At 48.1% G+C, this 72089-nt stretch overlaps 1 protein-coding gene across 2 annotated transcripts; it reads right to left on the bottom strand.

Moving 5' to 3' along the window:
• Positions 1 to 15440: 15440 nt before the first annotated feature.
• LOC134965842 (leucine-rich glioma-inactivated protein 1-like) lies at positions 15441 to 64579 on the bottom strand. 2 transcript variants are annotated; one of them, XM_063942220.1, is made up of 9 exons: positions 64301 to 64579; positions 47774 to 48301; positions 43413 to 43484; positions 40479 to 40550; positions 39423 to 39494; positions 39124 to 39195; positions 30100 to 30278; positions 24081 to 24245; positions 15441 to 16763 (listed from the first exon to the last, which is right to left on the bottom strand). In XM_063942220.1, exons 2-9 carry the CDS (start codon positions 47959 to 47961, stop codon positions 15901 to 15903), a joined length of 1683 nt encoding a protein of 560 aa, XP_063798290.1. In that variant the 5' UTR covers positions 47962 to 48301; positions 64301 to 64579; the 3' UTR covers positions 15441 to 15900. The 2 variants fall into 2 exon arrangements, with proteins under 2 accessions (XP_063798290.1, XP_063798291.1); XM_063942221.1 differs by lacking the exon at positions 64301 to 64579 and adding an exon at positions 53543 to 53782.
• Positions 64580 to 72089: the final 7510 nt, after the last annotated feature.

The following is a 72089-nucleotide window of genomic DNA, read 5'->3' as shown; positions in this document are numbered from 1 at the left end:
AAAACGGCAGATTTGTGAGAGGTGCTGAATGTGTGGTTTGAAGGAGAGGGAGGAGTCAAGGATTACTCCAAGACAGCGCACTTGGGGGGTAGAGGAGATAGTGTCTAGTTACACAGTCAAAAGATAGACACCATATGTTAGACAGAATTAGGTCGACAGGGTCAAAAGGTCGACATGAAAATGGTCGACACTATATTTTTTGCATTTTTGTGGTTTATGTGGATAGTTTTGTCACCTGGGACCCCCAATTGTAGAAAGGCATACCCTCGCGGGGCTCGCTGCGCTCACCACACTTTGGGCTCGATGGCTCGCTGCGCTCGCCACAAGGTTTATAGCCAGCTCTATGCCGACATGGATAGAGAAGTTATGAAATAAACATTTAAAATTTTACATGTTTTAAAACTATCTTTTTTTTATGTCGACCATTTTCATGTCGAGATTTTGACCCTGTCGAACTTTTGTACTGTCTACCTTTTTCATGTCGATCTTTTGACCCTGTTGACCTAATGTCTGTCTAACATATGGTGTCTATCTATTGACTGTCTAACTAGACATTGTCTATCTATCTACCTACCGGATACCCCTTGCACATCAGCCCGCTGTTTTTGCACAGCCTGGTGCAGCTCTCCAGGTATCAGCGGTAGGAGCCAGGGGAGGGCCCCCTCTCGCTTTAAGGGCCCGGGACTCCAGTCCCCGCAGTCCCCCCCTGGTGGTGGCCCTGCATACACTCAGGGGTACTTTATATTTGCGCAGAAACCCTGAAAACATTTACCTCCAAAATGGACCCATGAGACACAGAGGAGCCGCTTTTTCCTTTTACAATATCTAGAATATGAACTCAATAAGGTTCTATTATCAGAATGAGTGATGACAGAATGTTTTACTGCAGCAGTAAATTAGTTCCACGAGATTCTCTTGATCTTCTCCACATTCTTCACGCTAAAAATAAGAATTTACTTACCGATAATTCTATTTCTCATAGTCCGTAGTGGATGCTGGGACTCCGTCAGGACCATGGGGAATAGCGGGCTCCGCAGGAGACAGGGCACATCTAAAAAAGCTTTTAGGTCACATGGTGCGTACTGGCTCCTCCCCCTATGACCCTCCTCCAAGCCTCAGTTAGGTACTGTGCCCGGACGAGCGTACACAATAAGGAAGGATCTTGAATCCCGGGTAAGACTCATACCAGCCACACCAATCACACCGTACAACTTGTGATCTGAACCCAGTTAACAGTATGATAACACAAACGAAGTAGCCTCTGAACAGATGGCTCACAACAACAGTAATAACCCGATTTTTGTAACAATAACTATGTACAAGCATTGCAGACAATCCGCACTTGGGATGGGCGCCCAGCATCCACTACGGACTATGAGAAATAGAATTATCGGTAAGTAAATTCTTATTTTCTCTAACGTCCTAGTGGATGCTGGGACTCCGTCAGGACCATGGGGATTATACCAAAGCTCCCAAACGGGCGGGAGAGTGCGGATGACTCTGCAGCACCGAATGAGAGAACTCCAGGTCCTCTTTAGCCAGAGTATCAAATTTGTAAAATTTTACAAACGTGTTCTCCCCTGACCACGTAGCTGCTCGGCAAAGTTGTAATGCCGAGACTCCTCGGGCAGCCGCCCAGGATGAGCCCACTTTCCTTGTGGAATGGGCCTTTACAGATTTAGGCTGTGGCAGGCCTGCCACAGAATGTGCAAGTTGGATTGTACTACATATCCAACGTGCAATCGTCTGTTTAGACGCAGGAGCACCCAACTTGTTGGGTGCATACAATGTAAACAACGAGTCAGATTTTCTGACTCCAGCTGTCCTTGAAATATATATTTTTAATGCTCTGACAACGTCCAGTAACTTGGAGTCCTCCAAGTCGCTAGTAGCCGCAGGCACCACAATAGGCTGGTTCAAGTGAAATGCCGAAACCACCTTAGGGAGAAATTGAGGACGTGTCCTCAATTCTGCCCTGTCCGAATGGAATATCAGATATGGGCTTTTGTATGACAAAGCTGCCAACTCCGAAACTCTCCTGGCTGAAGCCAGGGCCAACAGCATGGTTACCTTCCATGTAAGGTATTTTAAATCTACCGATTTTAAAGGCTCAAACCAATGAGATTTGAGAAAATTTAGAACCACGTTCAAATCCCACGGTGCCACTGGAGGCACTATTGGGGGTTGTATATGTAGTACACCTTTGACAAAAGTTTGTACTTCAGGCACTGACGCCAATTCCTTCTGGAAGAAAATTGATAAGGCCGAAATTTGAACTTTAATGGACCCCAATTTGAGGCCCATAGACAATCCTGCTTGCAGGAAATGTAAGAATCGACCCAATTGAAATTCTTCCGTTGGAGCCTTCTTGGCCTCACACCACGCAACATATTTTCTCCAAATGCGGTGATAATGTTGTGCGGTCACTTCTTTCCTGGCTTTAATTAAAGTAGGAATAACTTCCTCAGGAATGCCCTTCACTTTTAGAATCCGGCGTTCAACCGCCATGCCGTCAAACGCAGCCGCGGTAAGTCTTGGAACATACAAGGTCCCTGCTGAAGCAGATCCCTTCTTAGAGGTAGAGGCCACGGATCCTCCGTGAGCATCTCTTGAAGTTCCGGATACCAAGTTCTTCTTGGCCAGTCCGGAGCTACCAGTATTGTTCTTACTCCTCTTTTCCGTATAATTCTCAGTACCTTTGGTATGAGAGGCAGAGGAGGGAACACATACACTGACTGGTACACCCACGGTGTTACCAGAGCGTCCACAGCTATTGCCTGAGGGTCTCTTGACCTGGCGCAATACCTGTCCAATTTTTTGTTGAGGCGAGACGCCATCATGTCCACCTTTGGTTTTTCCCAACGGTTCACAATCATGTGGAAAACTTCTGGATGAAGTCCCCACTCTCCCGGGTGAAGGTCGTGTCTGCTGAGGAAATCTGCTTCCCAGTTGTCCACTCCCGGGATGAACACTGCTGACAGTGCTACGACATGATTCTCCGCCCAGCGCAGAATCCTTGCAGCTTCTGCCATTGCACTCCTGCTTCTCGTGCCGCCTTGTCGGTTTACGTGGGCGACTGCCGTGATGTTGTCGGACTGGATCAACACCGGCTGACCCTGAAGCAGCGATTTTGCCAGGCTTAGAGCATTGTAGATCGCTCTTAGCTCCAGTATATTTATGTGAAGAGACGTCTCCAGGTTTGACCACACGCCCTGGAAGTTTCTTCCCTTTGTGACTGCTCCCCAACCTCGTAGGCTGGCATCCGTAGTCACCAGGACCCAGTCCTGTATGCCGAATCTGCGGCCCACTAACAGATGGGCAGTCTGCAACCACCACAGGAGAGACAACCTTGTTCTCGGTGACAGTGTTATCCGCTGATGCATGTGCAGATGCGATCCGGACCATTTGTCCAGCAGATCCCACTGAAATGTTCGTGCATGGAATCTGCCGAATGGAATCGCTTCGTACGAAGCCACCATCTTTCCCAGGACTCTTGTGCATTGATGTACTGACACAGTTCCTGGTTTTAGGAGGTTCTTGACAAGTTCCGATAACTCCCTTGCTTTCTCTTCCGGGAGAAATACCTTTTTCTGAACCGTGTCCAGAATCATGCCCAGGAACAGCAGATGTGTTGTCGGGGTCAATTGAGATTTTGGAAGATTTAGAATCCACCCGTGTTGCTGAAGCACTACTTGTGTTAGCGCTACACCGACTTCCAGCTGTTCTCTGGACTTTGCCCTTATCAGGAGATCGTCCAAGTAAGGGATAATTAATACGCCTTTTCTTCGTAGAAGAACCATCATTTCGGTCATTACCTTGGTAAAGACCCGAGGGGCCGTGGACAACCCAAACGGCAGCGTTTGAAACTGATAATGACAGTCTTGTATCACGAACCTGAGATACCCTTGGTGTGAGGGGTAAATCGGGACATGTAGATAAGCATCTTTTATGTCCAAGGACACCATGAAGTCTCCTTCTTCCAGATTCGCTATCACTGCTCTGAGTGACTCCATCTTGAACTTGAATTTCTTTATGTACAGGTTCAAGGATTTCAGATTTAGAATAGGCCTTACCGAACCGTCCGGTTTCGGTACCACAAATAGTGTGGAATAATACCCCTTTCCCTGTTGTAGGAGGGGTACCTTGACTATCACCTGCTGAGAATACAGCTTGTGAATGGCTTCCAAAACCGACGTCCTTTCTGAGGGAGACGTTGGTAAAGCAGACTTTAGGAACCGGCGAGGGGGAGACCTTTCGAACTCCAGCATGTAACCCTGAGATACTATCTGCAGGACCCACGGGTCCACTTGTGAGTGAACCCATTGATTGCTGAAAATCTTGAGTCGACCCCCCACCGTTCCTGAGTCCGCTTGTAAAGCCCCAGCGTCATGCTGATGGCTTTGTAGAAGCCGGGGCGGGCTTCTGTTCCTGGGCAGGGGCTGCTTGCTGCCCTTTCTTACCCTTTCCTCTGCCTCGCGGCAGATAAGACTGTCCTTTTGGTCGCTTTTTATAGGAGCGAAAGGACTGCGGCTGAAAAGACGGTGTCTTTTTCTGTTGGGAGGGGGTCTGAGGTAAAAAAGTGGATTTGCCGGCAGTTGCCGTGGCCACCAGGTCCGAAAGACCGACCCCAAACAATTCCTCTCCTTTATATGGCAATACTTCCATATGCCTCTTGGAATCCGCATCACCTGACCACTGTCGCGTCCATAAACTTCTTCTGGCAGATATGGACATCGCGCTTACTCTTGATGCTAGAGTACAAACATCCCTCTGAGCATCTCGCATATAAAGGAAAGCATCCTTTAATTGCTCTAGAGTCAATAAAATACTGTCCCTATCCAGGGTATCAATATTTTCAGTCAGAGAATCCAACCACACTACCCCAGCACTGCACATCCAGGCTGAGGCTATTGCCGGTCGCAGTATAACACCAGTATGTGTGTATATACTCTTCAGTGTAGTTTCCAGCCTCCTATCTGCTGGATCCTTGAGGGCGGCCGTATCAGGAGACGGCAACGCCACTTGCTTTGATAAACGTGTGAGCGCCTTATCCACCCTAGGGGGTGTTTCCCAGCGCGCCCTAACCTCTGGTGGGAAAGGGTTTAATGCCAATAACTTCTTGGAAATTAGCAGTTTTCTATCGGGGTTAACCCACGCTTCATCACACACGTCATTCAATTCCTCTGATTCTGGAAAAAATACAGGTAGTTTTTTCACCCCCCACATAATACCCCTTTTTGAGGTACCAGCAGTATCAGAGATCTGCAAAGCCTCCTTCATTGCCGTGATCATATAACGTGTGGCCCTATTGGAAAATACGTTTGTTTCTTCACCGTCGACACTAGATTCATCTGTGTCGGTACCCGTGTCGACTGACTGAGGTAAAGGACGTTTTACAGCCCCTGACGGTGTCTGAGACGCCTGAACCGGTACTAACTGGTTTGCCGGGCGTCTTATTTCGTCAACTGACTTTTGTAATGTGCTGACATTATCACGTAATTCCATAACTAAAGCCATCCATTCCGGTGTCGACTCCCTAGGGGGTGACATTACCATCATCGGCAATTGCTCTGCCTCCACACCAACATCGTCCTCATACATGTCGACACACACGTACCGACACACAGCAGCCACACAGGGAATGCTCTAATCGAAGACAGGACCCCCTAGCCCTTTGGGGAGACAGAGGGAGAGTTTGCCAGCACACACCAAAAGCGCTATAAATGTATATAAACAACCCTAGAAGGTGTTGTTTACTATATATGCGCTCTTAATATATAAATATCGCCAATTTATGCCCCCCTTCTCTTTGTTACCCTGTTTCTGTAGTGCAGTGCAGGGGAGAGACCTGGGAGCCTTCCTCACCAGCGGAGCTGAGCAGGAAAATGGCGCTGAGTGCTGAGGAGAATAAGCTCCGCCCCTTTTTCGGCGGGCTTTTCCCCGGTTTTTAAGAAACTGGCCTGGGTTAAAATACATACATATAGCCTTAATGGCTATATGTGATGTATTTATTTTGCCACTAAAGGTAATTATATTGCTGCCCAGGGCGCCCCCAGCAGCGCCCTGCACCCTCCGTGACTGAGTCAGTGAGCCGTGTGACAACAATGGCGCACAGCTGCCGTGCTGTGCGCTACCTTCAAGAAGACTGAGGAGTCTTCTGCCGCCTGCTTTCCGGACCTCCGTTCTGCCGTCTCTTCAGCGTCTGTAAGGGGGATCGGCGGCGCGGCTCCGGGACGAACCCCAGGCTGACCTGTGTTCCGACTCCCTCTGGAGCTAAGTGTCCAGTAGCCTAAGACTCCAATCCATCCTGCACGCAGGTGAGTTGGAAATCTCTCCCCTAAGTCCCTCGATGCAGTGATCCTGTTGCCAGCAGGAATCACTGAGATTGAAACCTAAAAAAAACTTTTCTAAACAGCTCTTTAGGAGAGCCACCTAGATTGCACCCTCTCGGACGGGCACAAAAACCTAACTGAGGCTTGGAGGAGGGTCATAGGGGGAGGAGCCAGTACGCACCATGTGACCTAAAAGCTTTTTTAGATGTGCCCTGTCTCCTGCGGAGCCCGCTATTCCCCATGGTCCTGACGGAGTCCCAGCATCCACTAGGACGTTAGAGAAAATACGTTGTTTTACCCGAAAGGGCCAGGAGCTAGAGACGTAGGGTACACGCATACTATGCATTTCATAGACGTTTATGTGCTACCAAATCACCAAGACATGTTTTCCTATAGACTTTCATAATGTAGAAATGGTATAAGGTATCAGCGTTATTCTGAATATTATATTATATATTATACTAGGTGCTTCATCGCGCCCTACGGGCGCTCTTCACACCGTCGGAAGGGGCTACGTCCCCTTAACCCCTGCACGCCTTTCTGGGGGGAGGTGTCCAGGTGGCGCGGTTGGTAGGGGAGAGGTGGATGCGGGGGTAACGTGGGTGGGGGAGTGACGGGTGCGGTGCTGTTGCGAATGGTGTAGGCGATGCGGATTGGGAAGGGCCTGCTGCGTGGGTGGGGTAGGGGATCCAAAGGTGCAGCGGGCGGGGGAGAGCCAGATGCGGGGTGTGGCGGATGGGGGAGGGGCTGCTGCAGATGGGGGAGGGGTTTGTAAGACACTGCGGGTGGGGTAGGGGGTCCGAAGGCGCAGTGGGTGGGGGTGCCACGGGTGGTGGAGGGGCAGGTGCGGGGGTTTGCGGGGGATGGGGAGGGGTCCAGGGGCGCTGCAGGTGGTGGAGGGGCAGATATCAGTGCACATAGTCTCTGTGGTAGTTAGTGAGGGTTGGTGATGGTGTGAGAGGGGTGAAGGCCAGTACACAGACAGGCAGTTAGAGAGCAGGATGAGGGTGACAGGGCATAGTGACGGGGAGTACTTAGCAGATATAGGGGTGGGCTACAGGTGTGATGTCACAGTGTGTGTACCTTTGCTCTCATGTGTGAGGTATGTGAGGTATATGTGAGGTATATGTGAGGTATGTGTGAGGTAAGGATGTGCGGGTCGTGGTGGCCACTAACCTCCAGGCTGCTGCTGTGAGATGGTGACTGCAGAGGGAGGGAGCTCAGACCCAGCAGCAATGGGTCGTGGTCAGCATTCCTTCCTGGCCCCGTTCCGCCGCACACTGTCCGCCCCGTCTGACGGGCGTCATTCCTCCATCCTGCATGGCAGCGTCAGCTGCTGTGATCGCGGAGCATAGGTAAGCGTCCGGAGCCCTGTGGGCGGGCAGGCATGGTGTTTCCCTGGAGAGGTGCGGCGCGCGTCCTTAGGCTGCAGACGGAGGGAGCTCCGGCCCAGCAGCAATGTTGATTAGTGCGTGTCCCGTCCTGGCGCTGTCCCGCTGCACATGCTCCGCACCGCTTGCCGCTGAGCATGGCAGCCCTTGTCTGTATGCTGCAGATGCTGATCTAGCGGTGCCTGAGCTAGCGCCCTCTCCCTGGGGTGTGGGTGTCAGGCGGCAGGTATGGTGTGTAGGTGGGAGAGGCGCTGCGGGCGGCGACTCGCTGCCTGCAAGTACCCTCCATATCAGCGCTGTTCCCCTCCCTGCAGATAGTGTCAGTGGCCGTGGTGTACTTTTGCTACTGGTGGCCAGGGCCGGTGCTAGGGTGTTCGGCGCCCCCCTGCAAACTATGAATTTTGCGCCCTCCCATATTCCTTTGTTGTGCATTGGGAAAAGTGGTGTGGTCTCACAACTAAGGGGCATGGCCACACAATAGTACCCCCATTTAAAATTACGCCACAATGTAGCACAATCTTATTCATCTTATACGTAATGCCCCACCCGTAGTAGTAGCGTCCTTATACGTAATGCCCCACCCGTAGTAGTAGCGTCCATATACGTAATGCCCCCCCAATAGTAGTAGTGTCCTTATACATAATGCCCCCCCAGTAGTAGTAGCAGTTATATGTAATGCTCCCCAACAGTAATAGTAGCGTCCTTATACATAATGCCCCCCCAGTAGTAGTAGCATCCTTATACATAATGCCCCCCCAGTAGTAGTAGCATCCTTATACATAATGCCCCCCCAGTAGTAGTAGCGTCCTAATACATAATGCCCCCCCAGTAGTAGTAGCGTCCTAATACATAATGCCCCCCCAATAATAGTAGTGTCCTTATACATAATGCCCCCCCAGTAGTAGTAGCAGTTATATGTAATGCCCCACAACAGTAATAGTAGCATCCTTATACGTAATGCCCCACCCGTAGTAGTAGCGTCCTTATACGTAATGCCCCCCAGTAGTAGTAGCAGTTATATGTAATGCCCCCCAACAGTAATAGTAGCGTCCTTATACGTAATGCCACCCCTGTAGTAGTAGCATCCTTATACATAATGTGCCCCCAGTAGTAGTACCGTCCTTATACATAATGCCCCCCCAGTAGTAGTAGCATCCTTACATGTAATGCCCTCCCAGTAGTAGTAGCACCGTCCTTATACATAATGCCCCCCAGAAGTAATAGAGTCCTTATACATAATGCCCCCCCAGTAGTAGCGTCCTTATATGTAATGCCCCCCAGTATTAGTAGCCTCCTTATACGTAATGTCCCCCTATAGTAGTAGCGTCCTTATACGTAATGCCCCCCCATAGTAGTAGCGTCCTTATACGTAATGCCCCCCCATAGTAGTAGCGTCCTTATACGTAATGCCCCCCTATAGTAGTAGCGTCCTTATACGTAATGCCCCCCTATAGTAGTAGCGTCCTTATACGTAATGCCCCCCTATAGTAGTAGCGTCCTTATACGTAATGCCCCCCCCTATAGTAGTAGCGTCCTTATACGTAATGCCCCCCTATAGTAGTAGCGTCCTTATACGTAATGCCCCCCCCTATAGTAGTAGCGTCCTTATACGTAATGCCCCCCCTATATTAGTAGCGTCCTTGCATGTAATGGCCCCCCCAGCAGTGGCGTCCATAAAGTGCGCACACACAGACATACCTCACACACACACAATTCACACATATATACAAACACACACACCCCACCATATACACACACACACACACACACTATATACACACACACTATATACACACACACTATATACACACTATATATACACACACACACTATATATACACACACTATATACACACACGCACACACACACCCACTATACACACACACACACGCACACACATTTCTCTCTCACCCTCCACTTACCAAGTCTGGCTGGCCGTCACTGCAATGCTGATTCCACCACTGTTCAGCTGTTTGGTCCCGTGTAGCTCCGCCCCTCTATTCCGTATAGCTCCGCCCCCTTGTGACGCCGTAGCTCCGCCCCCTTTTCGGGGCCCGCACTGCACAGCACACAGCCCGCTGTCACAGGTGATTGGGGGGGGGGGGGGGGGGGAGGACAGGCACAGCAGCCGGCAGCTAGTGGCCAGCCTCACCTCCTATACTGTAAGGTAGGGTCTTGTACCTGACTGCTGCTGGCGCTGGGTATGGGGTAGCTCCCTGCAGCAGATGCAGTTGACTCCGCCCAGCTCTGTGACTCCGCCCAGCGTTACGAGCACAGAGTCACAGATTAAGGCAAATATATAGGAGATTTCAGTGATTGTCTTTCTAACGTTGTTGACTTTTAGGGCCCAATTCAGAGTGGTATCCGTTTAATAGGTCGACCACTATTGGTCGACATTGACGTGGTCGACACCTGAAAATGGTCGACACATGACAGGTGAAAAGGTTGACGTGGCTTGTTAAAAAAAAAAATAGATTTTAACATTTCCATACTTTACCATCCACGTGGACTACGACTGGGAATAGTAACCGGTGCCGACCTCTGTGGTAGCGGAGTGAGGCACCTTGCCCGCGGCACGAGACAGGCAAGGGGACGCGGTACACTAATTGGTGTTCCTGGTCATGTTAAGGAAAAAATGGCACCAAAAACAGTTAAAAAAATCCATGTTTTCATGTGTCGACCTAATGACTGTCGACCTTAACATGGTCGACCATCAATACCGGAACCATTCAGACTTCATCATAGATGTGCGAAAAAGCGCACATTTACGATCAGTAACTCTGACATGCTGGGGGACGCCGAGCACAGGGCAAGTTACACCCACTTGCCGTATCATAGCCCTCCCTTCCCCCGCAGACATGCGAAAGCATCGCACGGTGGTGATGCTTTCGCATGTGTCAAGTAGCCGTCTGCCTACGCAGCCTAATTCAGTCTGGATTGCAGCAGCAGCGGCAGCGATCGCAGTCTGAAGCCCAATCACGTCTGTACGCAGCGGATGCATTCATGCGCACCAGCCACAGTGCGAGCGTGCGACTCTTTACAATGCGGCCGCATCCTGGAAGCAAGATCTGCGTCCACCTGCTCACATGCTGGGGGCCACCCAGCGCAGGGCAAGGACGCCCGGCATGCGTGTGGCGCCGAATCACAACGCGTCCACCATTTAATTGTGGACGCATCGATATGAAGTTGACCCCTGCCTGCGCACCCTGGCCGCACTGGCAGATGGTCCTGCTCCATTTTTTTTTCTGGAATGGCTGCGTGAGATGTCACACAGCCGCCCCAAAAATACCCTGATGTCCTGCTGCGCATGCGCCGACATCGCAGCTACCACCGCCTACCGGTCGACCCCCCCTCCATCGCGACTACCCCCACGCACCGCGTACCCATCCACAGCAGAATAATATACTCACATGTCCAGGGAGCCGGTCCGCGCTGCTTCTGCTGGGCTGCCCAGCGCCAGATCCTGTGCGCTGCGGTGACCCCCGGTGATGTAAAGTGCGCTGCCGCTTTGCAGCGTCACTTTACTGCACTGTGGTCACATTGAAGCATATGGGGGACCTGGCGACCGGCAGCGCTCACCGGAGCAGCGGACACCAACTCCCTGGACAGGTGAGTGTGGTTGTTGGGGGTAATTCCAAGTTGATCGCAGCAGGATTTTTTTTAGCAGTTGGGCAAAACCATGTGCACTGCAGGGGAGGCAGATATAACATGTGCAGAGAGAGTTAGATTTGGGTGGGTTATTTTGTTTCTGTGCAGGGTAAATACTGGCTGCTTTATTTTTACACTGCAAATTAGATTGCAGATTAAATACACCCCACCCAAATCTAACTCTCCCTGCACATGTTTAATCTGTCTCCCCTGCAGTGCACATGGTTTTGTCCAATTGCTACCAAAATTCCTGCTGCGATCAACTTGGAATTACCCCCCGTTGTTTTTTTTTTTTTACTTTTTTTCTTTTTTCTTTTTACACTGTGATCAGCTTGTGTGTCCATCGGACACACATGGCTGATCACTCTGCCGGGTCACCGCTCAGCTTTCTATGCCAGGGGCAAATGCCACATTATCGCAGTGCTGCCCTGTGATCTCGCCAGCCTGAGATGGCAAAATTATCACAGGGCACACCGTGGTATTTTTTCACATTTTTTTTTTTAGTAAATCTGGTCTCAGATCGCATTTCCCATTATAAGTATGGGGGGAATGCGATGTGGGTTACTAAAAAAAAAGTGAATTAAAGGGTTTGGAGCAGTTTTTCATGAAAACTGCTCCAAATGCACTTTAATACATTCAGGTGATACTAAAATAATGTTAATAAATAGACCTGTCTGAGAAAGCTGAAGTTGCGTTTCTTATTTTTTTCTCTCTCTTTTTCTTCAGGGCGTAGATGGTGTTACACGGTCTTTCTATTGGGTTGTGCTATAATGTGATAGGACTGAACAGCGTGACACTCGTGTACATAAAATGCATTTACACTGCTGGATACATAGTTGTACAATGTGTAAAGTTACTTGCAAGTGTGTTAGCAATCAAGAATAACTCATTCCCACTTTCATGAGCAAACTGATTATGTGATTTGCAGCGGGATGTATAAGACATGTGATACATTCTGCTACTGATCACATGCATGTTGCTGTTTAGTAATGCGATGTGCATGTACAATTGTGGTCAATGGGGGTCATTCTGAGTTGATCGCTCGCTAGCAGTTTTTAGCAGCCGTGCAAACGCCATGCCGCCGCCCACTGGGGAGCGTATTTTAGCTTAGCAGAAGTGCGAACAAAAGGATCGCAGAGCGGCTACAAAATAATTTTGTGCAGTGTCAGAGTAGCTTCAGACCTACTCAGCGCTTGCGATCACTTCAGACTGTCCACTTTGTTTTGACGTCACGAACACGGCCTGCGTTCTCCCAGCCACGCCTGCATTTTTCCTGCCACGCCTGCGTTTTTCCGAACACTCCCTGAAAACGGTCAGTTGACACCCAGAAACGCCCACTTCATGTCAATCACTCTGCGGCCAGCAGTGCGACTGAAAAGCTTCACTAGTCCTTGTGTGAAACTGCATCGGTCATTGTAATAGTACGGCGACTGTGTGTGCATTGCGCCGCATATGCATGCACAGAAGTGCCGATATTTTGCCTGATCGCAACGCAGCGACTAAAATCAGCTAGCGATCAACTCGGAATGACCCCTAATATCACAAAGGATGGCTCTTCTGATAAGAGTTGTCCTTTGCATTGAGAGGACCTTTGGGTTTTCGATCTGGGAGTTTTTCTGCGCGAGCCACAAGGAATCCTTGGAGTGTTTCTATTGGATCCCTCTTGGGGAATTTTGCAGCGAGAAACCCAGAGGCTTCTCTTAGGCAATGCCATCTGTAGCTGCCTATCGGGTACAAGCTCCTGAAAGTTTTGCATCCCGGAGCTTTGTGCATATGGAAAAAAAACCTCAAACCTAAGATTTTACAACTTGTTTTTTTTTTTAAATTCTACTTATTCAAGTAAATAAATGCATAAAGAAGTTGGATATATGAACTGTGATTTATAGGAAATGTGTTTGCAACTATAATCCTCCCATATCAGAGTGACAATAGCCTCCTATCACTGCACTACAGTATACTGTTGTGGATCATCTCATCTCGTGATATACTCTATAAGGGGTACACATGGAGAAATCCGTGATTAAATTTTAAACAATCTGACTATCGCTGACTCTAGATTTGGCATGCATGCCAGATGCCAGATCTAGTAAATCGCTCACTTCACCACTGTGTGAAGTGATCCCCCCCCCCCCCCCCCCTCTCACCCTCACTCTCACTCAGCACACATTGCGCTCTGTGCTGTGCTGGGGGAGGAGATGTATGCTGAGCGATCTGTGCTAGATCGCTCAGAACCCATCTCTCCCGTATGTACTGGGCTTATGTTGCTGGGGACCCTGCTCCTCCCACTATATAACTCTCAGTCTGTGGCTTCCTGCTGCCTCCATTCCCCTCCTCACATCATGTCACTGCCCCTGTCACATGCAGCCCTGTCCTCACTAACACATCACTCATCTCCTGATATACTCTGTGCTGCTGGGGACCCTGCTCCTCCCACTATATAACTCTCAGTCTGTGGCTTCCTGCTGCCTCCATTCCCCTCCTCACATCATGTCACTGCCCCTGTCACATGCAGCCCTGTCCTCACTAACACATCACTCATCTCCTGATATACTCTGTGCTGCTGGGGACCCTGCTCCTCCCACTATATAACTCTCAGTCTGTGACTTCCTGCTGCCTCCATTCCCCTCCTCGCATCATGTCACTGTCCCTGTCACATGCAGCCCTGACCTCACTGACACATCACTCCTCTCCTGATATACTCTGTGCTGCTGGGGACCCTGCTCCTCCCACTTTATAACTCTCAGTCTGTGGCTTCCTGCTGCCTCCATTCCCCTCCTCACATCATGTCACTGCCCCTGTCACATGCAGCCCTGTCCTCACTGACACATCACTCATCTCCTGATATACTCTGTGCTGCTGGGGACCCTGCTCCTCCCACTATATAACTGTCAGTCTGTGACTTCCTGCTGCCTCCATTCCCCTCCTCAAATCATGTCACTGCCCCTGTCACATGCAGCCCTGTCCTCACTGACACATCACCCATCTCCTGATATACTCTGTGCTGCTGGGGACCCTGCTCCTCCCACTATATAACTCTCAGACTGTGGCTTCCTGCTGCCTCCATTCCCCTCCTCACATCATGTCACTGCCCCTGTCACATGCAGCCCTGTCCTCACTGATACATCACTCATCTCCTGATATACTCTGTGCTGCTGGGGACCCTGCTCCTCCCACTATATAACTGTCAGTCTGTGACTTCCTGCTGCCTCCATTCCCCTCCTCAAATCATGTCACTGCCCCTGTCACATGCAGCCCTGTCCTCACTGACACATCACCCATCTCCTGATATACTCTGTGCTGCTGGGGACCCTGCTCCTCCCACTATATAACTCTCAGTCTGTGGCTTCCTGCTGCCTCCATTCCCCTCCTCACATCATGTCACTGCCCCTGTCACATGCAGCCCTGTCCTCACTGATACATCACTCATCTCCTGATATACTCTGTGCTGCTGGAGACCCTGCTCCTCCCAGTATATAACTCTCAGTCTGTGGCTTCCTGCTGCCTCCATTCCCCTCCTCACATCATGTCACTGCCCCTGTCACATGCAGCCCTGTCCTCACTGACAGATCACTCATCTCCTGATATACTCTGTGCTGCTGGGGACCCTGCTCCTCCCACTATATAACTGTCAGTGTGACTTCCTGCTGCCTCCATTCCCCTCGCATTGTCTCCCTGCCCGTCACATGCAACCCTGTCCTCACTGACACATCTCTCATCTCCTGATATACTCTGTGCTGCTGGGGTACCCTGCTCCTCCCACTATATAACTCTCAGTCTGTGGCTTCCTGCTGCCTCCATTCCCCTCCTCACATCATGTCACTGCCCCTGTCACATGCAGCCCTGTCCTCACTATCCTTATCACTGCCTCTGTGATTTTGTTACGCCCTTACTACGTATAATCCCCTTATAAATAGTGGAGAACTCAAATCCAGTTGTATACTGGTTAAAGCAGCATATTTATTTTTTAATTGTGAATACAAGAAAGGTGTTGATAGTGTTTGATAACAGATTGACTCTTCATACTTGAAGTTACACTTATTTTATCCAGTAATAGCCACTGAACACCTGTCATTAAGTAACATTTTATTTGGCTTAATTAAAAAAAATTATAATTTTGTAGCCTGGTCACTCCAATTTTATTTACACTTGCCCCCTGGTGGCTACTGGCCTCAAAAGCTCTTGTCCTATTATATCACTGCTGGATTAACCTGGATGAGGTGGAACCATACTCCAGTCCCTTTCTCCGGTATAGGCCCACAAGATGCTAGACTAGAGCCTTTAAATATTTGTACGGGACTTTGGCCAATCGGAAAGTTTAGCAACACTTGCTGTTTACTTTTCCCTGTAAACTCCGGTGTCTGATAGTTTCCCTTTAAACCCAAAATTCCGGAAAAGCATCTGTGGGTGTTGTTTTTTGTTTTTGTTTTTAGTAGGCGTGTCCCTGTTTTCAGGACTTTTAACAAGGCCGTCGCTCTTCACCTAAAGGTGTCCACTTTTCCACCACATTTGTTAATAGTTTTTTTTTGCCTCATACTGAGTTTTCTTTCTCCACATATTCATACACCACAGTATCCCCTCCAAAGCTTGCCACAAAAACAAACTGCCGGCCCCGCACCTTGACGGTGGTGAAAGCCCGGGCTTCCAGGACCTTCAGTTCCTGCAATGGCACCAAAGGTCCCAGTGGTCCATCCTTATCAATCGACTCTTCAACCTCCCAATGTTTCCATTTTTCTAACTGGTAAACCCACGTGTAGCCAAAGTCATTCCCAAGGAGAGCGTGCCACCGCTGGCCGAGCAACAGCGGTTGAAAGACATGGGAACCGCGTGATGGAAGCTGCTGCAGCTGACGAAACATGGAGCCATCCCAACGTACGAGAGAGGAGTCCCCCATATACCGGACCAAGCAAGCAAACACCCCATCCTCGGCATCCGTGAAGTGCTTCACAGCGTACACATCCCAAGCCTCCGGGATGTCCGTCAGCCGCACTAAGCGCTTGTTCTCAAACCGGTAGACAAGTGGCCTTTGAGAACCGCTGCTCATGATGAGGTGCGGGGAACCTGAGAGGAGTAGAGTTTCAGCGTCAGTATCGCGGTGCCAGCGAGGCAGCTGCTGTTGAGGGTAGAATCCACGGCCGTCCCACCGGTACAAGGTGCTGGCCCCGGACTTGGCGCTGTCTGCGATGACGAAGTAGTGCTCGCCTTCCGCTGTAGTGAAGCTCTCAATGTCGTTGGGCTTGCGGATATCGGGAAAGTGTTGGAAGAGTTGGAAGGAGGAAGCGCTTCCGGCTGATGGGTCTCGACGATAAACGGAGGAGCCGCCAAAAAGTTGGGCAACCACGACAAACAGCTGCCTTCCGATAACCAAAGGCAGGCACGAGACAATGGAGATACCTACAAGTTTGAAACAAAAAGACTTAATGAACACAGTGGCCTGGTCTACAGCGTTGTCCCCATTGTATGCTATGAGCTATATGATTTAGCGTTCAACATGCAAAGACCAAAAAATCGAAGTCCAGTTTAAACATTTTAAAGAGTCGCTAACTCTACACAGCGTGAGGACCATCTACCTAATTATTTGTACAAAAAATACTGTATAGTTTTGGTGGTATACCGTTGTTAGGTCAACCACACTTAGGTCTACAGTCAATAGGTCGACCACTATTGGCCGACATGGTTAAAAGATGACACAGGAAGATGTCAACATGAGTTTTTCACAAATTTTTTTTATTTGTGGAACTTTTTCATACTTTATCCACGTGGACTGCGACTAGGAATAGTAGTAACCTGTGCCGAGCGCAAAGGTAGCGGAGCGAGGCACCTTGCCCGATGCAAGAGGACGCATTGTACTATTTGGGGTTCCCGCTGATTTTACAGAGTAAACAACACCAAACAAAGTAAAAAAAAAACTCATGTCGACCGTTACCGGTGTCGTCCATTTTCATGTTGACTTTTAGTCCATGTCGATCTTTTTCCTGTGTCAACCTAGTGTATGTTGACCAATAGTGGTTAACCTATTGCCTAGTTAAGGTGGACCCTATGATCCACACCCATTTTTGGTGCTGATTCTATTACCCCCAAGAGCCAGTGGAACAGGTTACATGGATTATTGTGATTAGGTCATCGCAGAATGATTTCTGCTCTGAGCCTATGTAGGTGACCTATCGTAATTACGCTGTTAAGCGCCAGTTCTTGGCTAATTGAATCGTCTCCATCATTTTTTTTTTTTTTGCAGGAACTAGGACCGTGGGCTGCACTGCTGTAGGAAAATGCAGTCTGTGTGGTTTGTACTAAAAATGTATTCAAGTGGGTATATTTACTAAAAGTCGATTTGGGTAGATTACAGGTTCTCAAACTTGGTCCTCATTACCCCACACAGTGCATGTTTTGCAGGTCTCCTCACAGAATCACAAGTGAAATAATGAACTCCACCTGTGGACCTTTTAAAATGTGTCAGTGAGTAATTAATACACCTGTGCACCTGCTGGGTTACCTGCAAAATGCACTGTGTGGGGTCCCGGGGACCGAGTTTTAGAACCTGTGGCAGAGGCGGAACTACCGCCAGTGCAAGCAGTGCGTTGCACTGGGGCCCGCCTCTGTCCAGGGGCCCAAAGCATGTAATGAGTCAAACTGACTCATTATATGCCGCTGTGTGCTGCGGGCAACCGCTGCCTGCAGCACACAGCCGCCTGGAGAGGAGCGCACTGCAGCGGCACGGGGGAGAAGGAGAAGGAGGGAGGTGGAGGAGGGAGCCGCAGCAGCGCTTTGATACTGGTGGAGGCGCTGCTGCTGCTGTCCCTCTGCTTCACTATAGGCTGTCTTCCGAGAACAGCCTATAGTGAAGCAGAGGGGCAGCAGCGCCTCCACCAATGACACAGCGCTGCTGCGGCTCTCTCTTCCACCTCCCTCCTCCTTCTCTCCTGCCCGGGAATCGTCAGAAGCTGCACCGAGGAGCCTAAGCCAGCGGAGAGGGTAAGTATAATTCTGTCTGTCTGTCTGTCTTTCTTGGGACTGTCTGCCTCAATGTGTAAAAAGGGGGAATCTGCCTGCCGCAATGTGTAAAAAGGGGGAATCTGCCTGCCGCAATGTGTAAAAAGGGGGAATCTGCCTGCCGCAATGTGTAAAAAGGGGGAATCTGCCTGCCGCAATGTGTAAAAAGGGGGAATCTGCCTGCCGCAATGTGTAAAAAGGGGGAATCTGCCTGCCGCAATGTGTAATAAGGGGGAATCTGCCTGCCGTAATGTGTAAAAAGGGGGAATCTGCCTGCTGCAATGTGTAAAAAGGGGGAATCTGCCGCCGCAATGTGCAAAAAGGGGGAATCTGCCTGCCGCAATGTGTAAAAAGGGGGAATCTGCCTGATGTAATGTGTAAAAAGGGGGAATCTGCCTACCGCAATGTGTAAAAAGGGGGAATCTGCCTGATGTAATGTGTAAAAAGGGGGAATCTGCCTGATGTAATGTGTAAAAAGGGGGAATCTTTGCCGTAATGTGTAAAAAGGGGGACGCTGTCTGCTGTAATGTGTAACAAGGGCACGCTGTCAGCCATAATGTGTAAAAAGTGTACGCTGTCTGCCGCTATGTTTAACAAGGGCACACTATCTGCCGTTATGTGTAAAAAGTGTACGCTGTCTGCCGTTATGCGTAAAAAGTGCATGCTGTCTGCCGTAATGTGTAAAAAGGGGACGCTGTCTGCCGTTATGTGTAAAAAGTGCATGCTGTCTGCCGTAATGTGTAAAAAGGGGAATCTGTCCGCCGTAAGGAGTAAAAGGGTCTCTACCTGGTGTAGTGGTGCTACTGTGCGGTAATTTGAATAATGGAGACTACTGTGCACCGTTTTATGAATTGGTATTATTTTGTGGCCACACCCCTTCCCCACGAAGCCACGCCACTATGTATTTTTGCGCGCGCCTACGGCGCGCACTGCCCCTATTTTGCATGCAGGGGTGGGGCTCCGATGCCGTTTCTTGCACACAGTGCTAAAATGTCTAGTTACGGCACTGTTGCTAGGTATCCATTTCTCTGGCCCTGAGCAGGTCCTCCCTCACCAGATCCTCTCAAGGGGTGAGGGGGTGTACTTGGATGGGATGGGGGGGGGCCCAAAGCATTTTGTCGCACCTGGGCCCGCCGCTCGCTAGTTCCGCCACTGACTTGTGGGGTAGATGTTTATCGATGTTTGGTCGATTTTGTATTTCAGGGTCTAAATCCCACATTTACTAAAGGTGATTTTTGACATATACAGTATATATATTTCTTAAATAATGTTAAAAATCATCTGTTAGTAAATCTGTGATTTAGGCCCTGAAACACAAAATCAGTAAAAAAAATCGACCAAAAATCGAACAACATCGGCCCAAATTGACTTTTAATAAATATACTTCGTTCATTGTGGTTGATTCAATTAGGTTCTAGCACTGCACCTACGCCAAAATATTGCAGTAGGTTAATTCTGCTCACACCTCGAGCAGGCAGAAATCGGCAATGGACTTAGGGGGTTATTCGGAGTTTTTTAGCAAACCAAAAAAATTAGCAATTGGGCAAAACCATGTTGCACTGCAGGTGGGGCAGATGTAACGTGTGCAGAGAGAGTTAGATTTGGGTGGGTTATTTTGTTTCTGTGCAGGATAAATACTGGCTGCTTAATTCTAACACTGCAATTTAGATTTCAGTTTGAACACACTCCACTCAAATCTAACTCTCTCTGCACATGTTACATCTGCCCCACCTGCACTGCACATGGTTTTGCCCAATTGCTAACTTCTCCTCATTGATTTCTGTCTGGTTCAGTTAATGCTCCTAAATATAAAAATGTCATTGTTAAGAGGCTGAGGCATCGCCGGTTGTGGTGACACCCGGTGCGCACTCTGTATTATTACACACACACCCCCACCCCCCGCGCGCTTAGCCCGCCAGAGCCGCGGGCGTCCAGAAAGGGGGATGGCCTAATTTGAAAGGGGCGTGGCCTCACTCATCTTCTCTCCTTTACTCCGGGGGCATGTCCAGCCAGCTTCCCCGAAGATTGCACAGTGTCGGCTACTTATCTGTGACAGGAGCCGAGTGCTGCCGGAGATTATCTCACTGCAGCACTCGGCCCCTGTCACTGCAGAAGAGCTGGCACTTTGGTGTCACCCCTTCTGAGGGGGACACCCGAGTGCGAGCCCCCCCCCCCCCCCCCCCCTGCACCCGCCTTCTGACGCCACTGTTAAGAGGAATGGACTATATTTACTAAAGGGTGGTGATGTAAAACCACAGTGTTTTGGAGATTTAAAAAAAAAAAAAAGAAGAAGAAAAAAACGCACTATTTAGTAAAGACCGATCCGCTGGAAACCTGCCAGAAAAAATTCTGATTTTCAGAGCAAATCTCTCTTCTCATTGTTTTTTTTTTGTGTTAACGTATATAATAAAAATACAAACTGTGATTTATTAATCTGCTGTTTGACAATCAACCAGAAAAATTATTTGGGTATGAGAGGGTGAAATCGCATCTCGGCCAGGTCACAATACAAGAGAGTCACATTGGGATCCGGTCTGAAGATCGACAGTATCTAGGTCGACAATGTTTAGGTCGACCACTGTAGGTCGACATGGATGGAAGCTCGACAGGGTTTCTAGGTCGACATGTGCTAGGTTGACAGGTCTAAAGGTCGACATGAGTTTTTCAATTTTTTTTCCTTTTTTGAATTTTTTCATACTTAACGATCCACATGGACTACGATTGGAACGGTAATCTGTGCCGAGCGAAGCGGTAGCGGAGCGAAGGCACCATGCCCAAAGCATGGCGAGCGAAGCGAGCCATGCGAGGGGCCGCGGTGCACTAATTTGGGATCCCGGCCACTCTACGAAGAAAACGACAAAAAAAAATCATCATGTCGACCTTTAGACCTGTCGACCTAGCACATGTCGACCTAGAAACCCTGTCGACCTAGTGACTGTCGACCTAGTGACTGTCGACCTACAGTGGTCGACCTAAACATTGTCGACCTAGATACTGTCGATTTGATGAACCACACCCATCACATTACCCCTATTTATTAATATGGGGGCAAAAATGATTTATTGTTTAAATTGCCAAAACAATTAATTAATAAGTATCGTACGGTGCAAAATTACATTAGCGGGAATTAATACATAGTTATATTAAGGGGCAGTGTTATGTATTCATTATATTAAGGGGTTAATATTTATTAATTTTCTTATGGGGGCATGATTGCTAAAGGGGGTAATAAAATGTATTACATATGCAACACTTAGATTTTAGCACCATAAGTACATTTTAATTGGCCCCGTTAATAACCAAATAAAGTTGCCCAATAAGATAAAAAGATGAATAATAATTCTGCCCGTTTATTATAATTATATGGTATTATGTCTCATCTTCTGTTGTGAATGGCCAGATACCAGGGACGTGCAGTCAGGGGAGGCAGGGGAGGTAGGAGGCAGTGCCTCCCCTGTCATAATGATAAAAATAATGCAAAGGAGGTATTTTTAACACAGATTCTGTGATAAATATCTTCATTTATTATTTTAATCATTTTCCCCCAGGGACTATGAAAAACTACGGGGAAGCGGCACCTATACTTGTGCCTCAATGACAGGGGCGTGCATTCAGCCCACATGAATGCATGCCCCTGTCAGTCCACCAGATGTGATTGGACCAACGGACGCGACGGAGGGACCCGGTATAGTTAGGGTGGCTGGCGGCAGACCTGGATCCGAGAGGATCCAGTCCCTGCCAGCCATTCTGCAGAGTTCAGCAGCAGAGAGCGGCTTCCCATTTCGAAAATGGCGCCTCAGCATAATTGTTGAAATTCAAGTTGGCCACCGCAAGCCAATCACGGCTCCCTGCATCATCGCCCCGCCCCCTCAACTGGCTTATATAAGCCAGTGGTGAGGTAGCGGCGGTCAGTCTGGCGGAGGGGAGGGAGCAGGCAAGAGCTCCCGAAGATAGAGGACGCCGGAAGCCCTGTGGTGGCCGACTGTAAAGAACAATATTAGCATGCCATGTACCCCGCACCCACCGCCACCAGGGGTGTGGGGCATAGCACTGGTCTTTCAGCCCAGTGCTGGTTGTTGCTCAGGAGGGGGGACCCCATTTAAATTTTTGGGGTCCCCACTTTCTGAGGAATGCCAACCCTGGGCTGACTGGTTTGTGGGGTGTTTAATGCTTTGACAGGGGGACCCCACACTGAGTGTCTCCCCTGCTATGGCATTACTCCCCCTGGCTGCTGGTTCAGCCTAGTGCTGGTTTTGGTTAAATAGGTGGGACCCTATGCTTTTTTTCCCCCTCCCTTCTTCTTTGGGGGGTGGGGGAAGGGGGGGCACCACCGCAATCACCAAGTGCCTCCCCAGTTACTGCCCTCACCGCACGTCACTGGCAGATACTCAAACAACAGTTTTCCAGCATTTTTGGTGTTTTGAGACCCCATAGTAATACCATACAAGGTCCGTCAGTAAGGTCATGGTTGTGCTTGGAGATGGTTGAGCTTGGAGAGAGGTAAAATATAAGCTGCTGCTGTGCAAAAGCGATCACCTCTGAATCAGGCCCAAAGTACCAACCAATCAGCTCCTAACTGTCATTTTTCAAACACAGCCTGTAACATGGCAGTTAGGAGCTGATTGGCTGGTGCCCTATCTCTTTCCACTTTATCTTCCTCCAAGCTTTGAGCAATCTCCCCCTTAGAATGGGTGGTCCCATCATTTGGCGTTGAGCTTAATATTGGGTCCCTGTGGGAACGTTGCTCTGTATTTTTATGAATATGTTTGTTGTTCATAAGTAAAGTTCACGTTGAAGATAAAGTTTCTCCACAAGAACGGATCTCAACCAATCACTAAGGAGGTGATCTGACTGCGCCTAACTGTGTTGTCCATCGCAACCCATTAGATGCTTGCATGTATTTTATAATTTGCACTAGAACGTGGTTGGTTGCCCTTGGCAACACTATCTTAAAAGAGCCCTGTGTTCCTGCTATGGTACGTGGAAGTTAAAGCCCCTTATTGTGTTAGCTAAAGCCCCCTAATACAGTGTCAGACTGGGACATGAAGGACCCACTAGGGAAACGCAGTGGTAGGGGCCCATGCTTAGAGGCTTGGCTAACCATTAGTGAGTGCATGTTCTGGGCCCCTTCATAAATATATATAATAAATAATGGTAGTGCATGTATGATAATGTACCAGATTAATAAAAACAATACACTGTAGAAAATACACCATAGTCCTGCGCAGTGTAATGCAATTTATGTATCCTATATAATAAAAGACTAACACTGCTCCTCACCTCTATGAGGGGAATTCAAGTGTTTTGCGCGCCGATGTCTATTAAATGACACCCGACGGAGCAATTCAAGTGTTGCTCCGTTCAGACGTGCACAGCCACCGCTGGTAGCTTGTAATGTATAATTCAATGTGAACATCTGGGATCTGATCCCCAGAGGATGGGCTGGCCTTCCCCAAGGCAGTGGGGCCCACTGGGAGTTTCCCCATTCCTGTGTGGACCAATATGACCCTGTCCTATTATCATAGCCAGATTAAGGGTGAAGTGAAGGGGATAACGTCCCCCGGGGCCCCCTCTGTCAGGGAGCCCCCCCAGCCAGAGCACACTGACATCACTAGCTCTCCCTCTTGTGCAGTGCAGGTAGAGACACAGGAGTATTAGGTTTCAACTGGAAAATGTGTTCTTACGGAAGGTCTATCAGAAGCACCAACATCCTGGACTCACCTTTGACGCTATCATAGTGCCTGAATTCGTAAGCCACATGATCCCACTCCAGGAAGGTGCAGCGACCCTCAAATGGGTGAGTGATCACCACATGCTGGTCAGAGAGATATTCAAAAGACCTGACGGACAAGGACGGCAACTTGTAGGTCCACCGCTGGACAATGTCTGTAGAAAAAAAAAGTAAAAGTAACATTTAGTGGCAGACATCATTACGCAGGATACCATGAGATACCTAATGATATTTACTAAAAGTGCCACTGGAGGAAAATGACAGATGGCAGGAGCAAACGCAGGATTTCTAGAGGGGGATTTCCAAATGCAGCCCACAATCTCCCATTCTGCAGAACATTGGAGTAAGTGCGGGAGTCTGGGGGAATAGTAGAAGAACCTAATACCGACCCTGGACAATAATGTAAACATTGTCTTTTTATACACTGGATAATGTATGGAATAGTATTAATATTTAACACTATAGATTGTCTATAGTAGGCTGTTTCAGACTTGGTAGCAGAAGCTGCTACCACTGGGCATGTGCAGCAGCTCTGCTCTGTCCCTTACACTGCATGATGTGGCGGCAGTATAAAGTTTGTGTGGGTACTACATATTACTGTACATGAAAAACACTGTGATATTGATGTTGAAATGTAACAAGACCAAACGCTTAAACTTGGTCTCAGCGGGAGTGGGAGATAAGCCTCAGCAATGAAGGGGTTAAAGCTGGTTGCAATTGGTGGAAACTGATAAAGCAACATGACTAATAGTACAATAAATGATAAATTGGAAGGATGTATTTACTGTAATTTTTTCATGTCCGTGTCGGTAAAGGGCACATTTGTGTACAGTATTTGTCACAACAGTAATACGGTTATCTATTACCATATTTAATTAATCTGTTGGTGTGTGCTGTCTTCTGGACCGAAGATCCAGGGCTCTAATCGTATGTGATCATCCACAGTTTATGTGATTACATTTACTAAGCAGCGGGTTTGCAGACTGTTGCAACCTGCAGGCAGGGAAGTCGAGAGCCGGGCTGAGCCCAGGTAATTTTCAAGGGGCGTGGTCTAATAACAGGAGGTGTGGTCATGTACCCTTAGAAAAAAAAATACTGAAAAAATAGTATTTTAATTTGAAGCACCTCCATGGCCACACTGCAGCCCAGTACACAAGCAGCGTGTGCTGGGCTGAGGAAAAGAGCTGCAGCTGCTGCCAGGTAAGGGAGAGAGGGGGCCTGGGCCCCTACTGGACCCTCACTGGGCCCCTCCATCAGACCTGGGCCCCGGTAATTTGTACCCTCCCCCCTCCCCCTCTCGGCACCACTGCCTGCAGGACATCGCCAGTGGACTTCAGTCTTACAAAACAGTATTTACTATGCATCGGGCAATTAAAATCTGATGGCGTCCAACATGGGTTCCATCTAAACCCTGTTGGATTAGGCACTCCTGATTGAACTCGCTGTCAAATGGAACGTTAAATCAAAATATGTAAATAAAACTGGTGCCCCTACCTACCCCAAATATTATTCAGTCCAGGGCCTCTGAATCTAGATCAGTGTTTTTCAACCACTGTGCCATGGCACACTAGTGTGCCCGGAGCAGTCTCCAGGTGTGCCGCCATAGAAGCAGAGCCAGGCCCGTCAGTGTTTTGCCGCTACTGAGGCCCTGGAATGATCAATACTGGTGGGTTTCGTGGTTGCTGAGCCAGATCTAATTTTGGGCCCGGGCAGTGTTGGGCTCTTCTGGCTTTCTCAGATGTGGCTCAGACGTTACCTATGGAGAAGCTGCGACATGACATCCTAGGACACGCAACTGCGCCATGCATCACCATTATATTTGAGTGTACCCTGGCAATATTTAGATCTTGTTCAGTGCCGCGAGTTGTAAAAGGTTGAAAATCTCTGATCTAGATCATACCCATCTGTGCGGTGCTTCACTCAACTGCCAGAGCCCGTCTATTCTTACTGTCAGCGGCCAACAGCCCCTCTGCCTCCGCCCCAAAAAAGTCATAGCCTCGTGAGAGCCCCCATTCTAAATCACTTTGGGGGCGTCCCCAGCATCGTTGGAGATGCTGTACCGGCCTCGTAGACTCTTACGGCTCCTTCTCACTGACAGGTGGCAGGCGCTGCAGTATAATGTCGGCTCCTGTCACACCTGTCGGCTACTGTCACTGAGGGGTAGCCGGCATGAGGGTGACATCTGGGTGAGGCCCGCACCTCCCTTGTGGCGCCCAGTAGCGGATCTTGCCACGGGCAAGCAGGACTTTTGCCGGGGGCGCTGCCTTCCGGAGGGCGCCACGGCAAGATCCGCTGCTGCTGTGCCCCCCACTGCCGCTGCCCGCTGTGAAGGGAAACTAGTAGTTTCCCTTCGTGGAGAGAACCTTTTCTGTGATGATGTGCAGTGCACGTTGACGTCATTGCGCACCGCACAGCAAAGGTCCTCTCCACGAAGGGAACTAGACGCGTAGCATATAGTTTTCCTTCGTGGAGAGGACCTTTGCTGTGCGGTGCGCGATGACGTCATCGCGCACCGCACATCATTTCAGCGCGCTACTACTGTACAGGGGGCGCAAAAAGACCCTGAGCCGGCCCTGCTGGCGCCACTGTGCACGCGCACACTCCCCACCATGTATGCGCTACTGGTGGAGGATACAAGAGGTCCGTGTTAATTTGAGGCATAGGAGAAGGAACATCTGTCTCTGACGGATATTTGCACTCAGAGGGGGGTGTCCAATTAGCGGCGATGAATTGTCATCGATAAGTCTCCATAGGGTTTATCGCAAATTTCTCTTCCCTATCTCTAAGCAGGGGATACGTTGTGCAAAATCCCTATTTTAAGGTAAAAATGTTGGGATTTGGTTCAGAAACCCACTGGGACACCCGCCTGAATGACTAAGTAGACACTTAGATGTCTTTAAATATTTTTCATTGGCCAATAATGACATGTCATTTTTGGGTTCAAAAATGCAAAGTGATGGATATTGGGGTACAAGGTATGGGACAGGTATATTGGGGTGCTTTATGTGTGGGACAAGTGTTTTTAGGCTTGCAGGTGGGAGTAATCGGTCTGTTTCCACTTTTTTTAAAATACCCTAAACTGACCCAAATATATACTGATACCCATTTTTATGTACCCCAATTTTAATGAGAGCACTTATTTTGCAGCAACAAATAGCTTTCTACCATTTTTCAAAAAAATGCATATAACAGCCATTTGACCCAATTTAATTACACAAAATAGTTTTATTATGGCCACTAATAGACTTCTATAATGTTTCCTATATGTGTTGGCTTTTTTAGGGGGTACAGGCAGATTTCTCCAGTTTCTCCTATATTTATCTCTGCTTTTGCCAGCTAGAATTATCGCGCAAATCCCGTTATCGCCATGTTGGAATAGGAGCGGTGCAAAAAACAGGAGCATGCAGGCTGCGATAAGCGGATTTTTCGGGAGATAGGTGCGATAAGTTTTGCCACGATTGTGAGTCGCATTATCGCGGCTATCTGGATACCCCCCAGAGTGCTTATGTTGATGCTGTGGCTGCAGGTGGAGAAACGCTGATGATGCGACCTTACGCAAAAAAGCAATACCGATACGCTCATTAGCGTTAGTAAGGACTTGGCTAATGCGGGCGTCTGCACTTGATTGCACTTTCCGCTGGATGTTTATACTCTCATTAATAAACATAAATATTTATAAATAAATCGGTATATGGGTGAATTTAGTAGACGCTATAGAGCTGTAATACGCAGCAGGTGTTATATAATTCTATATATCTACAATTTGTATAACAATTGAAACAGGGCACAAACAAAGCATTTGTGTTCCAGTGATGGGTCTGCAGCACCGCTTCTCACGCATTACGTTCCTGGGAGTCGCAGCAGACGGGAACAAAGTCTTCAATTGTTCATTGTTCCGCTGTTTATTTGAACATCAGACTCTGTCATTGTCTGTTTGCGGATACAATTATTTCTCGGAGGAATTATCACAGCATTGTGTAATTATTTATAGCACGTTGCGTTGCAGCAATGTTCATTACAGTAACCATCAGTGATCTCGGTCTGTTATATCCAGCTCCGGCTGTAATAGGATAAACACGTCGCTGAGGCTGGAGCCGTACAGTGGCGCATATTACAGCCCGGGAAAGGGAAGCCTAATGACGCTGCCAGAAATGCTATTGGGTGACAGAAGAGCAGCTTTTCCAGTCCAATATAAAGCGGTGCTATACTGGTTTCTGAGAAACCAGTATAGCATTGCTTTATATTGGACTGGAAAAGCTGCTCTTCTGTCACCCAATAGCCCAGGGTCGGTGCAAGGTTTCTCTGCATACTAGGCCCCCACACACGGAACATTATATAGCTGATGATCCGACGTAATGGAACGATCAAACAGCTATATCGTTCTATTAGGTCTATTCATGAAGCAGTGAAAAGAGTGGAGAAGTGAGCCTGTGGAGAAGTTGCCCATGGCAACCAATTAGCGGCTCTGTACAATATAATAGTATGCAAATTATAAATGTTACTTCAATGCTGATTGGTTGCCATGGGCAACTTCTCCACTGGCTCACTTCTGCACACTTTTCACTGCTTCATGAATACAATCCTATGTGTACGCATGATGTCGTTCATTGCGCGCTTCCGTGGGGTCGTCCATCGCTTCGCCTGATCTTTCTGCATGTTCAAAATGGGGGGGGCGGCATAGCAGGCGGTCCGGCTGCGGGTCACCCCGTGTGTAGGGACCGCTCGATATGATGACCCTTGTCGGTCGCATCATCGGTACACATTAGTACCGTGTGTGTGGGCCTTAAGTGTCTGCCCTCAGGTCCCCTGGTTGTCGAATATACAGTACATGATATTAGTAACTGCTGCTTCAGGTGTCCCAATATGGTGCCACACTGATTAATAATGACTGACGCTGGGGGATCAGCTACATAAAGAGTCAGCGTCACTGCAGCACACAACAGCTGCCTTCTCCCAGACACACCAGTAGGTGGCAGCAACAACACATAGAAGACAGAGTACACAACACAAACCACAACAGTGACTGAAAGCCAGCACAATAAGCTGTTACCTTTTAGTTTCTATGATATTATTATTATTATTATTATTATTAGCCTTTATAAAGTGTTCCATATATTCCTTGCCTCATGGCTGTGCCCCCCAGATATAGGCCCAGATTTATCAAGCCTTGGAGAGTGATACATTGCACGGTGCTAAAGTACCAACCAATCAGCTTCTAATTGTCATTTTTTAAACACAGCCTGTAACATGACAGTTAGGAGCTGATTGGCTGGCACTTTATCACCGTGCAATTTATCACTCTCCAAGGCTTGATAAATCTGGACCATAGTATTATGAGAGGATCATCAGACATAAATACATTTGACAGTTGAGCTCTGGAAGAAGGTAAGGGAGTATGGGGAAGAGAAGTTAAACAAAGCAACTCTACTGAATGGTGAGCTCTGTAAGTAGAATAACTAGCATTGTCATAGAGAAAATAGGTAAATCCCTATAACAGGAACACTTTTTACACTCATCCCTTAATATTTAATTTATATACCAATAATGTATAGTGGTTGGATTTCCTTTAAATAGCCATGCAGGTGCGTGGACCCTTCCCAAACAGGTACGTGGACCCTTCCCAAACAGGTGCGTGGACCCTTCCCAAACAGGTGTATGGACCCTTCCCAAACAGGTGTATGGACCCTTCCCAAACAGGTGTATGGACCCTTCCCAAACAGGTACGTGGACCCTTCCCAAACAGGTGCGTGAACGCTTCCCAAACAGGTGCGTGGACCCTTCCCAAACAGGAGCGTGAACGCTTCCCAAACAGGTGCGTGAACGCTTCCCAAACAGGTGTATGGACCCTTCCCAAACAGGTATGTGGACCCTTCCCAAACAGGCACGTGGACCCTTTCCAAACAGGTACGTGGACCCTTCCCAAACAGGTATGTGGACCCTTGTGTTATTTGGCTAGAAGTTAGGAAATATATAGGCTATGAATATAAGACACACTTGCACGTTACTCACTGCTGGTCATGCAGTAGAAGTCTTTCTCTGACAGGTTATTTAAGGTCATCCCTTTGAATTTTGCCGGTTCCTCACACGGTAAAGGGGGCCACACGGCCACGTTCTTCCCCTCCCCGCTGATCCATTGCACGAGCCACTTGATCTGGCAGTCACAGTGTAAGGGGTTACCACGCAAATCTCTGCAGGGAAAAGTCACTGTTACATTTTTGTAAACTTTTAGAACAGTGCCTGATTCATGTTTGTACGCATTACGCAGCTGCGCTTTTCCAGCCTACGGACCTGCTAATTATCCCAACCGAAGCCGCTGGCCTACCGGAGCCATCGCACAGTCCTCAGCAACTGCGCACACATACGCAGCACCGACGCAGTAACGAAGAACATAAACTGAGTGAGTCCATGGTCACGCAGATTGGACGCGACAGTAGCGATGCTGCCACCGCGTTTCTCTGCGTACATGATCACAGCTGAAGGCAGATACACATCCCAATAACTTCCATGAAAATCTCTTCCTGTCAACCACTCTGCATTTAATTGCTCATTGTGAGCGCAAAGGTACCTCACACGTGCGCAGTGCGATCTCAGTGCATACATAAATTAGGCCCACAGTATGCTCCTCTCAATCCACAGATTACCTACAGTCCCGGTGCTCAAACGCCCATGGGTATTGTGTATATACGTCCATATATTTCCAAATCTCTACTAAGGGATGTCTAAATTCAATAAAATTCTTACATGGCATAAATAGGCTTATTATCCTGCGCACTAGTTGTTTAGCTGGGGTTGGTCCTGATACTTACACACATTGCTTGTTGAGCATCATCAAATGTCTAAGAGCCTAATTCAGACCTGACCGCTGTTGTGCGAAATCGATAGCCGGCTTATGACAGGTTGAGCATTTGGCTATATAAACCCTCACCTAAGTACTAGAGGGGTCATTTAAACTTTAGTTAACATAGAAAACCTCTTTGCGGCAAGAAATATCTGTAACAGTGTAAGGAAGCTAACAGTAGTCCTGGCTGCCCGTCAATTGTATTGTAAGAAAGAGAGAAGAAGGGGTGGGGAGGGAGAGCTTAGAACCTCCTGCCTTTTCCAATGACGTTGATACATGTCTGCTGAAATGTCTAAACGTTTGCTCAAAAACAACTTCATGTTGTTTTTGAGCTAATTAGTAAGTAAACCCGTGATTTCTCTGGCTGGGTCCACAGGATTATCCACAGGATAACATTGGGATATTGTCGAGCGACAGCGAAAATGGCACCAACACGGTCACGAGCTTTCTGGCCTCCCAGGATGCATTGGGGCCTCCACTATATAGTCCCGCCCACTGATTCAGTCAGATCAGTTTTTTGCTTGGTGCGGCAGGAAGCCGCATGGTCACAGGGCTGCTGTGAAAGCAGCCTCAAGTTTTCATTACTTTATTTTTATAGACTTACTGTTTTTGTTTGAGCGACTTCTCTTAACAGCGTCTTAAACGTGTATTAGAAAGAGTCGCTCCAACAACTCCCCACCGGGTCGCAACAACGCTTACCTTCGCGGTACAGTGCTGTCTCGACGGGCGTCTGTGTCGGATGTTCTAGCAGGTCCAGCAGACGTTACCAGGCTGTGGCCGGAGCATGGGGAGACAGTGAGTATATGGACTTCCTCTTACTAGAGGGGTCAGGACACAGCTACGCTGATTTGGTGGAGACTACAAACAGCGTGTTGATCCGCCGAACATCTCGAGTGTGACAGCGCTACGTTCCGGGGATCATAGGCGCCAGGACTAGGTGAGGCCGCGATCCTGGGAGTTTAAGTCAACAGGGGGTTTCAGACGCTCTCCTGGCCGTCCCTCCTCCGAGTTCATGGCCAGTTCCCGCGGGTCTCTCGTTTCATGAACTGAATAACCTCACTTCCGGCTCAGACGCTACCACGAGGGTACTCGGTCGCAGCTTAGACGCTGCGGTTGTGTACACTGGATATAAACCCGCCCAGACCGAGTCGCAGGCCTTTAGTGTCTGCATGCACGTGGAGTCGCTCAGCGTCCGTGTCCGTTGGTGAGCGTCAGTGTCCGTTATCAGTTACCAAGAGCGGCAGTGTACACCAGTAGCGTCTGAATCCACTCAGCGTCTTTCGAGCGCCTTTGCTTGGATATGGACGTGTGGTGAGTCTCCCTGTATCCCGCTCCCTGGAGGCAGGGTATACAGTACTAAAAATTCCTTCTACTTCTTAGTGTGCACTGTTAATTTTTAGTACCTATTGCATATGAGACCTGTATATTACTGTGTTTTCTGCATGTTATGTTGAAAAAGAACCAGTTAAACAGAAGTACAAATTTCCTACTTATGTATAAGTTATTATGGAGGTTGTATTCTCATATGACAATGTCTAATGCTTTAACATGTGACTGACTGCTAGTATGTGTGCTGACTTTTCTGTGTAATGTCAGTCCTGTTCTGACCCTCAAATCAGGTGCACTGTGGTCAGATTGATTTCACCTCTATATACTGATTATAGGGTGTGGTTCAGTCACAAAATTGTGTAGTCAATATCAGAAAAAATGTCTGTGAGCGGCAAAAGTGATGAGGAGAATTTGTCAAGCACTCCTACAGCCCTAACATGCTTATCTTGTAAGTCAGGGGTAATTGATATGATTCAATTGGTCACTTATGAGGGTTTGTGTGCAAACTGTTTCGCTTTTCAGCGAAGTAAAAAACAGGAGTTAGTTCAACCTCCAGTAGAGCCACCATGGAATATGTTCGCAAAGACTCTGTCTTCAATAGCGGACAGGTTAGCTCCAGTAGCACCACCTCAAGGGTTAGGTTACACTATGAACCCATTTATGCAGCTCCCTTCCTATGGTTTGGTTCCAGTAGCTTCTACAAGCAACCAAGGGGCAGGTAAGACTAAGACAGATACGTCTGTATGGCAGACTACACAAGAGGATACATCGGATGATGATGCGGAAACAATAGATTTAACTCCATATGATGATCAGTCGCAGAGCTTTAGTTCAGATGATGTAGCTGAACTCATTAATGCAGTAAAGGCTGTGCTTTCTCTGGAAGAACCAGCCAAGACAGCGTTAAAAGCAAAAGCACCTGTATTCAAACGAACAAAGTCAGTGAAAGCTGAATTTCCAGCGTCAGAGGAGTTGACGGAAATGATGGATGAGTCTTGGGCAGCGCCCGGTAAAAAGTATAAGATTCCTAGGAGATGGGATTCTTATTATCCATTTCCTGCTGGAGATTGTTCGAAGAGAGAAGTTCCTCCAAAAGTAGATGCACATGTTCTGCGACTCGTGCACAAATCTGCTTTGCCACTGTCATCTACCTCTTTGAATGATGTCACAGACAGGAGGGTAGAGAGCCTATTAAAAAATATTTTTTCTCTTGTGGGTGCAGTGGTAAGACCTGCTATGGCTTCGGCCTGGGTAGCAAAGGCAATGGGCGAATGGATAGAGGAACTAGAGAATGACATCCCCTCTCCTACTAGGGAGCAAGAGGATCGTCTTTGCCGTTTAAGAACAATCTCCCCAGTATTTAGAAGAAGCAGCCATTGATGTAGGCACTGTTGATTCTAAAGCTTCAGCCCTGGCAGTAGTCGCTCGCAGAGCAGTCTGGCTACGGACCTGGAAGGCAGATGCGGAGTCCAAGAAGGAATTGGAAGCATTGCCTTTCATGGGTAATATATTATTAGGAAAACCTTTATCGGATATCCTAGAGTCAGAGGCTGAATCGAAGAAGGTCAGATTTCCGGCTACCTACAACCCTAAGTCCAAGGGTTTAAAATTTCGCTCATTTCGCTGGCAAAGCAAAGCGAAAGGTAAAGAGGAGCCTAAACAACCCCAGTTTAAATCCAGGGCTAAGAAGCAGTGGGCTAGCAAAAAGCCAGCTTCCAAACCTGAACAAAAGCCCTCAGCCTGAAGAGACGGGCCTCCGCCTGGAGGATTCCAGGGTTGGAGGCCGACTCCTGCAATTTGCACACACATGGCAACAGTCAACAACAGATGCCTGGGTGCAGAAGGTAGTATCTCAGGGGTATGGGTTCCCATTCAGGAGGCAGCCTCCTCAAAGATTTTTTTGCACCTGCCCGTCTCGTATAGAGTCGAAGGCCAATGCCCTGCAAGAAGCAGTCCAAAAATTACTGCAGTCAGGTGTAATTGTCCCAGTACCTCCATCACAAAAGGGACAGGGGTATTACTCCAATCTGTTTCTAATCCAGAAACCAAATGGGTCATATCGACCAATTCTAAATCTGAAGATGTTGAACAATTACATATGGATCCCGAAGTTCCACATGGAGACGTTACGCTCCATAATGTTGGCTATGGAACCGGGAGACTATATGGTATCTCTGGATGTGCGGGATGCTTACCTACATGTGCCTATAGCACTATCACATCAGTGTTACCTCAGGTTTGCCATCCTCAAGGAACACTTCCAGTTCCAAGCTCTGCCCTTCGGGCTAGCTACAGCACCCAGGGTGTTTACCAAGATCATGGTGGTTATGGCAGCTTGTCTGCGCAAACAAGGGATAAGGATATTCCCATACCTAGACGACCTATTAATCTTAGCACAGTCGCAAGATTTACTGTTGAGCCATCTCCAACAGACGATAGTTTGTTTACAGAGACACGGGTGGCTCATAAATTGGGAGAAGTCGTCCCTGAACCCATCACAGCGGATGGTACATTTGGGAGCCATATTGGATTCAGACCTACAGAGAGTTCTCTTACCAGAGAAGAAAATAGTCAAGGTGCAGGTCACGGCTCAGGAAGCGTTGCAAGCCCAGACAATGTCAGTCCATGCAGCAATGCGGCTGTTGGGTCTGATGGTATCAACGTTCGACATGGTGGAATATGCGCAATTCCACTCCAGACCATTGCAGCATCTCATTTTGACAAAATGGAACGGAAATCATCAAACAACAAAGAAGCAGATGATAAAGATTCCAGTAAATGTAAAAAGGTCTCTAGCATGGTGGCTACAGACAGACCATTTAAACAAGGGGAGACCCTTTTGGATAAAAGAGTGGCAAGTCCTGATGACAGATGCCAGCCTGCAAGGTTGGGGGGCGGTACTCGGAAGCCTATGGTTCCAGGGAAAATGGACCGCAAGGGAAAGTCGCCTGCCGATAAATCTGTTAGAAATAAGAGCCATTTACTTGGCCCTAGTTCAGGCAAAGGACAATCTACAAGGAAGACCAGTCCAGATCCGCTCAGACAATGCGACAGCAGTAGCATACCTAAATCATCAAGGAGGGACTCACAGCAAGAGTCTGATGGAGGAAGTAACTCCCATTCTAAAGTGGGCAGAACTCCATCTCCCAGCATTGTCAGCAGTATTTGTCCCGGGTGTACTAAATTGGGAAGCGGATTTTCTCAGTCGGCACACCATTCAGGAAACCGAATGGGCACTACACCCAGAAGTGTTTCAGACACTGGTGAACAGATGGGGTCTACCGGAGATAGACCTTATGGCGTCTCGTCTAAACAACAAAGTTCCGAGTTACGGATCAAGAACAAGGGACCCAGGAGCAGTCCTGGTAGACGCACTGTCAGTAGAATGGAGGTTTCAGCTGGCATATCTGTTCCCTCCAATATCTCTGTTACCCAGAGTAGTGAGAAAGATAAAACAGGCAAAAGGAGCAATCATTCTAATAGCTCCAGCTTGGCCAAGAAGGCATTGGTACACAGAACTGTGGAGAATGTCCGTGGAAGCACCGATACTGCTCCCTCAACGTTCAGATCTGTTAATGCAGGGTCCTTGTTGTCACAGTCATCTGGATCGCCTGTCTTTGACGGCGTGGCTGTTGAAACCTCTATCTTAGAGGCTAAAGGATTTTCAAAGCAAGTAATCCAAACCATGCTTAGAGCAAGAAAGCCTTCTTCGGCCCGTGTATATCATAGAATATGGCAAGCCTATATTCATTGGTGTTCTGGAAAAAATTACAATCCAAGAGCCTTTAAAGTAGCTAGAATTTTGGATTTTCTGCAGGCAGGATTGGATAAGGGGTTGAAGGTTGCTTCCTTGAGGGTGCAAGTCTCAGCGTTGACTGTATGGTTTCAGCAGAAGATTGCTGACCTACAGGATGTACGTACTTTTTTCCAAGGAGTAGTACATATTCAACCTCCATTTGTTCCTCCTGCAGCTCCCTGGGATTTGAATTTAGTTCTTAAATTTCTCCAGGGTCCTTTGTTTGAACCACTTGAGAGAGCAGATCTTAAGTGGTTAACGGTTAAAGTTCTTTTTTTACTGGCAATGGCGTCAGCCAGAAGAGTGTCAGATTTAGGAGCATTATCATGTAAGTCTCCTTTCCTAAGTTTTTTTCCAGACAGAGCAGTTCTCAGAACGAGATCTGGTTATCTTCCAAAGGTGGTGTCAAAGTTTCACCTGAATGAAGAGATTGTAGTCCCAGCTTTTCAGGTATCGGGACTATCTGCGGGAGAAGCGTCACTGGACGTGGTCCGGTCTTTAAAAATCTACATAGATCGTACTAGTGCCATCAGGAAAACAGATTCCCTCTTCATCCTCTACGGATTCCATAGGAGAGGTTGGCCTGCTAGTAAACAGACGCTGGCGAGATGGCTCCGAATGGTAATATCTGAAGCTTATTCTCATGCAGATCTCCCTATTCCGGCTAATGTCTCTGCACACTCTACACGTAAGGTATGTCCTTCTTGGGCAGCACAGCAGGGAGCATCAGCAGAACAGATATGTAAGGCAGCCACATGGTCTTCCATAAACACATTCATCAGACATTATGCCTTGGATACTTTTGCCTCTCATGACGCAGACTTCGGGCGAAAGGTCCTCCTGTGCAATCAGGAGCGTCCCCACCACTAAAATGGCTTTGGGAATCCCAATGTTATCCTGTGGATAATCCTGTGGACCCAGCCAGAGAAATGAACGTTATGGTAAGAACTTACCGTTGATAACGTGATTTCTCTTATGTCCACAGGTATCCACAGGGATCCCACCCAGACGCATCTGATTTGAGGATCTAGACAAACACTAAAAACCTCTTCCTTCTTGTATGGAAGGGTGTGCATGTGTGTTCTTATCGCCTGTACAGGTCTCTACCTAATGTTCCTGCCTATAATCGCTGTGGAAAGAACTGATCTGACTGAATCAGTGGGCGGGACTATATAGTGGAGGCCCCAATGCATCCTGGGAGGCCAGGTAGCTCGTGACCGTGTTGGTGCCATTTTCGCTGTCGCTCGACAATATCCCAATGTTATCCTGTGGATACCTGTGGACATAAGAGAAATCACGTTATCAACGGTAAGTTCTTACCATAACGTTCATATTTATGGGTTTACTTACTAATTAGCAAACTTGCCAAAGGCTTTGAAGTGGGGACTTTTTAAATGCCACGCATTATAGTATACATTATCGTTACAATTTAAAAAAAATTAATTGTTGCTTTAAATCTTGCAAAAACGGTCACCAATCAAATCACTTGATCTACCCAAACACCCCCAATTTAGCTCAATGCCACGCCCACTTCCCAGTAACCCCATCTGTTTAGGACATCAAACTGGAACTAGTGGCAGGTATGCATGTTGGAGAATATTTTTGGTGACAATAATGTACAGCCAGCGCTCCGTTTTGGAACCATTCGCATGACAGCAGTTATAGGCGTCATTTCCTATCTATGATGTTACTTTGGCTGCGTCAGGAGTCCATAATTTATTTCAGGTGACAAAAATAGATGTCTCACATATGAGCCCCCATTGAATCATGTGGAGGGGCCTCTGCTTGTGATGACCCCCAGGGTGGATGCCAGCATTACGGGGGTAATTCCAAGTTGATCGCAGCAGGAAAGTTTTTAGCAGTTGGGCAAAACCATGTGCACTGCAGGGGGGGGGCAGATATAACATGTGCAGAGAGAGTTAGATTTGGGTGTGGTGTGTTCAATCTGCAATCTAAATTGCAGTGTAACAGTAAAGCAGCCAGTATTTACCCTGCACAGAAACAAAATAACCCACCCAAATCTAACTCTCTCTGCAAATGATACATCTGCCTCCCCTGCAGTGCACATGGTTTTGCCCAACTGCTAAAAAATTTCCTGCTGCGATCAACTTGGAATTACCCCCTACATCATTACAGATTTCCTAGGTCTGGCAGTTGTATAAAAGCACTTACCACAGATCCAGCCCTAGGCATGGAATAGCCTAGGGGCATCTGGGCAAGCTGGACATTTAAGGTCCGCTGCACCGGCTCCAGATTTCAGAAGTCCCGGGTGAAAGTGTCTGTCATCCGATAGGATGTATAGGAAGCAGAGCAGCAGCAGCAGCAGAAAGCCTGTACAGCCTAGCACCAATAATACAGCTACTGCAGCCTCCATCAGTGTGATGCTGGCGTGGCTTAAGGTCACCTCAGCATCATTCACAGCATAGAGCGCCGCAGAGGAGAGATGCAGAGGGAAGACAGCAAAGATGAGAGCTTGCTAAAGAGATAGGTTGGGGATTGGATGGCTGGAGACACACATGGGGGGGGGGGGGGGGATTGGATGGCTAAAGACACAAGTGGGAGAGATTGGATGGCTGGAGACACAAGGGTGGGAGATTGGATGGCTGGAGACACACGTTGGAGCGATTGGATGGCTGGAGACACAAGGGTGGGAGATTGGATGGCTGGAGACACAAGGGTGGGAGATTGGATGGCTGGAGACACAAGGGGGGAGACTGGATGGCTGGAGAAAGAAAGGGAAGAGATCTGATGGCTAGAGACACAAGGGGGAGAGACTTGATGGCTGGAGGCATTGATACCCTCTGCCTCCCCAATCACCCACTGTAGCAAGGCCACACCTATCCACTTCTCAGGTGCGAGTGAGCTGAAGGCACCAGTCATAATCTTGCCTAGGTCACCAAATTGGTCAGAGTCGGCCCCGACTTACTCTGTACTAACAGGCTTTGTATGATCACAGATCGCGGCAGCTACTAATATCTCTATATTTTACAATAGGGATGACACTGTTGCCATTCTATCCCCGGTTGCCTGTAAGGCTAAACCAAGCCCCCCTTTTCCCCTATTGCCTTACATGTGCTTGATTGCTGTCAGGGACCGGAATAAACCACTAGGAAGAGATTCCAGATGATTATTAGCCAAGCTCCTGTATGGGAGAGGAACAAAGGAAATTATTACACATCAATCCCTGAGCTGTCCGCTCATCCAGCTAGCGGCTCATAAATTATTTACAGGGAAAAATGATTGTATTTATACAGCCATGGCCAATTTCAAGAATAGCCCATCTTTCATAACCTACTACCTCCCATGTTAACCGTATTAGGCTACCTATCTCAGGGCGACATTGGCTCCTCGCCCTGCTCTTATACTCACAGGTGTATCAGCGACCGCAGTCCGCGCAATGCGTTTCCCGAGATTGATTTGATGTTGTTGTTTTCAATGAACCTGATGAAGTTGAAAATATGAACTTACAATATATTCTCATATCCTTTATGCTGATATAGAAGAGGTGACCAAAAGCTTGGCACGGCATCTGGGAGGAGTCAGAGTTGGCTTTGGAGCTCCATCCCCACAAAATTAAGTAATATATAATAAAATTTAAGAAGGGGAGATGTATCTAACCTTACAAAGATGACAAGTGGAGAAGTTGCCCATAGTACCCAATCAGCTTCTGCCTATCATTTATCAAGTACAGTCTATAAAATGATAGCTAGATGCTAATTAGTTGCTATGGTCAACTTCTCCAGCTTTCCCCTTTGGAAGGATTCATACATCTCCACCATAGTCTTACTTTATGGCAGACGGTATATCAAGCTATTTGACGGGTCACCCGATGCCTCTAGTGACCTGAGCAGGAGATACTCCATCCTGTTCCAGCAGGTCTTGTTTGGGGTTATCAATGTCCCTTCTTTGTTAACTTCTTAGTTGTTTACACCGAGACTTCATGGGTTAGATGTGTTGGAGACCTGAATAAGGCCTGCTGGTTCAGGAGCAAGGGTCTCCTGCTTGTGCGCTTGACACATTGGGGTATCTGCTGTATTACCTAGTCCACCAAAAGCCAATAAACACATATTACCATGCAAAACTTTATTTCACAAGTTAATTTAACATTTCAGCAGGGAGCACTACCAATGCAGATAGACAAGGGTTTGCCTGTGACCAGAACAGTGTGGACTACTAGATTAGAAGCATTATAATGGGGATTAGAGCACTATAGGACAGTGAGGAGTTGAGGAAGGGGGGGGAGAGAGAGTCTTGGCCTACCTACCATGGGTAAGGGCAGAGGAACCTATCCTTCAGAGGAGACAATGGTGGTAGGTCATTTTGACTCTAAGTTACTGGTCATTAATTGGGATATTGACAGTATCTACATTAATCAGCAGAATTGCACAGATACAATAACTCTCTGGTGTATCCAGTTGGGCTTACAAGTACTCCAAGTGTTTCAGCTTCAGAAAGGCATCATCAGAAATCCCATCGAAGGAACAAGATGTGAATAACCTGTAATGAGAGGAGAGAAGGGTCAGTATAGTGAGGTAGGGAGAACATAGCCACAGATAGAGTTAAAGGGTTATCATCCTACGATATCTACATTAGAGATGTGCACGGGGGTGTGGTATTGAAAGTCGACAGTAACTAGGTCGACAATGTGTAGGTCGACCACTATTGGTCGACAGTAACTAGGTCGACGGGGTGTCTAGGTCGACAGGGTCTTTAGGTCGACATGTTCTAGGTCGACAGGTCAAAAGGTCGACATGAGTTTTTAATGTTATTTTGGTGTCGTTTTCTTCGTAGAGTGACCAGGAACCCCAATTAGTGCACCGCGTCCCCTCGCATGGCTCGCTTCGCTCGCCATGCTTCAGGCATGGTGCTTTCGCTTCGCTCGGCACAGATTACCGTTCCAATCGTAGTCCACGTGGATCGTTAAGTATGAAAAGGTTAAAAAAAAGAAAAAAATTGTGAAAAACTCAGGTCGACCTTTTGACCTGTCGACCTAGAACATGTCGACCTAAAGACCCTGTCGACCTAGACACCCTGTCGACCTAGTTACTGTCGACCAATAGTGGTCGACCTAGACATTGTCGACCTAGTTACTGTCGACTTTCAGTCCGGATCCCGTGTACGGAACCCCTTGTGCTTTGTTTTTAATTCGTCATCTTGTTTTGGCAAAACCACCCTCAAGTGTTTTGGTTTAGATTTGGTTTTCAGTTAGGATTAAAATTAATAATCATTGATAAAATAAAAAAACATATTGATAAAAATCGATAAAAATTCATGTAGTTTTTGCAATCCAAAACCCAAAAATTCAGATTTAAAATCCGTATTCTGAATTGCAGTAAGATTCAAACCAGATTCGATTTCAGATCAGATCTCCTTGTGGGATCCAGACTAATCTATATCCAGTCTCATGACACCAGTGGAGGAAACTATAATGTTTTATGGAAAAGGATCCCGTATGTAAGTAATGTACCGACCAAGATATTGCCCTTCCCCAGTGGCGTCTTTAGGTGGGTGCAGACTGTGAGGGACGCACTGGGTGACACCATCTGAGGAGTTGACACCAAAATAGCTGGTCTGTAATTTTGGTGTCTCTCTCTCGGATGGTGTCACTGAGCAGTAGTAAGACCAGTGAAAGTCATGGGAGGAGGGTGTGACCTGTGATCATACCCCAAAATGTCATACACCAGGGGCGTGGTTTCATGGTCACAAGTCCATGCCCCCTTTCACAAGTAGCGATGGGAGGGTCAGTGACGCCACCAGGGCTGTTTCTAGCCAATTTGGCTCCCAGTGCGAGATTTAAAAATGCGCCCCCCCCCATGACATAAAAAAATGCCCCCCCCACACCTAGATAAAAAATAAACTTGCGCGCGCACCCGACAAGGGGACGTGGCCTCATCTAAATGGGTGTGGCCTCATTTAAATGGCCATGGCTTGTCTGAAAAGACTACCTCACAATCTAGTTTTTGACCCTGCTCCAACAGATCACGACCACCACAGGAAAAAAAAATTCTACCATATTAAGCCCCACACAGTAATGCCCCCTGCACCATATTATGCCACACACCGCAATGCCCTTGATAAATTAAATCCCCACACTACGGCAGGCAAGAGTCCCTATTTCACACATTACGGCAGGTGTCCCCATTTTACACATTGAGAGAGAGAGAACTTACAGAGGCGATTACCGCTCTTCGGCCCGCCTCACCAGTCGCTCCTCACGCCGGCCTTTCCCTCTTCCTAACTTGGATCCCCCTCTGTACTCCGCTCGGGGGGGGGGGAGTTTCGCGGAGTGACGGGGTTGCGTCGTGACGTAACGGCGCAACCGCGTCATTCCGTGAAACTCCGCCTCAGAGCGAGTTACTCGGGGAGAAATAGGAGGGGGAAGCAGGGAGCCACAGTTAGTGCCGCGGCGGGCGCCCAGTGCGGTTGCACTGCTCGCCTGCCCCAAGAAACGGCCCTGGACGCCACTGTGCTTCCCAAGCCAGTCCCTGAAATGGCCAAATCCCATATTTTATATAACTACCCAAAAAAAATTCTATATGGGCTATGCTATAAATTTTAAACACTGCTAGTAGTAATGCTTCCTCCTACAGCTTGCTACCTAAGACCATAGACAGCTTCCTTGTATTGCCCCATTATACTCCCACCCATGCCCAATGCATGGTGAGACCAGAGCTAGAGTTAGAAGACATGTGGGCGTGGCCCTAGACAAGTTACTGATTTGAACTCCCTTTTATTGGTCTGAGAAATCCATAGTCCCTCTGGGCCCATTGGCCCCTTGTCTAGGTCACCTAATGGAATGACCCGGCTCTGGATGGGATAGAATGGGAAGACCATATTAAATGAGGGCTGTAACCACTCAATCCAATTCCGCAATCTGCTCCAGACTTGTATGTACGCCTTCTTGACAGAGTAGTCTGGATGATAGAAAGCAATCAGCAGCCTATATCAGGGCAAGAAAGAGAATTCAAGGGTGGTAGTAGTGCCGGCTGGTCTTTCTCATTTGAGCCTGCAATCCCGCAATTGGTGGCACAGTCTCGTTGCACAGGGACACACCCAAATCATTAAGCCGATTTTCACTTTTGTTTGTTCCAGGAGGACACACAGGCTCATGTGCGTTATTATACAATCTGCAGAGCCGCGTTTGCTTTGAATGACCCCCAATGTTTTGTTTTTTAAAGAATTGGAAGCGCAAACATTTTATTGCACCAAGAACAGAACATCATCCAATTAAAAACCACTGCAGCTGATTAGGATTTTTTTATAAAGCCATTTATTTCCGGCTGTAAATGAGTGCATCAGAAGAAAATGAAAAGTCGGTAATTATCTCACTACTAATTGTGAGACAATGATAATACGTACAGAATCTGCATTGTCTGGGAAGGAGAAAAGCTGTCGGGTGGGATGCTGGTGAATCCACATCTTAGAAACGAGCTGTAAGAGAAGTAATTAGGATATTTACTGAACTGTGTAACAGGGACAGGAACCTGCATATGTTACTGCTCATACAATTCCCTGTTAGATGCGTCACCTCCTCATGCTGGGAGCAGTCATCGTGTGAGTGGAACACATGTATAATAAAATGAAGGATTGAAATGCACTATGGTGTAGGACAGCAAGGAACCTATATATGAATTATTATTTGTGGGATATCCCCCCAAAACGGGATCCATTCAGCATACTGGTGTTCGGCATCCCGGCTGTGGTAATGCCAACGCCAGACTACCGAAACTGCTATAAACGCCGGCGCAGGGATCCTGAATGCCGGAATCCCGAATGTCCTCTGCCGGGACTCCATATTGGTAAGCCGCACGTGTGGGTGGGGTTACATTCAGGCTGCAGGGAGTGGGTAAGGCTGTGGGGAAGGTAGGGTTAGGCTGTAAGAGGGGACGGGGTTAGGTTTAGGCACCACTGGGAAGGGTTAGGGTTAGGCTCCAGAGGGGGTGGGGCGGGGGTTTGGGGGTTTAGAGTTAGGCTGCGGGAAGGGAGGGTTAGGGACGGGTTAGGGGGATAAGTGTGGAGGGTAACCATACTTACATGACCCCTGTTGGGATTCTCGCACCGGGATGCCGGTGTCAGTATTATAACCACCGTCACCCGTCAACCGGGATATTGTATGTATCCCCCCAAAAACACCTGTTTTTAGGTAAGGGCAGATTTAGGGGTCAGGTCACCACTGGGTACAACAATAATGGCTGCCCCCCAATTTATTATTTTTTCTATGGTTATAAGCATTCATTTAGTGATTGTCAGTTTAATATAACATAATAACAAGCCATTTTATTTTATTTTCAATCATATATGCATATTTACTAATTAGTAGAGCTTGCAGATGCAGTCTGTGCATTGTCCCATTTGTCCCCACCCCACTCAGGATGGCGAACGGTACAGTACAGTGGAAATATTAGGAAGTTACTGGTACATTTCTGACTGACCGTAATAAAACAATCGTCCAAGTGCCCAGAGATGCCCAGAATCCAGAACGTTCTTTCAGTGGGATGCGCTTGCGTCCTGCCGCAGGAGGTGAGAGGTTATGTTTAGGCATTAAAAGGGGGGTTAAGTTGCAGGGACGGGAAGGATGGTTAGGTATCGGGGAGAGGGAGTTAGGGTTAGGCACTTACAAGGGGAGGTTAGGGTTAGGTACCAAGTATGGAGGGTTAGGTTTTGCCAGCGGGGAAGGAAAGGTTAGGGTTAGTCACCACCGAGGAGGGTAGAGCTCACATTATGTCAGTTAAAGTGCCTGATACACATTGTGTCAGGTAGAGCCCATATTATGCCGGGTATAGCTCCTGATACACATTATGCCAGGTAGAGCCCACATTATATCAGGTACAGCCCCTGATACACATTATGCCAAGTAGAGCCCACATTATCTCAGGTAGAGTCCCTGATACACATTATGTCAGGTATAGCCCACATTATGCCAGATAGAGCCCCTGATCAGGGGCATTTCTACAGAGGAGGGGGCCCGTGTGCACCTACGGGTGGGCCCCCTCCTCTGAACGGCGCTGTAGACTCTGGCATTATGCCGGAGTCTACTGTGCATGCGCAGGTCTCCGGAAACATGGCACCCGCCATGATCCGGAGACCAATTTGGCTACTGCGCTAGCACAGCGGCCATTTTGGCAGCGATTTCCGCCACGAACGCTGCGCCCGCCGCTAGACTCCGGTAAGGTAAGTATTTAAATGGGTGCAATGTGTGCGGTTTGGGCCCCCCTGGACCGCACACATTGCACCCATTATAGAAACGCCAATGCCCCTGATACACATTATGCCAAGTAGAGCCCCTGCCACGTAGGGGGCATGGGGGGTATGTGTGTTGTCTCCCCCCCCCCCCCCCCCTCCCCAGAGCACATAACTTTACCTTACAGTAGATGCTGCAACCTCACAGCAGGAAGCCAGGAGAGCTGATGGCAAGCTGCCGCGCTGCCCGGCTACTGTTTTATATTACACTGTAACAAGCAGCCGGGCAGTGGACACTGCACCTACCTAGCATGGACACACATTAGCGAAGGCTCTAAGGGGGGTTGCCTGCGGTTCTGTGCCCACCCACAGTACATATGCGCTGTATGACAGGTACTGCTGGCACACACCTAGTTACGGTCCCGCCTTCATACGACATTGCAGATCTGAGTGTGAGACCATTGGCCATCTGACTAACCCTGAGGTTACTCAGATTGGCCCTCGCAGCTCCATAGCCACTGCCTTGAAGTCTGCATTCTCTGATGCAAGCCCTGGCCTCAGCACTCCCAGAAAACGGGGTTGCATGCATCTCTGCTTTAGGCCCTTGGTGCAATTTTGAAATCTAATGTGGTCTGTATACATGTAGTTTGGAGAAATGATGCATATATGGCTGAGACAGACAGATAGGTGGTTGGGGTTGGGGATATGTGCACATAGCTGATAATGGGTCTGATTCATGTTTGTAAGGAAAGCAAAAAAGCAAGCAACTGGGCAAAACCATGCTGCACTGCAGGTGGGGCAGGTGTAACATGTGCAGAGAGAATTAGATTTGGGTGGGTTACATTTTTTCTGTGCATGGGTAAATATTGGCTGCTTTTGCATGCATCCCCAAAATACTCTGCATTTTAGATTTCCGATTGAACACACCCCACTCAAATCTAACACTCTCTGCACATGTTACATCTGCCCCACCTGCAGCGAGGCATGGTTTTGCCTGGTTGTTTATTCTATTGCTTTACTTACAAACATGAATCAGGCCTATTGATCGCCGCCACTAGCAAGCCACGTGATTGGCTGTTTCTGAACAGTCTGCTGCCTCTAACTGATGCCTCCTTTTATATTTTATGGGGCTTTCTTGCAAGACGGGGAGTTGTACCTGCTGTCTCAGACAGGGTTGTGCAGTTTAATTGGTGCCCAACAGTGAATAAAATGATTTATGGGAGCAAGTGGCGCTTGATGTTACTTAGATATGTGGTGTATTGAGGTCGCCAGCTCTCCGAAGAAACAGAAACGCGTTTATTTTGTGTTGACTTTTTCTAGAGGAATTTAAAGCGATTTTGTGACCCCCTCACTCATTTCTCTTATAGTAGGACGCTGGCGGAAAATGTATGCAGCCACAAACAGCTGACGAGCTGAATAATCCTGTCCTGAGATAGTAACGCTGCCATGTACAATTTGTAATATAAAGGTGACTTTTCCCCCCGCACAGATAGTTACCATGGCGATCGAAGTATTGGGATGTGGCTGTATTTCATAGAAGTGATACCTTTTGTCTAATGCCATTGTTTATTTTACACACATTTGAGCTCCTCACCCACATATCTCTTATAATATGGGGGCGGGTGTTTAAAGTTTGGAGAATGTGGAGAACTATGTGTCAGCTAATAGGGCGTGCAGATTGCGGGTGTCACGTGGGTAACCGTATCCTGACACTTTATACTTTCTGCGAGTGTTTCATGCTGAGCTGGCAGTTATCAGCTCATAACTACCAAATGACAGGCTGTGTTTGACAAATGACAGTTAGGAGCTGATTGTTTGATGCTTTATCTCTCTCCGCTGAAGCTTTGATAAATATATCCCTATGTGCCTAATTGAAAGATGCATGCAAACCCAATGGTTTAACTGACTGACATGCTGCAGCCGTTTCAGGGTGAAAGAGAAGACGATGGCCAGCATTTCAGAAAATGGGGACATATTGGCCTCGTTTTCTTCGCCTTCTGAGGCCAGTGGCTGAAGAAATGACCTTGCGTCTTAGTCATGCCAGCCGAGCAATGCACCAAGAAGCGGAGCTGCTGGGTCAGGCCTTCAGACAACTGCATCGCATTTGCCAGAATTGCCGAATGGCCAGTTCGGCCATGAACCAATCGTCCGCCTTCATTGTGTAGCTTGCACTGGACAGATAGAAGCTAATTGCTGATTTGTTGTTGTGCTTCAAAGCCAGTTTTACACCTAAGTGCGCTGTAAGTAAATGAGGAATGGCGGTCATTAGGTCGACATGTACTATGTCGCCATGGAAAAAGGTCGACATGAGTTTTTCACAAAATGTTTACTTTTTTTGACTTTGTTCATACTTAACGATCCACGTGGACTACAATTGGGAATGGTAACCTGTGCCGAGCGCAACGGTAGTCGACCTAGTGATCATGTTGACCTAATGCATGTCAACCAAACGTGGTCGACCTAACTCATGTCGACCTAATGAACCACACCCATAAATGAGCCCCCCCTGTGGGATAAGAATGGCGTCAGTGGGTTCTTACATGGAGATGATATCCAGGGAATATGTTTTGGGTATGTAGCTTGATCCATCACACAGGACATTATCCACGGTGCAGTTACAGGACGCCGGACACTTCCACTTTGGAGGTCTCGACGCTCGCATCATACACGAGGGAACAAGACCCAAGACGAAGACGACTCCGACCGACAGACAGATGGAGAGTTCCATTGTTCCTGCGTCTTCAGCAAAGTTGTTCTTTTGTTTCTCAATTCACTTTGTACATCTTATCTTCTTACTGTCTCATCCTTTATTTTCTGTCAAAGTGACTTTCCCCTTCTTCTTCTTCTTTCTAGCGTGTGTGACTTTCTGCCACTCCTGCTATCTGTCCGCCCTTCACAATCACCTCTCCGCTCTATCTACACCCCAACTCCATAGTCTTCCTGACGTGTCCTCTCCTCTGCCTTCTTTCTTTGCCCCTTTGCTGGTGGTATTACTGTCCGTTAATGTTCTTTAATTTTGTCACAACGACCCTCTTCTTCCTTTCTCTCAGTGTAGTGAAATCCTCATGCTGTAAATAGAAACATACATAAAATTAACCATCAGAAATGAAATAGAAACGATTTCTGCTCACGCTGGGGGGGATGTAATAGTCTGCGAGGTGCATTTAAATAAAACATAATAATTTAAAAGACACAACAAACCGTTTTGCCTTTTAAATGATTGATGGAAAATTCAGAGTTACAGGGGCCCATTTATCAATTAGCTATTTAACACTTATTGCATATGATAAATGATACTACAGCCAATCCGCTCCCAATTGTCATTGTTTCCTTTTTCAAACACATGACAGTTGGGAGCTGATTGGCTGGAGCACCATTTATCATACGCAATGAGTTTTAAATAGCTAAAACTTGTTGACATTTCGGCTCCACAATCTTTAGATTTGACTTTTACACATTTATGAAATTTCCTGTCTATGAATACAGCTGGGTCAATGGCCCTCGTTCCGAGTTGATCGCTCGCTAGCTACTTTTTGCAGCTGTGCTAACGCATAGTCACCGCCCACGGGGGGGGGTGTATTTTCGCTTTGCAAGTGTGCGAACGCCTGTGCAGCCGAGCGGGTACAAACACATTTTGTGCAGATCAAGACCAGCCCTGTAGTTACTTATTCTGTGCGATGATGGCTGCGACAAAGGTCCCGGAATTGACGTCAGACACCCGCCCTGCAAACGCCCGGACATGCCTGCGTTTTTCCAAACACTCCCAGAAAACGGTCAGTTGACACCCATAAATGCCCTCGTCCTGTCAATCTCCTTGCGTTCAGCTGTGCGAATGGAGTCGTCGCTAGAAGCAGTGCAAAACAACGATGCTCATGTACCCGTACGCCGCGCGTGCGGATTGTGGCTCATACGCATGCGTAGTTTTGCTGTTTTTTTAAATAATCGCTACGCAGCGAACAACGGCAGCTAGCGATCAACTCGGAATGAGGGCCAATGTCACTTTATTTAGCTGTGTGGTGTGTTGGGGAATTCTGTGTGGAACTTCTGAGGCCAAACTCCACCTGAAACACATGCACAATGGGGGTCATTCCGAGTTGTTCGCTCGCAAGTGGATTTTAGCAGATTTGCTCATGCTAAGCCGCCGCCTACTGGGAGTGAATCTTAGCATCTTAAAATTGCGAACGATGTATTCGCAATATTGCGATTACACACCTCGTAGCAGTTTCTGAGTAGCTTCAGACTTACTCGGCATCTGCGATCATTTCACTGCTTGTCGTTCCTGGTTTGACGTCACAAACACACCCAGCGTTCGCCCAGACACTCCCCCGTTTCTCCGGCCACTCCTGCGTTTTTTCCGGAAACGGTAGCGTTTTTACCCACACGCCCATAAACCTGCCTGTTTCCGCCCAGTAACACCCATTTCCTGTCAATCACATTACGATCGCCAGAACGATGAAAATGCCATGAGTAAAATTCCTAAGTGCATAGCAAATTTACTTGGCGCAGTCGCAGTGCGGACATTGCGCATGCGCATTAAGCGGAAAATCGCTGCGATGCGAAGATTTTTACCGAGCGAACAACTCGGAATGACCCCCAATATTAGCATGAGGCAAATTTTCCCTGGAGCTGTTTTGGAAATTTTGTTCATCTTTAATGAAAGGGAATGAAGCGTAATCACAGCCAGCCATATACTTTCCTGTGATGTATTTGTTGTTCTACCCACTTGTCTGCTTTCATGTTGTCCTGTGTCTCTTTGGTCTCTTGTACAATGTAATATAACTGCTGCATTTACGGGATGCGGGCAATTTTCCTACAATCAATTTCCTAACAAGGTCAAAATCCCGACATGGTCAAAATACCGACATTTAAAATACCAACAAGGTCAAAATACCGACATTTAAAATGTTGATAAGTCAAGAAGTCGACATGAGTTTTTCATGATTTTTTTTATTGAAACCGACTTGTTCATACTTTACCATCCCAGTGGACCTGGAGGGGGAATATAATAGTATGCCGAGCGCAGCATGGCGAGCCATGCGAGGGGATGCGGTACACTCATACGGTGTCCATGTCGACCTATGTCAACATACACACCAAAAAACAATGAAAAACTCATGTCGATTTTTTGACCTGTCGACAATTTAAATGTCGGTATTTTGACTTTGTCAGTATTTTCAATGTCAGTATTTTGACCTTATCCGTATTTTGACCGTCGGGATTTTGATTGTAGGTATTTCATACTGATCCCGCATTTACTACCAATAGGAAATGGGACAGGCATAGAACAGATCACATGGGTGCATTTTTTATTCCTGTGTTTATAATGTTCCATTAACTCCTTAAATTTCCCCCTGTCAATGAAGATATAAACACCAGCACATTACTGATATATATATATATATATATATATATATACAGGGGTGTAGCAAGGGTGGCTCCGGTGGAGCTCGAGCTCTGGGCGCCGTAAAAGTTAGAGGGCGCCCCCCAGAGCCGGCCTTAGGCATAGGCAAACTAGGCAAATGCCTAGGGCATTTGGTATGCTTAGGGGCACCAGCAGCTTCTTTTGATTAAAATGATATGCGGCATGCCTATATTCTGTGTGTGACTGCGGCTGTATCTGCATACGAAATGCTACGTTTCAGTGTATTCCTGGAAATCTCTGTAATGTAGCATTGCATATGCAGATACAGCTGCAGTCGCACACAGAATATAGGCATGCTGCATATCATTTTAATCAGCAGAAGCTGCTTGTGCATCCTATCCACATAGTAATGCAAATAAGATGCATTTTCATAAACAAAAGGTGCCCGACGTTAGCAGAGCTGCCAGCTGACTCATGCCAGGCATTCCCTGCAGAGCTAGCGGCGGTGCTAGGGGGCATCAGCCAAAATCTTGCCTAGGGCATCAAATTGGTTAGGGCCGGCTCTGGCGCCCCCTCTCTGTACAGGCAGCTGCAGAGCAGGAGGAGGAGAAGCAGAGGGGCGCACACTGACTTGGACTCGGAGTCTAGGTAGGGAACAGGGCAGGCCAGAGGTGACAGCCGGAGGCACTGACAGCTGGCACATGCGGAGCTCTGCCGTCCTCTTTATATGTCTCACTGTCTGCTTGTAGATGTGCGGCAGGGCTACTTCTGTCCTGCTACACCACTCTCTTCCCTCGCTGCTACAGCACCTCTTTCTGCCCCAGCTGCTGCAGCACCTCTCTCTGTCACAGCTGCTGCAGCACCCCTCTCTGTAGTGGTGCAAGTAGAAATAATGTCTTATAGGTACTGTGTGCGCGTGGCAAAAAAATGGCGTGGCCAAATGTCATTTGGGGTGTGACCAATGAAAATTGGAGCGTGATACACATATGGGGAGGCTAGATACACATATGACCCCAATAGTGCCAGATACACGTTGCCCCTCAGTGCCAGATATACATTGCCTCACTGTGCCAGATACACAAATGCCCCCACAGTGCCAGATACACAAATGCCCCCACAGTGCCAGGTACACAAATGCCCCACTGTGCCAGATACACATTGCCCCACTGTGCCAGATACACATTGCCCCACTGTGCCAGATACACATTGCCCCACTGTGCCAGATACACATTGCCCCACTGTGCCAGATACACATTGCCCTACTGTGCCAGATACACAAATGTCCCCAGAGTGCCAGATACACATTGCCCCCCCTGTGCTAGATACACATTGCCTCACTGTGCCAGATACACATTGCCCCACAGTGTCAGATATACATTGCCCCACAGTGTCAGATATACATTGCCCCACAGTGTCAGACATACATTGCCCCACTGTCCCAGATACACATTGCCCCACAGTGCCAGATACACATTGCCCCACTGTGCCAGATACACATTGCCCCACAGTGCCAGATATACATTGCCTCACTGTGCCAGATACACATTGCCCCACAGTGTCAGATATACATTGCCCCACAGTGTCAGATATACATTGCCCCACTGTCCCGGATACACATTGCCCCACTGTGCCAGATACACATTGCGCCACTATGCCAGATACACAAATGCCCCACTGTGCCAGATACACATTGCCCCACTGTGCCAGATACACAAATGCCCCACTGTGCCAGATACACATTGCCCCACTGTGCCAGATACACATTGCCCCACAGTGTCAGATATACATTGCCCCACAGTGTCAGATATACATTGCCCCACTGTGCCAGATACACATTGCCCCACTGTGTCAGATATACATTGCCCCCCTGTGCCAGATATACATTGCCCCACAGTGTCAGATATACATTGCCCCCCTGTGCCAGATATACAGTGCCCCCCTGTTCCAGATATACATTGCCCCCACAGTGCCAGATATACCATGCCCCCACAGTGCCACATATACAATGCACCCACAGTGCCAGATATACATTGCCCCCTGTGCCAGATATACATTGCCCCCACAGTGCCAGATATACATTGCCCCCACAGTGCCAGATATACCATGCCCCCACAGTGCCATATATACAATGCACCCACAGTGCCAGATATACAATGCCCCCACAGTGCCAGATACACATTGCCCCACAGTGCCAGATATACAATGCCCCCACAGTGCCAGATATACATTGCCCCCACAGTGCCAGATATACATTGCCCCCTGTGCCAGATATACATTGCCCCCTTTGCCAGATACACATTGCCCCCACAGTGCCAGATATACATTGCCCCCTGTGCCACATATACAATGCCCCCACAGTGCCACATATACAATGCCCCCACAGTGCCAGATATACATTGCCCCCACAGTGTCACATATACATTGCCCCCTGTGCCAGATATACATTGCCCCCACAGTGCCAGATATACATTGCCCCCACAGTGCCGGATATACCATGCCCCCACAGTGCCACATATACAATGCCCCTACAGTGCCAGATATACATTGCCCCCACAGTGCCAGATATACATTGCCCCCTGTGCCAGATATACATTGCCCCCTGTGCCAGATACACATTGACCCCACAGTGCCAGATATACATTGCCCCCACAGTGCCAGATATACATTGCCCCCTGTGCCACATATACAATGCCCCCACAGTGCCACATATACTATGCCCCCACAGTGCCAGATATACATTGCCCCACAGTGTCACATATACATTGCCCCACAGTGTCAGATATACATTGCCCCCCACAGTGCCAGATATACATTGCCCCCCCCCCCCCCCCCCCCCCATCATCCCTATGGTATACATGGAGAGGCACCCAAAGGAAACTTTCGCCCTGAGCTCCACAAGGTCTAGAACCGGTCCTGTCACCAATTTAGGATTTTTAACTATTTTTACCTTTTCAAATGTAACATGCCCCCAATTCATTACATGGGAGGGGGTGCCGAAACATACCCTTGCTCCAGATGTGTGTGTGTGTGTGTGTGTGTGTGTGTGTGTGTGTGTGTGTGTGTGTGTGTGTGTGTGTGTGTGTGTGTGTGTGTGTGTGTGTGTGTGTGTGTGTGTGTGTGTGTGTGTGTGTGTGTGTGTGTGTGTGTGTGTAAGTAGTGTGCTGGTGTTTATATCTGTGAACGGGACTCTTGTTATAATGTGTGTCCTCTGAGGTTTGTGCAATATTAGATCACATGATGTTATAATAGTTTTTTTATAATATGTCTCATGTGACTCTTCAAAATGATGTGAGATAGTTAAGTTATAAATAGCTAATCAGCATAATGAGACCATTGTGTCTCATGGAAGTGGCTTATTTACAAGCAGAGCTAACACCGGAACGCTACATGGGTACAAGGCTAATCCCAACTGCTGTGAGGCAGTTCTCCCAGTGGGGCTCATTCACTAACATTGGGAGTCATTCTGACCCGATCGCACGCTGCAGTTTATTGCAGCGGTGCGATCGGGTCAGAACTGCGCATGCGCCAGTGCCGCAGTGCGCCGGCGCATGCCAGATGGATGAAGGCCGTCGGGCCGCTACGATCACCTCTGCCTGATTGACAGGCAGAGGTGGTCGCTGGGCAGGGGGGGGGGGGGGGGGCGGAATGGCGGCATTTGGCTGCCGTTTCATGGGCGCAGTCCGGCCAACGCAGGCGTGGCCGGACCGAATGGGGGGCGGGATGCAGGCAGCGGCTGCGTGACATCACACGCAGCAGCTGCGGGCCAGGGAGCGATGAGTAGCTCCCGGCCAGCACGCTAAAACTGTGCTGGTCGGGAGCTACTCTTGAAGTGCAAAGGCATCGCCGCTGTGTGATGCCTTTTGCACTTCTGCTGGGGGGGGGGGGGGGGGGGGGTCGGCACTGACATGCTCGGCGGACTAGCCCTGTGCTCGGCGTCCCCCCGCATGTCAGTGTGGGTGATCATAGCTGTGCTAAATTTAGCACAGCTACGATCATCTCGGAATGACCCCCATTGTATGTTGGGACAACATTTGCAGCACACCCAAGCAGCCAACCAAAATCTTGCTCCCATTGTCTGACTTGCAGATACAAGCTGAGGTTGCTGGATCTGTACAAACCTTGCACCTACAATACACAATGCCAGTGATCACGTAGGCCAGCGATTTTTTGGCAACTAATAGACCAACTCTGCTGCAGCTGCTTCTACATTCAACTCCAGGTTTTAGGTGTGTCCATGTCTCAGCACAGATGGTTAAATCAAGTTGAGTTGCTAATGAAGTCACCTGTGGCCAAGCATGGATAAACTTAAAACCTGAATTGTTGGGCGCTTGAGAACCTCTGCAGTATACTATCGTGGCCAGGCCATAACTGTGTCATCATTTCCGTTTCACAAATTCTGGTGGCTGAATATGGTTAGTCAATGGCTGTCCTGTCCCCCTAATACTGCCCTGCAGCCCCCTCCATACTGAGGGTCCCCCCTCACTTCTCAAAATGATGTAGAAAAAGTTGCAGTACTGGAGCTGGATAGATTTAACATAATTCTGTATAATTTATTGTGTGACAGTATCAGTGCCGTAACTAGGCATTTTAGCGCTGTGTGCAAGAAACGGCATTGGCGCCCCCCCATGCAAGATATGCACTGTGCGCCCCAGGTGCGCGAAAAATATATAGGGGCGTGGCTTCCTGGGGAAGGGGCTACAACATGATACCAATTCATACTACGGTGCACAGTAGTCTCCATTATTCAAATTACGCTGCACAGTAGCGCCACTACACCAGGTAGAGCCCCTTTTACACATTACATTAGACAGTCCCCCTTTTTACACATTACAGCAGACAGCGTCCCCCTTTTTACACATTATGGCAGACAACATCCCCTTTTTACACATTACAGCAGACAGCGTCCCCCTTTTTACACATTACAGCAGACAGCGTCCCCCGTTTTACACATTACGGCAGACAGCGTCCCCCTTTTTACACATTACGGCAGCCAGTCCCCCTTTTTACACATTGCGGCAGACAGAGAGAGAAATAGAGAGAGAGAGAGAAAGAGAGACAGAGAGATATACTTACCATCTCTCACCGCTGGCAGTCAGGCTCCTCGTGCTGGCAGATCCCTCGGTGCAGGCAGGGGAGGAGGAGGAGAAGGGTGGGGGACTGGAGCCGCAGCAGCGCTATGTAATTGGTAGTAGCGCCGCTGCAGCAGTCCCCTCTCCTTCCGTATTGGCTGCCCGGCGCTGCTGTGAATGCTGGGATGAAGGAACCGCATCCCAGCATTCACAGCAGCGCCGGGCAGCCAATACGGAAGGAGAGGGGACAGCTGCAGCAGCGCTACTACCAATTACATAGCGCTGCTGCGGCTCCAGTCCCCCTCCCTCCTTCTCCGCTGCCTCCGGCGCTGCTCTCTCCTCACCAGCGCGGCGCACACAGCAGAGGCGGCATGTAATGAGTCAATTTGACTCATTACATGCTGCTGGCCGTTGCGCCCTCTGGGCAACTGCGCTGTGTGATAGGCACACCTGGCACACACGTAGTTACGGCCCTGGACAGTATCAATAAACATGTTCTCACATATACATACTGTATATACTTCTACAGACAGATTGACAATCATTGTTGCTGGTTTGTAAAAAGATACTTTGTAAATAAAATGGTAAGATTATGTAGCATTTGTCACGGAATGGGTTTGTTGGGTCAACCCTATTTAGGTCGACTCTCATTAGGTCGACCACTATTGCTCGACAGGCACTAGGTCGACACATGGAAAAGGTCGACATGTTTGTCAGGTTGACATGGAAAAAGGTCGACATTGGTATTTTGGTGTCATTTTCTTTGTAAAGTGACCAGGAACCCCAATTAGTGCACCGTGTCCCCTATGTTAGGCACAGGTTACTATTCCCAATCGTAGTCCATGTGGATTGTAAAGTATGAAAAAGTACCAAAAAATGTGAAAACTCATGTTGACCTTTTCATGTGTCGACCTTTGCCATGTCGACCTAATGGACATGTCGACCTTTTACAGGTGTCGACCTAATGTGTGTCGACCAATAGTAGACTGTCAACCTAATAAAGGTCGACCTAAGGACCGTATGCCATTTGTCACACCCTTGCAAACCTGTCCGCAGTTACGAAACATACATGTATGGTTTATATGGTCATGTCTATATGTGCAGATGATCTTTAGAAAAAAAAAAATAGAATAATAACAATTGAAAAATTTATATATTAAAATAGTTTGAGCTTTTTTTAATTTTTTTTGTGATACTTGTTACCACGTTCAAAGGTAAGCTCTTGGGAGACGTTCTCACTTTTTCAGTTACAAAACATACGGAATCACAAAGGCCAGTGTAAATGAGTGTGATAAATATGATAACAACAAGAGAAAAGACCCCATATGAACAGAAGATATGATAATAATAATAATAATAATAATAATAATAATAATAATAATAATAATAATAGTAATAATAAATCTGTTGTACAAGCTATTTGGTGCATTGCACGTTTCGCGAGTATAATTTGGCTTTCAGTGTTTCCTGTCCTTCTCCAATATCACTACACAGTAGAGTTCATAGCTCTGTTCATTTAAAACAGTGGTGGGGAAACCCGTGTCCCTCCAGCTGTTGTTGAACTACACATATCAGCATGCCTTGCTACAGTTTTGCTATTTGGCCATGCTAAAACTGTTGCAGTGCATGCTGGGATGTGTAGTTTAACAACAGCAGGAGGGCCGAAAGTAACGTAAGTTTACAAATACACAGCAGAATGGCATTGAGTTGTATTGGTCAGCAGGTGATTGCTGATTACATACTGAGTGAACAGAGGGGGGTCATTCAGATCCGATCGCTGAGGTACGTTTTCGCACAGCGGGCGATCAGGTCCAAACTGCGTATGCACCGCAATGTGCAGGCGCATCGGACAGCTATAACGGGCATCACCGGTCAGCGACGGGATGGTGCGAAGGATCCATTCGCACGGGCGTTTACAAGGTGATTGACAGGAAGAGGCCGTTTGTGGGTGGCAACTGACCGTTTACAGGGAGTGTCCAGAAAAACGCAGGCGTGTCCAAGCGTTTTGAGGGAGGGTTCCTGACGTCAGCTCCGGCCCCCATCAGCCTGATTCTATCGCACTGGAGGAGTAAGTCCTGGGCTGCGCAGAGACTGCGCACACTGATTTTTAGCAGCTCTGCGAACACATAGGAACGCACACTTGCACAGCGACAATACACTCCCCCTGGAGGCAGCGACTATCTGTTTAGTCCAGGGGGTATATGTACTACAGGTAGTTTTTGGCTGTTCCTGAAAGTTTCTACTGGTTTTGCAATCAAACCTATTTACTAAAATCCAAACCAACGGAAAACTGACCAAATGATCGACTTTAGAAAACCTTAGAACATCGTACCGAAAACTGATTATTTCACATAGATAAGTATAAAAACCACAGATTTACTAATGGTCGTCAAAGCTGCCCTTACAATCACACAGACCGGCCTGTGGGAGGAGAGTGTGGGAGAGGCGCTGCGCAAATCACACAGACCGGCCTGTGGGAGGAGAGTGTGGGAGAAGCGCTGCACAAATCACACAGACCGGCCTGTGGGAGGAGAGTGTGGGAGAAGCGCTGCGCAAATCACACAGACCGGCCTGTGGGAGGAGAGTGTTGGAGAAGCGCTGCACAAATCACACAGACCGGCCTGTTGGAGGAGAGTGTGGGAGAAGCGCTGCACAAATCACACAGACCGGCCTGTGGGAGGAGAGTGTGGGAGAAGCGCTGCACAAATCACACAGACCGGCCTGTGGGAGGAGAGTGTGGGAGAAGCGCTGCACAAATCACACAGACCGGCCTGTGGGAGGAGAGTGTGGGAGAGGCGCTGCGCAAATCACACAGACCGGCCTGTGGGAGGAGAGTGTGGGAGAAGCGCTGCGCAAATCACACAGACCGGCCTGTGGGAGGAGAGTGTGGGAGAAGCGCTGCGTAAATCACACAGACCGGCCTGTGGGAGGAGAGTGTGGGAGAAGCGCTGCACAAATCACACAGACCGGCCTGTGGGAGGAGAGTGTGGGAGAAGCGCTGCGCAAATCACACAGACCGGCCTGTGGGAGGAGAGTGTGGGAGAAGCGCTGTGCAAATCACACAGACCGGCCTGTGGGAGGAGAGTGTGGGAGAGGCGCTGCGCAAATCACACAGACCGGCCTGTGGGAGGAGAGTGTGGGAGAGGCGCTGCGCAAATCACACAGACCGGCCTGTGGGAGGAGAGTGTGGGAGAGGCGCTGCGCAAATCACACAGACCGGCCTGTGGGAGGAGAGTGTGGGAGAGGCGCTGCGCAAATCACACAGACCGGCCTGTGGGAGGAGAGTGTGGGAGAAGCGCTGCGCAAATCACACAGACCGGCCTGTGGGAGGAGAGTGTGGGAGAAGCGCTGCACAAATCACACAGACCGGCCTGTGGGAGGAGAGTGTGGGAGAAGCGCTGCACAAATCACACAGACCGGCCTGTGGGAGGAGAGTGTGGGAGAAGCGCTGCACAAATCACACAGACCGGCCTGTGGGAGGAGAGTGTGGGAGAAGCGCTGCACAAATCACACAGACCGGCCTGTGGGAGGAGAGTGTGGGAGATGCGCTGCGCAAATCACACAGACCGGCCTGTGGGAGGAGAGTGTGGGAGAAGCGCTGCACAAATCACACAGACCGGCCTGTGGGAGGAGAGTGTGGGAGAAGCGCTGCACAAATCACACTGACCGGCCTGTGGGAGGAGAGTGTGGGAGAAGCGCTGCACAAATCACACAGACCGGCCTGTGGGAGGAGAGTGTGGGAGAAGCGCTGCGCAAATCACACAGACCGGCCTGTGGGAGGAGAGTGTGGGAGAAGCGCTGCACAAATCACACAGACCGGCCTGTGGGAGGAGAGTGTGGGAGAAGCGCTGCACAAATCACACAGACCGGCCTGTGGGAGGAGAGTGTGGGAGAAGCGCTGCACAAATCACACAGACCGGCCTGTGGGAGGAGAGTGTGGGAGAAGCGCTGCGCAAATCACACAGACCGGCCTGTGGGAGGAGAGTGTGGGAGAAGCGCTGCGCAAATCACACAGACCGGCCTGTGGGAGGAGAGTGTGGGAGAAGCGCTGCACAAATCACACAGACCGGCCTGTGGGAGGAGAGTGTGGGAGAAGCGCTGCACAAATCACACAGACCGGCCTGTGGGAGGAGAGTGTGGGAGAAGCGCTGCGCAAATCACACAGTTTAGAAAGACCTACAGTTTGTTTTGTAAGCGTGTCCTCCACACCCAAATCAATAACCAACCCCTGACCTCTCAGCCTGTGCTCTTACTGGGAAATATGGGGAATAAATAGTGTGAGGGTACCCCCAATTTTCCAGTGGCACCAAGGGGGTGGGTGACGGGTACTCTTCTTTACCTATGCCCCCCCCCCCCCCCCCCCCCCCAACGGTCCAGGTTTTAGGTGTATCCATGCTTGGCCACAGGTGACTTAATCAGCACCTTAGTAAATTTGATTTAACCATCTGTGCTGAGCCAGGGATATACCTAAATCCTGGAGTGTTGGGAACCTCTGGGCTAGGGTTTAAGGAAGCGGTCAGCCTCTCTCCTATGTGTGGTGGGGAGGCAATCGCACTTACCCCCCCTCCCCCCCGTCACCCACCAAACCGGACATAGGCACCCCCCTCTCTCCGTTGGTGCAAAATAATAGTTTTTGTTTTTTTCTAAGGAGGGGGCCTGGCCACACCTCCCCACGACCCCCCCTCCTCCCAATTACCAGGGCCCGGCATAGCAATGGGAAAAACAGCGTGGGGTCCCCCTGCCAGCCCACAACTGGTCAGACCAGGGTTTTATTTCCTCATAAAGTCAGGACCCCCCCCAAAAAAAAAGAAAAGAAAATTGGATTATCCCATCCTGAGGACAATCCAGCCCCCTGTCTGAAAGCCCGAGGCTATTCCTCACACTCCTAGTGCTGGTGATTGCAGGGTTAATGGTATAATAATAGAAAATAATATTGTTTGTTACAGGCGGACTGCTTGTGGAACAAGTGCCAGCATGCCCGAGCATTAAGAACCCGCAACAACCTGTAGTCTGCCTGTAAAACAAATATTAAAATAACTGCAGGACTTGTACACTATTGTAGTATTTTAATTAAAATACATACATACATATATACCAAACCCTTGGATGTCCTCCTTTTCATTCCAAGTAGGCATCCAATGGTCTTTGTAACATAACATACCACAAACGATCCCAGCTGTGGGGGTCATTCCGACCCGTTCGCACGCAGCGGTGCGAATGGGCCGGGACTGCGGCTGCGCGGCGGCCGCAATGCGCATGCACCACCAGTGCAGAAAGTGATCGCAGTGGCGATCGCAAGAAGATTGATGGCGGGGAGATGTTCCGGGGCATCTACTCACCGTTTTCCGGCCGTGGAGATCTGAACGCAGGCGTGTCCAGGCGTTTGGAGGGTGGAAGTCTGGCGTCAATCCCGGGACCTTCGTCGCTGGATCCGTTGCACAGGGTAAGTAGGTCTGACCCTGTCTTGTTTTGCATGAAACTTTTTTAGCATAGCAGGGCTGCACACGCGATCGCAGCCCTGCTATGCTAAAATACACTCCCCCATAGGTGGCGTCAAGTTGATCGCATGAGCAGCAAAAAGTTGCTACATGCGATCAACTCGGAATGACCACCTGTGCACGTATTGCATATTGTGTACAGTGCCTATGCAAAAAGACAGGTCACACACGTGGACACTGCCATTAAACTCAAAGAGGAAGCACTGATTGGTTGAGAGCGTGGGATCAATTGCTATGCCAATGACCGCTCTCTGCCAATCACCCCTATGACTATTGGTGTGATACATTTTGGGGAGATGTATCAAATCTTCTAAAGAGTGGAAGAGGAACCTAGTTGCGTATAGCAACCAGCTATTACCTCTCATTTTATAGAATGTACTTGATAAATGCCGGCCATAAACTGATTGGTTTCTGTGGGTAACTTCTGCTTGTGTCCACTTCTCCATTATAGGGGACATGTGCTAAGCAGTGATAACAGTGCAGAAGTGAGCCAGTGGAGAAGTTGCCCATGGCAACCAATTGGCTGCTCTGTACACTTTTATAGTATGCAAATTATTAATGTTACGTCAATACTGATTGGTTGCCATAGGCAACTTCTCCACTGGCTCACTTCTCCACTTTTATCACTGCTTAGTACATGTCCCCCATATCCTTTAATGCATCAGTAATTATATGTTTTTTTATCAGCTTGTAGCTGCTACGAGCATGTGTTCCAACAAAAGGGAGATCTTCCTACTTGCATTGAAAGTATAGGAAAGGGGGTGTGACTACGCCCCCTTTACCCATGGTCACGCCCCTTTCCTAATTTGTACCGATTTTTATGTGTAATATGTTGGAGGGTGTGCTATATCAGACTGTGCATCAATACAGCTGTTTGCTAGACACACATATGGGATTTGCTTATGTGACAAAATCCACAACTTTTGTCGCTTGGTAATGTCTAAAACAGTATCTCCGCCAAAGGACTCAATGGCGGCGTACCGGAGGAACCCTCTGCCCCATGCGTTGAAAAAACGTTTTCTCTGCGGATTTCTATTCAATACTACGAAATCACTCTTTCCCCCGATCTTGGCGATTGGGCGGAATTGACCACATAATGCTGTTTAATACATGAACCTCTTCTCTGTTATTATCCTGTAGGCCCAGCACAGAGACCCACGTCTGAGGCTGCGCTGTGCAGGAGGCAGCAGATAGATTGTACTAATTCCCTTTAAGTCTTTTTTTCTTCTCACTTTGTGCCAGGAACCCATTTCTCCAGCGAGAACCCCGGGGGTGGGAAGGATTTAGATGTTACAAATGTGCAGTAAGAGCCTGTAATTACAATTCCCATACACTGCACATGCCTGGGGCACAGTAAACCAAAGCTCGGTGTAAACATGATTTACTGTATTCCGGATGAGCGTGGCACGTGGCAGATTACTGACAAAGCAGCCAGTATCCTCTCTCTTCCTGAGGGAGCGGTACCAAGACCTGGAGAGAGGTAAAGTAAAGAGAAATAGGGGTCTATTTATGAAGCAGTGAAAAGTGTGGAGAAGTGATCCAGTGGAGAAGTTGCCCATGGCAACCAATCAGCATTGAAGTAACATTTATAATTTGCATGCAATACAATTGTATGGAGCAGCTAATTGGTTGCCACGGGCAACTTCTCCACAGGCTGACTTCACCACTCTTTTCACTGCTTCATAAGTAGACTCCATAAAGTACCAACCAATCGGCTTTTAATGGGTCTATTTACTATCCCTTAAATGGAGATAAAGTACCAGCCAATCAGCTCCTAACTACCATGTCACAGACTGAGTTTGCAAAATGACAGTTAGGAGCTGATTGGTTGGTACTTTATCTCCATTTAAGGCTTAGTAAATAGACCCCTAACTGCCATATTACAGGCTGGGGGAGATGTACTAAGCCTTGGAGAATGATTAAGTGGAGTGAGATAAAGTACCAGCCAATCAGCTCCTAACTGCCACATTACAGGCTGTGTTTGAAAAATGACAGTGAGGAGCTGATTGTCTGGTTCTTTATCTCTCTCCAAGCCTTAGTACATTTGCCCTGTCTGCTCTGTGCCATCTCTGTCACGTTAACTGACAGGGAATCAGATTAGATTATTCCGGACAGTACAGATAATTTGAGTCACATGAATTTGGCTGCTGAGATCTCAGTTCATAAAATACTGGTAATATCACAAATGAAGACAGTTCCATCAAAATTACTGATTTCCGTTACAGCATAAGTCAGCCCAACCCTTTTAAATTCTAAAAAGCGATATAAAAAAAAAAAGAAAGACCAGTAATGAGTAATTAGCGACTGACGCAGAGTTAGACGGACACATGGAACGATTCTGAGGTGGGGATAAAGCAAAAAAGAGCAAGAAAGTAACGGTGCACCTAGACAACCCATGCTGCACTGCATTTGGGCGCAAATATGTTTATTTATTTTGCATGCAGGGTAAATACTGGCTGCCTCTGCATGTAGCCCACAGCATGTTAGATTTGGACACGCCCCTCCCAAATCTAGCTCTCTTTGCACATTTAAAATCGGACCCCAATTTGCAAAAATTTCCGCATCTTGCAGCGCCACCTGTCCCTTATCCGTGCAATTGGTTTGCTACTTGTACTGTTTATCAGTCCACATCTCCACCAGCCTATACTTTGTGCAAATAGTACACCAGGCGCATTTGCGCTTACGTCCAGTTCTGCGTAGCCGGCAGTTCCATCGCCACGCCCTCAACAGATCTTTCCCTATCTGAGAATGCTCCGTTAGCGCCCAAGGTTTGCCTCCTCTGCACATGCTCCTAAGACGCGTTACTCTCCACATGTTGAACTCTGCAGTCAGCCTCTTACTTAGCATGTGCATGTATATTCGCATCAAATCAACACTTAAGAGTTTCCTGCTTGAAGTTCACATTATAACAAGAAAAAAAGGGAAAAATCAGAATATCCACGTGCCACGGAGCCTTAGCCAGCCCCCACACTACCACTTGGGTGTCTAACGACGTATAACAGTTATATAATCCTTTTAAGCGTGGAGTAGCTTCTGCTAATCCACACGTGTCAGGAGTGAGCGCGACAGAAGGTTACGAGGATACACAAAAATAAAACATTTGCAGCAATAATGAGTCACGATGTGAATATTACTTACCACAAGAAAGGAATTCTGTCTTGTCGATCGCGCCACAATCCTATAGCTCTCATCACAAAGTTTCTTTTTCTTCCTAGATCCTAATAACGTTCTGGTGCAGCCTCTCCTCGTCGTCTTCCCTTCTCCCTAAATGCCCCCTGCGGCGCCTGCGCCCCCCTGCCTGACTTGTCCCTCTTTATCTGTACTATTTTTGTGCTCCTGGCTCGCTCTCCCTATAGTGTGTTGGTGGTTTGCAGCCTCTGACACAATGTGTTGTTTGACTGATTCCTTGGGATGGCTCGGAGGGAAGGGCCGGATGGATGATGTGTGTTTCTGCTTGGAACATGTGTGTGCCAATTCATTTCTTCATTTGTCATCGCTCGTGGTTATTGTGCTATTCTTTTATTAAGTCTTGGTTGGTGCTCTTTGGGGCACTTGTGCGCTGTGCTTGTCTGCATTGAGTAGAACTGCATCTGGAAAGCCGCTTGGGCGACAAAAGCAGTTTTTAGTGACAGACGCACAGACGGAATGGGGGAAAGTTTTGCATTTCTGTAAAAGTTGCAAGAGGGCATAGGCACCCCCTAATGCATTAATGTCACCTGAGGGTAGACAAGCTCTCCAAGTTCCTCTAGGCTTATGTGCGTGTAATGACAGTCTACTTTCAGGTGTAAGATGTGCGTTTCCTTACTATGGAACATGTGACTTTTATTTACAAACAGCACTGTCCAGACAGTGATAGCTCCCATATATATGACACTGCACTACAATAGAGTAATGCAACTGTGGTGCCTCCAAAATAATCATCGCTACACTACAATATCTCTGTGCAAACATGCCGGGCCGGATTAATGGGCACATGGGGGCCGAAAACGACTGAACCTCATTGTGAACCTGAACTTTACCCCTGGTGTATGCCTGGTTCAAATACTCAAATTGTACACCTGTAGGCAATCTGAGTGAACATCCCTTTGTGGTTAAACCCACCACCGTAGGTCAGATTGTCCAAAATCCACCAATCAGAGTGCTAATAGCCATTCACTGTATGGAAGTCTGTTGAGATGCAGCTCAGGACTGCAATGTTATCATTTTTATTATTGGTTCCCGTGAATGGGTGGGTAGGGGCCCTAGGGCATTGCTTTGCCCTGGGCCTACAGCGCTGTTAAGATGGCCCTGACTGGGGTCCTAGAATTTGCACTTTTGTCACAATCATGGCAGTGTAAATTTGCACAAGGCTGTGGCACAGCTCAGCCAAATGCATGGCGCAGTTACTGTAGGTGCAATGTAAGGATAGGTACGCGCGTGCACATCTGTATGACGTAGAACAACTTGGCAAATATCCACACAAAGCAACAGGTGTAATGCAAAGAAATACTTATATGCTCTGCAGCTCTTCACATTATTATGTAGTGCAGAGATTTTCAACCTTTTACAACTCGCAGCACACTGAGCAAGATTTAAATATTGCCAAGGCACACTCAAATATAATGGTGATGCATGGTGCAGTTGCGTGTCCTAGGATGTCATGTTGCAGCTTCTCCACAGGTAATGCCTGAGCCATATCTGAGAAAGCCAGAAGAGCCCAACACTGCCTGGGCCCAAAATTAGAACTGGTTCTGCAACCACTAAACCCACCAGTATTGATCGTTCCAGGGCCTCAGTAGCAGCAAAACACTGATGGGCTTGGCTGTGCTTCTATGGCAGCACACCTGGAGACTGCTCAGGGCACACTGGTTGAAAAACACTGATGTAGTATGTAAGGGTATTTAATCGAAGTTTGGCTGAGATTTAGTTCATTCACTGACAGACGTACACTCTGCGTTAGACGGAGGGTGGCCTCTGCCATTGAGTTATGGAACAAAGTAAGATAGGGCATTATGAGCTGAGAGGCCATTGTAGAGGAAACATGAAAGGCCTTGTTACTGGTAAAGAATCCAGGGGAACGTCTACTGCATTCAAGTCCTGTAAAGAACCATCTGGATGTTCTCGCAGCCGACTACAGAGGAGACCACAGTAGACGATGAACTGGTGGAGGAACTTTGATTAGATCATACATCAGGAGGTCACTTGGAAAGGAAATAACCCAAACATAACAAAACGACCTCATTGTGGACATCAACTTCATAAAACTTCATGACAGAAATCAGGGACTGATTCAGAGGAGAACGCTAATGTCCCCGCTGAGGCGTCGTTGTACTCAGCCGCTGTGCGACAATATGCAAATGCCGCAAGAGGCGCCTTGTGTAAAAAGATGCCTCCTGCCGGCTACTCTGATCCGCTGATGCCTCAGAACACCCAGCATCGGATCAGCATCGCGACCATCAGTCGCCGGATTGGACATCTGGGTAGCCCTTTCTCAAGCACCTGCAGCATGCCAATCAGGCTGCAACATCCTGTGCACTGCCAGCATGGTTGTAGAAACATCGCAGCACCTGAGCCCGGCGGCCCCTGGTGCATGTGCAGTCCCGAAACCATCGTCATTTATGGACAAATCATGATTGTGTGCGGGCCTGAATCAGACCCATATTTACTAAGGGGTCTATTCATGAAGTAGTGAAAAGTGTGGAGAAGTGAGCCATGGCAATGAATCAGTTGCTACGTATAATTTAATAGAATACACTTTATAACCTCAACACTGATTGGTTGCCATGGGCAACAGGGTCCAAAAGTTGGTAGGGTCAACGTGGTGACAGGGGAAAGGTCGATACCCTTAGTAAGCAATGAAAGCGCGTGGCAGAAATTGAGGATGCCTACACTCAATGAAATTGGGGCGATAATCAGATATGATATTTCCGTGTTAATATTAGTGATGAGCGGGTTCGGTTTCTCGGAAACCGAACCCCCCCGAACGTCACCCTTTTTACACGGGTCCGAGGCACGTTCGAACCTTCCCGCCTGCTCGGCTAACCCGAGCGCGCCCGAACGTCATCATCCCGCTGTCGAATTCTCGCGAGATTCGGATTCTATATAAGCAGCCGCGCGTTGCCGCCATTTTCACTCGTGCATTGCAAATGTTAGGGAGAGGACGTGGCTGGCGTCCTCTCCGTTATTGTAGAATTTGATTGTGCATTAATGCTTAATTCATTCTGTGGGGAGGACTGTGGAGCAGCTGTATTATATAGGAGGAGTACAGTGCAGAGTTTTGCTGACAGTGACCACCAGTATACGTTGTGTGCCTGAAAAACACTCCATATCTGTGCTCAGTGTGCTGCTTTATTATGGGGACTGGGGACCACCAGTATAATTAATATTATATAGGAGGAGTACAGTGCAGAGTTTTGCTGACAGTGACCACCAGTATACTATATATAGCAGTACGGTACGGAAGGCCACTGCTGTACCTACCTCTGTGTCGTCATTAAGTATACTATCCATCTACATTCTATACCTGTGGTGCATTTTAGTTTTGCAGTTTGCCGACACAGTGTCCACCAGTATACTATATATAGCAGTACGGTACGGAAGGCCACTGCTGTACCTACCTCTGTGTCGTAATTAAGTATACTATTATCCATCTACATTCTATACCTGTGGTGCATTTTAGTTTTGCAGTTTGCTGACACAGTGACCACCAGTAAACTATATATAGCATTACGAAACGGAAGGCCACTGCTGTACCTACCTCTGTGTCGTCATTAAGTATACTATCCATCTACATTCTATACCTGTGGTGCATTTTAGTTTTGCAGTTTGCTGACACAGTGACCACCAGTATACTATATATAGCATTACGGTACGGAAGGCCACTGCTGTACCTACCTCTGTGTCGTCATTAAGTATACTATCCATCTACATTCTATACCTGTGGTACATTTTAGTTGTGCGCAGTATATATAGTAGTAGGCCATTGCTATTGATACTGGCATATAATTCCACACATTAAAATATGGAGAACAAAAATGTGGAGGTTAAAATAGGGAAAGATCAAGATCCACTTCCACCTCGTGCTGAAGCTGCTGCCACTAGTCATGGCCGAGACGATGAAATGCCATCAACGTCGTCTGCCAAGGCCGATGCCCAATGTCATAGTAGAGAGCATGTAAAATCCAAAAACAAAAGTTCAGTAAAATGACCCAAAAATCAAAATTGAAAGCGTCTGATGAGAAGCGTAAACTTGCCAATATGCCATTTACGACACGGAGTGGCAAGGAACGGCTGAGGCCCTGGCCTATGTTCATGGCTAGTGGTTCAGATTCACATGAGGATGGAAGCACTCATCCTCCCACTAGAAAAATGAAAAGACTTAAGCTGGCAAAAGCACAGCAAAGAACTATGCGTTCTTCTAAATCACAAATCCCCAAGGAGAGTCCAATTGTGTCGGTTGCGATGCCTGACCTTCCCAACACTGGACGGGAAGAGCTTGCGCCTTCCACCATTTGCACGCCCCCTGCAAGTGCTGGAAGGAGCACCTGCAGTCCAGTTCCTGATAGTCAAATTGAAGATGTCAGTGTTGAAGTACACCAGGATGAGGATATGGGTGTTGCTGGCGCTGGGGAGGAAATTGACAAGGAGGATTCTGATGGTGAGGTGGTTTGTTTAAGTCAGGCACTCGGGGAGACACCTGTTGTCCGTGGGACGAATATGGCCATTGACATGCCTGGTCAAAATACAAAAAAAATCAGCTCTTCGGTGTGGAATTATTTCAACACAAATGCGGACAACAGGTGTCAAGCCGTGTGTTGCCTTTGTCAAGCTGTAATAAGTAGGGGTAAGGACGTTACCACCTCGGAACATCCTCCCTTATACGTCACCTGTAGCGCATTCATCATAAGTCAGTGAAAAGTTCAAAAACTTTGGGTGACAGCGGAAGCAGTCCACTGACCACTAAATTCCTTCCTCTTGTAACCAAGCTCCTGCAAACCACACCACCAACTCCCTCAGTGTCTATTTCCTCCTTACCCAGGAAAGCCAATAGTCCTGCAGGCCATGTCACTGGCAAGTCTGACGAGTCCTCTCCTGCCTGGGATTCCTCCGATGCATCCTTGAGTGTAACGCCTACTAATGCTGGCGCTGCTGTTGTAGCTGCTGGGAGTCGATCGTCATCCCAGAGGGGAAGTCGGAAGACCACTTGTACTACTTTCAGTAAGCAATTGACTGTCCAACAGTCCTTTGCAAGGAAGATGAAATATCACAGCAGTCATCGTGCTGCAAAGCAGATAACTCAGGCCTTGGCAGCCTGGGCGGTGAGAAACGTGGTTTCGGTATCCACCGTTAATTCAGAGGCAACTATAGACTTGATTGAGGTACTGTGTCCCCGGTACCAAATACCATCTAGGTTCCATTTCTCTAGGCAGGCGATACCGAAAATGTACACAGACCTCAGAAAAAGACTCACCAGTGTCCTAAAAAATGCAGTTGTACCCAGTGTCCACTTAACCACGGACCTGTGGACAAGTGGAGCAGGGTAGACTCAGGACTATATGACTGTGACAGCCCACTGGGTAGATGTATTGCCTCCCGCAGCAAGAACAGCAGCGGCGGTACCAGTAGCAGCATATCGCAAACGCCAACTCGTTCCTACGCTTTGTATCACCGCTTTCCAGAAGAGGCACACAGCTGACAACCTCTTATGGAAACTGAGGAGGATCATCGCAGAATGGCTTACCCCAATTGGACTCTCCTGGGAATTTGTGACATCGGACAACGCCAGCAATATTCTGCGTGCATTACATCTGGGCAAATTCCAGCACGTCCCATGTTTTGCACATACAGTACCTTGAATTTGGTGGTGCAGAATTATTTAAAAAATGATAGGGGCGTGCAAGAGATGCTGTCGGTGGCCCGAAGAATTGCGGGCCACTTTCGGCATTCAGCCACCGCGTACAGAAGACTGGAGCACCACCAAACAGTCCTGAACCTGCGCTGCCATCATCTGAAGCAAGAGGTGGTAACGAGGTGGAATTTAACCCTCTATATGCTTCAGAGGATGGAGGAGCAGCAAAAGGCCATTCAAGCCTATACATCTACCCACGATATAGGCAAAGGTGGGGGAATGCACCTGACTCAAGCGCAGTGGAGAATGATTTCAACGTTGTGCAAGGTTCTGCAACCCTTTGAACTTGCCACACGGGAAGTCAGTTCAGACACTGCCAGCCTGAGTCAGGTCATTGCCCTCATCAGGCTTTTGCAGAAGAAGCTGGAGAGATTGAAGGAGCAGCTAAAACAGAGCGATTCCGCTAGGCATGTGGGACTTGTGGATGGAGCCCTTAATTCGCTTAACCAGGATTCACAAGTGGTCAATCTGTTGAAATCAGAGCACTACATTTTGGCCACCGTGCTCGATCCTAGATTTAAAACCTACGTTGTATCTCTCTTTCCGGCAGACACAAGTCTGCAGAGGTTCAAAGACCTGCTGGTGAGAAAATTGTCAAGTCAAGCGGAACGTGACCCGTCAACATCTCCTCCTTCACATTCTCCCGCAACTGGGGGTGCGAGGAAAAGGCTAAGAATTCCGAGCCCACCCGCTGGCGGTGATGCAGGGCAGTCTGGAGCGAGTGCTGACATCTGGTCCGGACTGAAGGACCTGCCAACGATTACTGACATGTCGTCTACTGTCACTTCATATGATTCTCTCACCATTGAAAGAATGGTGGAGGATTATATGAGTGACCGCATCCAAGTAGGCACGTCAGACAGTCCGTACGTATACTGGCAGGAAAAAGAGGCAATTTGGAGGCCTTTGCACAAACTGGCTTTATTCTACCTAAGTTGCCCTCCCTCCAGTGTATACTCCGAAAGAGTGTTTAGTGCAGCCGCTCACCTTGTCAGCAATCGGCGTATGAGGTTACTTCCAGAAAATGTGGAGAAGATGATGTTCATCAAAATGAAATATAATCAATTCCTCCGTGGAGACATTCACCAGCAGCAATTGCCTCCAGAAAGTACACAGGGACCTGAGATGGTGGATTCCACTGGGGACGAATTAATAATCTGTGAGGAGGGGGATGTACACAGTGAAAGGGGTGAGGAATCGGAGGATGATGATGAGGTGGACATCTTGCCTCTGTAGAGCCAGTTTGTGCAAGGAGAGATTGATTGCTTCTTTTTTTGGTGGGGGCCCAAACCAACCAGTCATTTCAGTCACAGTCGTGTAGCAGACCCTGTCGCTGAAATGATGGGTTCGTGCATGTCCTGTTTATACAACATAAGGCTGGGTGGGAGGGCCCAAGGACAATTCCATCTTGCACCTCTTTTTTCTTTAATTTTTCTTTGCATCATGTGCTGTTTGGGGACAATTTTTCGAAGTGCCATCCTGTCTGACACTGCAGTGCCACTCCTAGATGGGCCAGGTGTTTGTGTCGGCCACTTGTGTCGCTTAGCTTAGTCACACAGCGACCTTGGTGCGCCTCTTTTTTTCTTTGCATCATGTGCTGTTTGGGGGCAATTTTTTTGAAGTGCCATCCTGCCTGACACTGCAGTGCCACTCCTAGATGGGCCAGGTGTTTGTGTCGGCAACTTGGGTCGCTTAGCTTAGTCACACAGCGACCTTGGTGCGCCTCTTTTTTTCTTTGCATCATGTGCTGTTTGGGGGCAATTTTTTTGAAGTGCCATCCTGCCTGACACTGCAGTGCCACTCCTAGATGGGCCAGGTGTTTGTGTCGGCCACTTGGGTCGCTTAGCTTAGTCACACAGCGACCTTGGTGCGCCTCTTTTTTCTTTGCATCATGTGCTTGTTGGAGGCAATTTTTTTGAAGTGCCATCCTGCCTGACACTGCAGTGCCACTCCTAGATGGGCCAGGTGTTTGTGTCGGCCACTTGGGTCGCTTAGCTTAGTCACACAGCGACCTTGGTGCACCTCTTTTTTTCTTTGCAT

The sequence above is a fragment of the Pseudophryne corroboree genome, chromosome 10 (assembly GCF_028390025.1).
Source record: "Pseudophryne corroboree isolate aPseCor3 chromosome 10, aPseCor3.hap2, whole genome shotgun sequence".
Classification (NCBI taxonomy): Eukaryota; Metazoa; Chordata; class Amphibia; order Anura; family Myobatrachidae; genus Pseudophryne; species Pseudophryne corroboree.
This window is presented reverse-complemented; position numbering and strand designations above follow the sequence as displayed.

Excerpts from the sequence above, each read along its gene's own strand:
- LOC134965842 (XM_063942220.1), bottom strand. The coding sequence starts at position 47,961 with ATGGAACTCTCCATCTGTCTGTCGGTCGGAGTCGTCTTCGTCTTGGGT. Across the intron at positions 40,551-43,412 it reads TCCCAGACAATGCAGATTCT|GTTATTCACATCTTGTTCCT; the intron begins GTACGTATTATC and ends CTCTCATTACAG. Across the intron at positions 24,246-30,099 it reads CTTCTACTGCATGACCAGCA|ACATTGTCCAGCGGTGGACC; the intron begins GTGAGTAACGTG and ends TTTTTTCTACAG.